This window comes from Delphinapterus leucas, chromosome 4, assembly GCF_059928025.1.
Source record: "Delphinapterus leucas isolate spDelLeu-1000000601 "Yukka" chromosome 4, BTC_Dleu_Yukka2, whole genome shotgun sequence".
In the NCBI taxonomy this organism is placed as follows: Eukaryota; Metazoa; Chordata; class Mammalia; order Artiodactyla; family Monodontidae; genus Delphinapterus; species Delphinapterus leucas.
The window spans coordinates 43,004-115,092 of record NC_143132.1 but is presented as its reverse complement, the minus strand read 5'-3'; the positions used below and the strand labels follow the sequence as shown (position 1 = coordinate 115,092).

At 41.3% G+C, this 72,089-nt stretch overlaps 1 protein-coding gene and 1 long non-coding RNA gene across 2 annotated transcripts; both read left to right on the top strand.

Annotated features, from left to right (window-relative positions):
• The first annotated feature begins 26,112 nt into the window (after window positions 1-26,112).
• LOC149749247 (uncharacterized) lies at window positions 26,113-28,647 on the top strand. The gene is made up of 2 exons (XR_016392923.1): window positions 26,113-26,879; window positions 28,277-28,647. It is a non-coding gene; the product is annotated as an uncharacterized LOC149749247 (long non-coding RNA).
• A 21,299-nt stretch (window positions 28,648-49,946) lies between these two features.
• LOC149749246 (protein TASOR 2-like) lies at window positions 49,947-68,306 on the top strand. Its single transcript, XM_089910072.1, is given in 6 exon segments — window positions 49,947-50,754; window positions 54,894-55,136; window positions 58,899-59,722; window positions 59,724-59,776; window positions 60,103-60,532; window positions 63,715-68,306. Coding segments are annotated over 6 exon segments (3,777 nt in total). The 5' UTR covers window positions 49,947-49,994; the 3' UTR covers window positions 65,182-68,306.
• The last annotated feature ends 3,783 nt before the right edge of the window (window positions 68,307-72,089 follow it).

Below are 72,089 nucleotides of genomic sequence, written 5' to 3'. Positions count from 1 at the left end.
CAAATGCTTAACCATGACCTTTTAAGTCTTTATGTGATTTATAGATAGTTACTGTTGTGCTCTAACACTTTGCAAAAGTGCTCCATCTTCAAGAAGATCTATGTGAAGGACCTTTTGGCAAGCACAGGTCTCTGATAAATTTCATATCATAATGCCACACTGGGTAAGAAATGAAAAATCTTAATGGAGAATCGGATGGCTTCGTAAACAGTTAACAAAAGGAGTGGTTATTCAGTGAACTGGTGAATATGGTTATAATGTTTTTGTTTTTTTTTGTTACTGGCGTTGATCTGTGTTTTCCAGACACAGGGAAGTCCTTCCCCTCAAGCTACTTAGGACTTGGAGCAATTGGATAAATGACACCTGTGTATGGAAGTGTGTATTTATGAAAGTTACTGTGTTGGCTTCATTTTGCCCTGATGTGTAAGAGGAAAGGAAAATTACCTAGTGAAGTTATGAGAATGTAACTACACATGATGAATCACTGTTTGCTTTAGGTCTACTGCTAAAAGCACATGTGCAATGCTTGTGTGACAATTGGGTATGAATAATAAAATGTATGGCCTATATAAAGCGTTTTCTCATTAACATTCCTCTGAGCAAGTTCACAATACCTGATCAGTATTCCCCCAATGTGGATTAACTAGGCAAATATACAGGAGGCCTAGCGCTGAGGGACGTGATCTACACGTGGGCCAAACAGCTGAATCATTCTGGCACTGAGGGATTGACATTTTGATCATCGATGCTTTCTATTGAAAGACTTGTAATCAAAAGGGAAAAAAACTCTTCACATATTGAGGTATGAGGAAGTCACTCTGGCTTATACATGATTTAACTTCAATTTTACTCACCAAAGTGGCCTGTTTTGTGGTCTTTTGGATATGAATTGTACATCTGCTTTGGCATTGAGGAGGGGAATGCATCTGACTGTCAAAAAGGAGTAACTGTGCTTCAGACGTACGAGATAAACCTAAGTGTCCATTGTAGATGTGATTTCGATGCATTCCCGTATTTTTGTTTTCTTTTTTCTTTTTTTTTCTAAGTCTTTATTGGAGTATAATTGCTGTACAGTGGTGTGTTAGTTTCTGCTTTATAACAAAGTGAATCAGTTATACATATACATATGTTCCCATATCTCTTCCCTCTTGCGTCTCCCTCCCTCCCCCCCCATCCCACCCCTCTAGGTGGTCTCAAAGCACTGAGCTGATCTCCCTGTGTGTATCTTTTTGAATTCGTGTTTTTGTTTCCTTCAGAAAGATACCCCCAAGTGTAATTCCTGCATCATATGGTAGTTCTATTTTCAATTTCTTGAGGAACCTCTGTACTGTTTTCCACAGTGGCTGCACCAATGAACATTCCCAAGAGAAGGCGTGAGGGTTCTCCTCATCCTCGCCAAGGCTTGTTATTTGTTGTGTTTTGGAAGATAGCCAAGTTTTTAGGTGTGAGGTGATAATCTCATTGTTCTTTTGATGTGCGTTTCCCTGATGATAAGTGATATTGGTCATAGTTTCATATGTCTCTTGGCCATCTGTACGTACTCTTTGGAAAAATGTTCGGTCCCAAGTTTTAATTGGGTTTTTGATTTTTGGAGGTTCAGTTGTGTGGTTCTTCATCTATTTGGGATATGAACCCCTTTTCAGACATACTGTTTGCAAATATTTTCTCATATTCGGTAGGCTGCCTCTTCATTTTGTGCATGTTTTCCTTTGCCGTTGAAAAGCTTTAAAGTTGGGTGGAGTCCCATTGGTTTATTCTGCTTTTGTTCCCCTTGCTTGGGGAGGCAGATCCAGAAAATATTGCTAAGACGGATGTCAAAGAGCATACTGCTTATGTTCTCTTCGAGGAGCTTTATGGCTTCAGGTCTTACGTTGAAGTATTTGATTCACTTTGAGGTTGCTTGTGTAGGTGGTATAAGAAAGGATTCCAGTTTGATTCTTGTGCATGTCGTTGTCCAGTTTTCCCACCACCATTCATTGAAGAGGCTATCTTTTCCCCATTATATAGTCTCACCTCCGTTGTCATAGATGAATTGACCATATATGCCTATGTTTCTTTTGGGGCTCTCAATTCTGTTCCATGGATCTCTGTGTATTTCTTTTGTTCCTATACCATACTGTCTTGATTATTCTAGATATGTAGTATAGTTTGAAACAGGGAGTGTGATATGTCCAAGTTTGTGCTTCTTTCTTAAGATCATATTGACTATTCAGGTTCTTTCCTGTTTCCTTACACATATTAGAATTCTTTGTTCTAGTTCTCATAAAATTCCATTGGTATTTTGATAAGAATGGCATCAAATCTCTAGATTGCTCTGGGATGTGGAATCATTTTAACAATATGAATTCTTCCAATCCATGAACACATTATATCTGTCCATTTGTCTGTGTCATCTCCAATTTCTTTCATCAGTGTCTTCCAGTTTTCTGAGTACAGGTCTTTTACCTCCTGGGTTAGAGGTGTTCCTAGGTATTTCATTTTTGTTAATACCATTGTCAATGGGTTTGTTTTCTTAATTTCTCATTCTGAAAATTTGTTGCCAGTGGATAGAGATGCAACTGATTTCTATAGGTTAATTTTGTATCCTGCAACTTAACTGAATTTTCCAATGAATTCTATTTGTTTTGGGGGGGTCATCTTAAGGATTTTCTAAATAAAACATCATGTCGGGACTTCCCTAGTGGTCCAGTGGTTAAGAGTCTGTGCTCCCAATGCAGGGGGCCTGGGTTCGATCTCTGGTCAGGGAACTAGATCCCACATGCATGCCACAACTAAGAGTTCTCATGCCACAACTAAGGAGCCTGCCTGCCGCAACTAAGGAGCTCACCTGCCACAACTAAGACCCAGCGCAACCAGAATAAATAAATGAATGAATAAATAAATAAATAAATGAAATATAAAACATCATCTCATCTACAAACAGTGACAGTTTTACTTTTTCCTCTACCGTTGGATTCCTTTTATTTCTTTTTCTCATGTAATTACTATGTCTAGGACTACCTAGACCATGTTGAATGAAAGTGGTGAGAGTGGTCGGGGTTAGAGTTAGGTCTAAGCAGAATCCGCCCTCTTCCCCTTCCTCCCTCCCCATCTCTCTGAGGCCTCCAGGAAGGACAGGACTATTCCTGGGTCACAAGTGACTCAGGGAGTTGAACTGGACCACTGTTTCTCTGCCCCCAGTCCTGGGCATAGTTTTGTATACTATCTCTGTACCTTCTTTGACCAGGTGTCTATTTAGAGCTTTCCCTATTTTTAATGGGGTTGTGTTGTAGTTCTTTGTATATTTTGAGACAAATTCTTTATTAGATATGTTTGCAGTTTTTGTCCCCCAGTGTGTGTTGTCTTTCGATTTTCTGAATGAGGTTTTTCACACAGTAGAAATCTTTAATTTTATAAAGTCCACAGAATCCCTTGTTTTTCTTTCTGGACTGCTTTTTTGCGTTGTGTGTTAAAACCACAAAGCTTGTGATGGACATGACCAAGCCCAAGGTCATATCAATTTTCTGTGATGTTTTCTCCTATAATTTTGAATAGTTTTGCATTTAAAACTTGTCTCTGAATCATTTTGAGTGAATTTGCTGTAAGTTGTCAAGCTTGTGTCTACATTCATTTTATTCCATACGGCTTCCAATTCATTGTTCCTTAACTACTTTGGAGAAGCTATGGGATATTGTCTTCATTTGTTTGAGTTTCCACAATTTAATGGGTTCAGCAGTTCTGCCAGCAGGGTCGCTGTCTCCAGTGACCCGTGAGGGAGGGGTGGCCTGCACTTCCCGTACCGACCACAGGGTGGCGCTGATCCGCCTCTCTGACCCACAGCGCATGCGCGTTCCCCGCGGACCCAGCTCTGAGCGCAGCTGAGGGCAGTTGTGTCTCCTCAGGCAGCGCCGGGTTGTGGCTGCTGACGGGCGCTCGGTCTCCTCAAGGACTCGCTGGGGTTTCGGCTTCAGGACAACGTGGGCCTGCGTCCTCGCTGACGGGAGCTGGGTTTCCTGAGGACGCAGGCGACGCCGGAGGAACAGGTGAGGAGACAGTGAGGAACAGTGGGGAGAAGCTTCCTGGGGGCGACTGACGGCTGCTGGGGTCCGTCCTCGTGCGACCCAGGAAGGGCTTGGTGTGCAAAGCTGGGTTTTTGGTCAGGCTGGTGTGCGGTGGAGCTGCGTGGGTTATGGGGTGTGCAGTCTCCCCCGTACCGTTTACCGTGGGGCTGCCCTTCCACTCGGTGTGTCCCTGCCCCCCTGGTCGTAACTTAACGGCCCCCTCCCCCGCCAGAGTGCGGGGTGGGTTTTGGGCTCTCCGTCCCGTCCCTCTGGTCTGTGCGCCTGTTTTGAGCCAGTTCCACCCTGTTTTGGGGACTGTAACTTCGTGATGAAGTGTGAAGTCAGGGAGGGAGATGCCTGCGGCCCGTTCTCGTTTCTCAGGGTCGCCTTGGCTCTTCGGGGTCCTTTGTGGCTCCACACGCATCTTAGGAGGATTTGCTCCATTTCTGTGAAAAACACCATTGGAATTTCAGGACGGCCTGCCTTCCCTGTGTGCACCGCTTTGGGTGGAACGGACGTTTTAGCAACAGTAATTCTTGCATTCCATGAGCACGAGGAGTCTTTCCACCGACTTGTGTCTTCTTCAATGTCTTCATGAGTGTCTTAAAGTTTTCAGGTCTTGCACATCCTCGGTTAAATTTATTCCTTGGTATTTTGTTCTTTTTGATGCAGCTGTAAATAGGTTTTTTTTCTCTTTCTGATGGTTCATTATTCGTGTTTAGAAATGCAGTTGAGTTGTGTGTACTGATTTTGCGTCTTTACTGAATTCATTTATTATTTCTAACAGTATTATTTTGGTGGAATGATGTGGAAAATTGAACTTCCCAAATCCCGCTGTTTCTACCACATCTAAGTCATCCACAACAGGGAAGAAAGGGAAGTCCTTTATATTGGGAAGTTCTAATAAGTCTTTCCACAGTGCCTCTAAATGACATGTGGACTTGGGGTGAACTGCATCTGGGTAAAGCTTGGCCTCTGTATGGAAGTTTGATGTTTCCTCTGCCTTTCTGGCATGGTTTTGACATGGTGTTTTGCAAAGTACTTGACTTTCCAGTAATCTCAAACGTACAGACAGCTTTACATACAGAAAAGCAAGTCTTGTATCTTGATTAAATATGTTCGTAAATATTAATGTTGACTTTAAAATGGAATTGTTTTCATAAGTTCTTTTTCAGATTATTTATCGCTAGTATATATGTATAAGATAGATTTTTGTGAATTGATATTTTTTTCTATAACTTTGCTGAATTAGTGATTAGTCAAATAATTTGTTGTTGTTATAGGAAGTTTTATATATAAGATGGTGTGATCTGTGTTCTGTGAATGCACACAGTTTTAATTTTTCCATTCACATATGGATGGCTTTGGTTTCTTCCCTCAAAACCCTGGGTAGAACTTCCAATACACTATTATCAGCGGTGGAGGCCAGCTTCCTGGCCTTGTTCCTGATTTCAGGAGTAAATCTTTCAGTTTTTAACATTGAGCATGGTGTTTGCTGTGGCTTTGTATACTACTCTTTTTCATATTGAACAAACTTCCTTTTATTCCTATTTTCTTGAGTGCTTGTATCATGAAATAGCACTGGAGTTTGATTATAGCCTTTCCTGCAGTAATTGATAGGATCATGTGCTTTGACTTCACTTCTTTATAGTTCTTCAGTACATTGCTTAGGTTTAATATGTTGAACAACCTGACATTTCCAGTGTGGAGAAACTTGCTTATGGCATCATGCCTTTAATGTTCTGTTGGCTCCATGTTGTTCTAATTTTGTGGAGGATTCTTGTGTTCATATTTGTAAGGTATACTGGTGTACATTTCTTTCTCATGATGTATTTGTGTGACTTGATTAGATGTGGCTTGGTGTTGGTGCTTTGAAGGGTCAGCATTAGGGCTGGAACTGGGTTATGGTTGCCCTAAGCGACCCTGACGTTGCAGCCCAGGCCGCCCACCTCTGAGCACCGCATCCCCCCGCCAGCTCTGGCCTGGCCCTCTAGAGACTCCCCCCGTCCTTGGAGGGCAGGGCTGACCGCCCCTCGGCCTCCCTCCCTCCTCTGCGCTTCCGTCCGTCCTCCCTGATTCAGGACACCCCGTCCTCCATGAGGCTCCTGGATTCCGGCCTGGGGGACCCACAAGCCCCCACGAGCTGTGTCGACCACGAGGATTGTCACCTCAAGAGGCCCCGGAAGACGGACTTCCCGGGACCTCAGTATGGGACTTTGTGTGCAGATGGGCCACCACAGAGCTGCCCGGGGTGAGCTGAGGTCACTGACCGGTGTGCGGGCGTCCTCATGGGGGGCATTTGGACCCAGACACATGGGGGAGAAGGCGATGTCATGGCAGAGACAGAGACGGGGCTGGGAGTGGCCTGGGACTGACTGACCCCAGAAGCCGTGGAGGAGCGGGCCCCCAGCACCTTGACCTCGGGCTCCAGGCCTGAGGGGAAGCGTCCCCTGTCCCAACCGCGCCCCCCGTCTGGTGTCCTGTGCCGGGGCCACAGGAATCCCACACCCAGCCTGCGGGGCGTGGCGCTGTGCCTGCTGACACCCAGGACCGTCACCGACCTCCCCCGCTCTGGGCATGACCCCCTCTCCTCCTCGGTGAGGGACGCAGGGCCCAGGACCCCCGTCCCACACTTCCCCATCACAGCAACCTGCCCCGCTCCCCCAGCCACCCCTGGGGCATCTCAGGCCCCAGAAAGGAGCCGCAGCAGCGTGGTGACTTGGCAAGTGGTCACAGGCCACCACACCCACCCCGAGACCTGAGTGTGGCCATCTGAGAAGGGATCCACAAGCCCCTCGAGCCAGGCACCCCGTTTCACAGGGCAGGTCCTCTTGCCGAGTGTCTGGAGGGGAATGTCGAGCAGGGGTGCCTGAGGCCTGCGAACATGTGGGCCAGAGAGGTCCTCCCCAGGAGCCCAGGCACAGTGAGCCCTGGGGCGTGTGCATCCCTCTCCTCCTGTACTCCACGGAGTGAGGTTAAAGCCCCAGTGACCCCCAAGAAGACACAAGACACGCAGAGGATTAGACCATCCACAGACCAGGGACTAAGTGTCCACCTCATTTCCCCGGAGAGAACAATGTCTTCACCGGGACTGCAGATGGGCCCATGTGCCCACAGACACCGAGCTTCAGTGAACCAGCCACACAGCAAACCCCCTTCCAGGGTCCCCTGTGTTACTAGATGCAGCCTTCAGGGCAGGGGGCCGGCCCGAGCGAGGATGCACGTGCTCCAGCGCCGGACACGTACTGCCCGTCCCCCTGCCCATCTCCCGGCCCCCTCCTGCACCCTGTGACCTCACCCCCTCAGGAACCCTCCTCTCCAGGCTCCGAGCACCCGCATTTCCCACCTGCACCCCATCACTCTCCACTTCAGTGTGCCCGTTTCCCCGCCAGGTGAAGTGGACGGCAAACGTCCCACACTGGTGTTTTCAGCCGCGGAGAAGGGGCTTCCTTTTTCTTGCCGGCTGGGGTCTGGCCGGACATCAGGGTCTGGCCCTGCAGGGAGCAGCCCTGATCCCGCCCTGAGTATAACAGCTTCAGGGAATTCTGGGAGCAAGAAAAAAGAAGCCGCGGAGGGGATCCCCTACCCTGCAGTTGGGGTCAGAAGTCGGTGGGGAGGATCTTGGGGCCCTGGAATCTGAAGGGCCCCCCTACCAGGGGAGGGGTAGGAGACCCGGGGTGGCAGTTAAGCTGAGTCCAAGGCCCTCCTGCGTAGGAGGCTTCCTAGCCCCGGGGATCCTGAAGAGGCCGGCTCCCTCCTCCCCTCCACCTGCGGGCCTGGTCCCTACTCTTGAGAGATTCCCTAGGGTGGGGTCCTGGTGCTGGAGGTGCCCCGATGCTGTGGCCTCCTGAGTCTCCAGTGAGGATAATGGGAGTGGGGGAAGCCCTGTTCACAGAAAGGGAGCTTCTGCCAGAACAGAGCCTGGGTCTGCTGCCCCCGACCCCAGCAGGTGCACTGGGGCAGGAATGTGAGAGCTAGAATTTGGCTAGAATGCAACTGTGAGACCCTGAGGGGCGAGGATTGGCTGACCTGGGCAGCCTGACCCTGCCGGCCAGCTCTCCCCAGGTGTGCCTGCGTTGAGGTCAATATAAACACCGCTCCAGGCAGCAAGAGCCCCTGCAGCTGGGCCTGACGCCATGTTCTCTGCCCCGTCAGCAGTCTCGGGGCTGGGCTGCTGGGAGGGAGTGAGGGGTCACGGCTCTGTTGGTGGCCCGGTGTGAGTGGGGCTCTGCTGGACTTTCTGCAGGAGTTGCTGGGCTGCCACCTGCTAAAGGACAGGATGTGTCACCCATACCTTCTGCTGGAATTTCTCCCTGGGCAGAGGTGAGAAAGGAAAAACGCAGTGGGGGCCGGGAGAGGAGGGGTACCTCAGGCAGGGAAATGGAAAGCTTCCAGAAGAGTGCCCAGGGCCAGGACCATCCTGGCTGGCCTGCAGGCACCAAGTCGGCCTGCGTGCTGTGGCTGGTGTGACTCCAAGCCCTTTCCTCTAGGCTTTCAAGTCCTTGCACACATTCAGGTGTTTTACCTGGGAAGGGTGGGAACAGTTCAGCAGCAGCTGGCCTGGGGCTCAGCTCACGTTTACTCACAGACGCCTCGGCACCGTCCCCCAGCCTTGCAATGAGGACACTCCTTGCGGGGGAGCTGCTGGCTGCATGGGAGTCGATTCCCCGCCTCTGACCAACTTCAGAATTGTTTACCACTGGAGCAAGTGCCCTGATAGGGTTTTCATCTGTATAACTAGTGGGTTTTTGATTAGCAACGTGAAGGGTGACATCAGAAGTCCTGAATCAGGATGGAAATACTTATCCCCAACAGGTACAGGCGTAAAAACCTGGGGAGGCCGTGTGCAGCCAGCACCCTTAGGGATGGGCTTCTGACTGGCCCTTCAACATTCTGGTGTCCAGCCACTGCTTTAGTATTTCTGAGGCCCAATGCTGACCGTAAGGGTTCTGTAACCCAGCCTCTGTGGGCCTTTAATAAGGCCCGCACTCCAGGATCCTACAGAGCAGGGTCTGTTTGACCATTCTGTGGCTTCTGTAACAAATGACCACAAGCTGGGTGGTTCAAAACAACAGGAATTCATCCTCCCCCAGTCCTGGAGACCAGACATCTGAGATCAAGGTGTTGCAGGACAGAAGTCTCTCCAAAGGCTCCAGGATAGGGTTCTTCCTGCCTTTTCCAGCTTTTGGGGGCTCCAGGCATTCCCAGGCTTGCGGCTGCATCCCTCCCGTCTCTGCCTCTGTCTTCACGTGGCTTCTCCTCTGTGTCTGTGTTTCTCCTCTTTTGTCTCTCATAAGGACTTTCTCAGTTGGATTGAGGACCACCCTAACCCAGGATGACCTCACTTCGAGCTCTTTAACTACATATAGAAAGACCCTTTTCCCAGATATGGTCCTGTTCACGTGTTCTGAGGGGTGCACATCTTTCGGGGCCAGCATTCAACCCATTGCCTGTGTATAAAATAACCCTCATTTTAGGAGATTGCCAAGGTCCCGTATAGACTGGCACAGACAGCAGCCATGTGGGTGCGGTCTGGGCAGAGTGAGGACCCTGGAATCACCTGGAAAGGATGGAGTCCTGGCTGCATTAGGTGAGCTCTTCTACCACGGGGCACGTGGAAACAGCCACTCCACCCTGTCCGTGGAAAGGGACCCAGTGCCGAGTCCAGAAATGGTTATATTGGAAAGCTGGCTCTCCTGGGATTTCATCATCAATAGCATCATGTGACCAATAACTACGGGCTTGGAATCGTTTTCTGGCACGTGATGACAGCACTGTCTCTTTAGGCTCATTCAGCCTAGAATAGGAACGTTTGAAGGAGAAGAGTTTGGGAGATTGTGAAGTTTGGTTGTCAAGGAAACTGGGAAGGTTTGTCAAGGAAACTTCTCCCTTAAACTGAAGGCAGGGCTGGGAGAGCTGAACTCCAGGGACCTTTTAAAGGGGCTTCTCTGAAGCACCATCACCTGAGAGGTGGTCTCAGCGTGAGCTGGGGTTTGAGAAAAGTGTGATGAGATGAAGCCTGACTTTCTGTGACAGCTGGGGAGGGCTTTGTAAAGCACCTTGGCTTTTAAGGTAAAGTTTGTTGCTGGAACAAAGTGTCTCCCAAAACTGGGCTGGAGCTCAAGATGTGTGTGTCCCCTTCTTGTGAGAGTCCAGGGCAGGTGAGTGTCAGGTCCCGGGCTCTGGCCCCCTTGTTTCTCCTCCCTGCTTCCAGGTGAGGTCTCCAACCAGCAGGGTGCAGTGACCAGCTGGGCTTCATGCCCTCTGTCGTAGGATGCAGGCTGGCCAAGTTCCTCACCAACTTCACCTGTTTCCCTTGGTAACAGGAGACACTACGCCCCAGCTGGAAGGGGTGGGAAGGCTGGGAGGTGCAGGGTAGCTGTGAACAGGAAAAAGGGAAATGGGTTCTGATGGCCAGCTGCACGGCCCTGTTGTGACGGTCACCTGGACGGTAGCGCACAGACACTGGGTCCTGTGAAGCTTCAGTGCTTTGTGGTTCTGGAAATCCTATAGGAGACGGTCCACAGCAGGTGAAGCTAATGCTCTCAGTGGAGCTGGTGAAGCCCAAGATCTGCAGTTCAGACTGAAGGTGCCGATGTACATACAGGACAAAACCATCTCGTGTGCTTGGACTTCAGGCACGTTTAACATGAATGCAGCCATGTTAATGCCTAGCATCTTCTATCTTGTGCCTCCCCTCAGGGACCCCCTCCTCAGTTCCTGGGGTTCCTGTAACCCACGTACAGGGGGATGGAGAGCGGGCTGTGTCCAGTCTGAGCCCTGAGTTAACCCTGCGGGTGAGTCTGCTCAGGACCGCCGTAACAAATAGCACAGACAGGGCAGCTTGGGTAACAGACCTATCTCCCAGTCCTGGATGCTGTCGGAGATCAAGGTGTGTGCACGCTGGCTTCTCCTGAGGCCTCTGTCCTTGGTGCTTAGACAGCCATCTTCTCCCCAGGTCCTCACGTGGTCTCCCCCTGTGCCTATCTGTGTCCTTATCTCTTCTTGTAGGACATCAATCCTATTGGATTAGGATCCACCCTAGTGACCTCATTTTTACCTTGATCACCTCTTTAAAAATCCCATCTCCAAATACAGCCACATCCTGGGGTCCTGGGGGTTAGGGATTCAGCATGTGAATTTGGAGGGACGTGACTGAGCCTATACCATCCTCCTTAGGAACCAAGTGTGCTTCAGTCCTTCCTTCCCTCAAGTCACACGAGTTGATGTAATGGCTCAAGGAGAGGCCACTCGTGCAGAGTTTGTGTCCCAGCTGGGGAACCCTTCTCTGCTGTCTCTGATCAGGCCGTGGCAGTGCCGGCCCAGTCCTGAGGTGAGCAGTTCTGGGGTTTCCTGCCGTGTCGCCCGGCCTGCTGAGGTGCTCATTGTCAGGGAACTCAGGAGCCAGCAGCCTAGTGGGGATGCCGGGGACTCTCAGGGCCTTGGCAGATGTCTCTCCCGGCAGATACCCTAGCGAAAGTGGGGAAACATTTGGGGGATTACAGGCGGGAGAGAGTCAGTCTCGTTTATGCTTCAGAAAGACCAGGTTGGGGTGGGATGTGAGACGCACCGTGCGGGCAGGCAGCTTTGTCAGGCCTGATGGAGGAACCAGGCACCAGATGGGGCTTGGGCCAGGGCTGTGGGCGTAGAGCGGAATTAGCGTGGGAACTGGCCACAGACTGTTGTCGAAATCTCAGCTTCCCTGTGCACCGAGGCCAAACAGAAACACGGAGACAGGGATTTTGGAGGAAGAGAGAGATGGCTTTATGTTTCTGCCAGGCAGAAGGAAAGACACAGCTGGCTAGCACCTCAAGAACTGGGCACCCCCCCCTCCTTGAGAATCAGGGAAAATTTTATGCGTGGGGCTCTCGCAGTCCGGCGTATAGGATGAGGATAAAAGTAGTGAAGGTCTTGCATTCTTCCTTTCCTTTGCATTATTTCAAAACAGTCATAGCTGGCATCAGGCTGCCTGGTAATTGGGGTCCAGCAGTCTGGTAATTGCATACATTTGCCTCTGGTTTATCGGTGGTGACCTCATTTCTGAAATGCAAAAACTATAGGGGGTGATTTGTTACGAGGGTCGAATAGAATGTAAGTGCTGGATATAATAAGGTTAGGGAGTGAGAGGCAGGGGATGTAACTCACACAGAGTCAGGGGTGATGGGTGCTAAATGTAAATTACAAAGTGTCAGGGAGTGAGGTTAGCTTTGAAAAGTACAAATCTAATTATTACAGATGAGTGACAAAGTAAAACAAGGAGTGATGAACACTTTCAGGCCAGGTTATGTTTCTTCTCTAGCCTGTTCGCTGTTCCCTTTGTTTTCCTTGTTCTCAGGGGAAGGAAAACTTCATTTCTACTTTTGCTGCAACAAGACTGGAGGAGCAGATGACAGCCACTGGGGCAAAAGGAGGGTGGGAGCCTGGGAGGCCCCAGTGTTACTGAACAAAACATGGGTCGGCTTGCCCGAGTGCAGTAAAGCCAGTCTACTGACACCGGGTGTGGTGAAGGAAAGTGCAGCTTTAATTGTAAAAGTGCCAATACAAGGAGGCCAGGTGGCTTGTGCTCTAAAACCCCAAGCTCCCTGAAGGATTTCAGTAAAGCAATATTAAAGGCCAGGTGAAGGAGGGGCGTCGCAGGGTATGTGATCAGCTGGTGCACAATTCTCTGGTTGATGGTGAGGTAACAGGCGGTTAACATTATAAATTCTTAGGCGCCAGAAGCTGCGGGGCTACCTGTTCATGATCATCAAGTAGTTAATTTCTTCCACTTGGTGGTGGTTTTAGCATCTGTAAAACAACTCAGGAAGCGTGCATCAGGTACTGTTATCCAGGTACTTCAGAGAGGAGCTACAGCAGAGCATGTGGGGGAGGGGTCTGTCCTGGGAAGGCCCAGTAGGGTCCTGCTCGGTTACACCCGGTGCCTGGGATCGGCAGCCTGGGAACGTGGGGCTGCTCCTGGGTGTGGGGAGCTGTGGGCCCAGTCCTCTGAGGGGCCTGTTAGCCCCCAAGGTGAGATGAGGGTGCAGTGGCTGGACAGAGGCGTCTGGCCTGGGAGAGGGGTCCAGGCTGGAAACGTCACGGGCATCATCACAGGGAGGGAGAGGAAAGGCCAATGGGGGCAGGTAGGTCACAGCAGACTATGTGCAGGTGACTGCGGTCCTGGTGGAAGCAACTCAGAGCCACAAAGGAGTGGCCGTCAGGGGCTCAGCTGCATTCTCCTGTTCCTTTGTAAAACTGCTGTGTCAGAGTTTGAGGCACCGCCAGGAGACGTCAGGGCCCAGTGCTGCCATGGCTTCATCAAAGGGCCCAGGTGGAAGAGAACCACTGCAGGCTCCGCCCATATCCGCACCGGGAATGAACCCCATTGGGGCTCTTGGGCTCACAGACTTGAGGGAACCTCTGTCCTCAGGACCAGTCTTCCTCCCTCCTCTCACCTGCTGGTCAGAGGCCCAGGAACCCCCAACCTGGCTCCACACCCAGGGCCTGGATTCAGAGGCCCAGGAACCCCCAACCTGGCTCCACCCTCAGGGCCTGGATTCTGGGACAGCTTAGGGTAATCAAGACCCTCATGCTCTATCTGCCCGGGGGGGGAGATGTTGACTGATTATGGAGGGCTGAATGTTTCCAGCAGGTATGGGTGGAAAGATGGGGTGGGAAATTCCTATGTCTGCAGGGTCTTCCCAGCATGAAGATCTGTGTGTTTTCCCCGGCCAGTCAACATCCTCCCAGGAAGCCTATATCCAGGATTACGAGGGCAGAGGCTCTCCCCTTGCTTATCTGTAACTTCCCACTCCCACAGCAAGGCTGTGGCTGGCTCCCTGGCTCCCACCATCTGCCATTTATCTGTGCATTGCTCCTTTCCAGGTTACATGTGCAGAGGTTTCAGAATTGTTAGCTACTACACCCTGGAAAGAACTTCCTAGAATAAAGCCCACTGTTTATATACGGTCCATTTTGCCTTTAGTCTACAGATCCCATTCATTTCCAAAGGTGACTTAGGTCAGCACCTTTTATCCCATCCCGTACAGTGAGTTGTTTCCATATATTTCTAATACAGTTAGATTCTGTGACATTATGTATTCCATCCTCCAACATTCCTACATCCTAAATAACTAAATTTGAATAGATTATGATTGGCCCCTTGGGCTATGCACATCTGTGGGCTTAGACAAATGCATAGTGACAGGCATCCACCCTAGAGTATCACATGGACTACTTCAAACCCCCACCCCATGATCTGCTTATCATCTACGTAGCTTTGCCTTTCCCGGAATGTCGTCAATGGGGTCATGCTGTGTGCAGCCTCCGCAGACTGGAGTCTTTCACTTAGCAGTGTATACTGAAGATTTATCCATGTCTTTCCATAGGTTGGTGGTGCATTCTCTTCTGCTGAGTAGTATTCCACTGCACGTGTATGGGAGGAAGAACAATTTTCCCTCTACTTTTCTAGGTTCTTGGTTGAGGCCACCCCTGCCCCTGTAATAAAAGATTACCAGGAGAAAAGCCGAAGTTTAATAACATGTATACCTTCTGAATACAGGGGGGATACCACGGGAAACTGAGTCACGCCCTGAAATGACCAAAACCATCCCCTTAAATACTGTCTTCAGCTAAAAACAGAAGAAAGATGCTGGGGAAGCGGGGAAGGCCAGTTATGGCAGCTTATCATGCAAAGCACAGTAAACAAGGGTATGACTGTTTGCACATTTAAGTCAGGACTTCCCCTTTGAAAAGAGTTACTTAATATTTAATTATCCTTCTATTTTTGGTGCAAAGAGGGACATACCCTTATAATTGGAGGTTTCCCTGTTGTAAATGTCCTTCATAAAACAGCAATCTCAGTTTTCTGAGAGTTTTTAAAAAAATTATTATTTTTGGCTGCATTGGGTCTTCGTTGCCGCGTGCAGGCTTTTCTCTGGTTGTGGCGAGCAGGGGCTACTCTTCATTGCGGTGTGCGGACTTCTCATTGTGGTGGCTTTTCTTGTCACGGAGCAGAGGCTGTAGATGTGTGGGCTTCAGTAGTTGTGGCTCACAGGCTTAGTTGAATTGCGGCATGTGGGATCTTCCCGGACCAGGGCTTGAACCTGTGTCCCCTGAATCGGCAGGTGGACTCTTAACCACTCAGCCATCAGGGAAGCCCTGTTTTGTTTTGTTTTTTTTTAAAGCAGACCAATAATCCTTATGCCAGAGAAACATATTTTGGGGTGACATATTTTACTCGCGTTGACATGGATGTACCCCAATTTGCTTATGCATTCATCTTTTGAAGGATATCCTGATTTCTTCAAGTTTTTAGCCATTATGGAAGTGCTGCTCTTCATAATTGCATCCTTGTTTGCATTTGAACATAGATTTTCAAAGCAGTTGCCTAAATACTGGAAGTATGATTGTTGGATGCCAACATGAGACTTGTTTAGCTTTGGAAAAACTGCCAAATTGTCTTACAAAGTGGCTGCACATGCATCCCCCCAGCTATGAGGGAGAGTTCCTTTTTTTCCTCACCCTCTAGCAATTGGTATTGTCATATTTTTGGAGCTTAGCAGTCCTAATATGTGTGCTGTGATAATTCATGATTTTAATTTGTAATTCCCTAATGGTATATGATGTTGAGCTTGTTTCTTTTTCTTTTCTTTTTTTGCGGTACGCGGTCCTCTCGCTGTCGTGGCATCTCCCATCGCGGAACACAGGCTCTGGACACGCAAGCTCAGCGGCCATGGCTTACGGAACCGGCTGCTCCGCAGCATGTGGGATCATCCCGGACCGGGGGACCAACCCGTGCCCCCCGCATCAGCAGGTGGACTCTCAACCACTGCACCACCAGAGAAGCCCTTGAGCTTGTTTCTGTATGACTTTTACTGTCTGTATATCTTTTTTGGTGGGATGTCTGTTCAGATCATGCTGTTCATGTTCATGCTGAGAGGAGCCCTGTCTCCTCAGGACCTGCTGGGGCTTTGGTTTCTGGAACACGTTGGGCTGAGTCCACGCTGATGTCCAGGCTTCGGGACAAGCCGGGGTCGAGTCCACACTAACAGGAGCCGGGTCTCCTCAGGACCCGCTGGGCCTTCAGCTTTGGGACACTGTGGGGTCCAGTTCATGCTGACAGGAGCCTGGTCTCCTCACGACCTGCTGGGAGGTGATGCCACTGAGGGAGAAGGTGAGGAAAAGTGGGCAGAAGGTTCCTGTGCGTGGCTGACCGCTGAGGGTGTCTGTCTTCAGAGGACCCAGGAGAGGAAGGGCTTGATCTGGAAAACTGGGTTTTTGTCCCCTCTTGTGTGTGCTGTAGACAGAGTGCAGTGTTGTTCTTTGGCGTGTGGCATCTGATTTTCCCAGCACCGTTTATTGAGGGGACTGTCCCTTCCCTGGTGTATGTTCTTGGCTCCTTTCTTGTGAATTAACTGACCACATACCTGTAGGTTGATTCCTGGGTTCTCTGCTCTGTTCCTCTAGTCTGTGTGCCTGTTTTTGTGCCAATTCCACACTTTTTGGGGACTGTAGCTTCGTAATGTAGTGTGAAATCAGGGAGGGAGACGCCTCCAGCCCGTTCTCCTTCCTCAGAGTTGCTTTGGCTCTTCTGGGTCCTTTGTGGTTCCACACACAGCTTAAGATTATTTGTTCTGTTTCTATGGAAAGTGTCTTTGGACTTTTGGGAAGGATTGCATTGAATGTGTACATTAATTTTGCTAGACTGCATATTTTTTAAAAATTAAACAAAAATTTGGGTCACACCATGTAGCATGCAGGATGCGTGATCTTAGTTCCCCAACCCGGGATCGAACCCGCACCCCCTGCAGTGGAAGCACAGAGTCCCAACCCCTGGATGGCCAGGGAATTCCCACCATAGAATGCATATTTTCACAGTATTTTTTTTTTTTTTTTTTTGTGGTACGCGGGCCTCTCATCGTTGTGGTCTCTCCTGTTGCAGAGCACAGGCTCCAGAAGCACAGGTTCAGCGGCCATGGCTCACGGGCCCAGCCGCTCCGCGGCATGTGTGATCCTCCCAGACCAGGACACGAACCCGTGTCCCCTGCTTCGGCAGGCTGACTCTCAACCACTGTGCCACCAGGGAAGCCCTTGTTTTGTTTTGGTTTTTTGCGGTATGCGGGCCTCTCACTGTTGTGGCCTCTGCCATTGCAGAGCACAGGCTCCGGAAGCACAGGCTCAGCGGCCATGGCTCAAGGGCCCAGCCGCACCGTGGCATGTGGGTTCTTCCCGGACCGGGGCACAAACCCACGTCCCCTGCATCGGCAGGCGGACTCTCAGCCACTGCCCCACCAGGGAAGCCCCTCCATTTATTTTCGTCTGTTCAGTGTCCTCTATCAGTGTCTTCCACTTTTCAGTGTGCTGGTCCTTCACGTCCTTGGTTAAATTTACTCCTAGTTATCTTTTTGGATGCAATTGTAGTGGGATTTTTTAAAAATTCTTTTTCTGATGGTTCATTATCAGTGTATAGAATCACAAATGATGTTTGTGCATTGATTTTTCTTTTTTTTTTTGTATCCTGCAGCTTTACTGAATTCATTTTTTAGTTGTAACAGTTTTTTGGTGGTTGAATGTGGAAAACTAGAATTCAGAAATCCCACTGTTTCATCTACATCCAGGTCATCCACAGCACCCAAGACATAGTGGCTCCCAATATAATCTTCCCATGGTGCCTCTTGTAGTATGTGGACTCCTACAAGGGTGATTAGCATCCCCACTATGGGCGAACTGGATCTGGGTAGGGCTTGGCCTCTATAACAGAGTTTGATGTCTGTATTTCTGGCATGGTATGACATGGTTGTTTTGATAAGTACTTTATTTTCTAGTAAATTTCAAGTATATCAAAAAGTTTAAATAGCAGTATAAAGTTTTCCACCTTCACAAAATACTCCAGTTTGTTTTACCCTGTGAGACTGGGAGGGCTACTCTCCCAGGGAACCAGCACATAACCCCAAAGTTATCTGTAAACATGTGAATAAGTGGCTGTTTTAGATTTCTTTTTTCTCCTTTTTTGTTATTTTTTAAAAATAGCTATTTAATATCTTATATCATTTCATTTTCCCCATATATTATTTCAGAAGTTTTATACATTTTTCTCTTTTTATAGTTATCCTAGAAATATCATGCATCCTTGACTTTTCAAAGTCTAAAAATAACCAGTAGGGCTTCCCTGGTGGCGCAGGGGTTGGGGGTCCGCCTGCTGATGCAGGGGACACGGGTTCGTGCGCCGGTCCGGGAGGATCCCACGTGCCGCAGAGCGGCTGGGCCCGTGGGCCATGGCCGCTGGGCCTGCGCGTCCGGGGCCTGTGCTCCGCAACAGTAGAGGCCGCGGTGGTGAGAGGCCCGTGTACCGCAAAAAAAAAAATTTAAAAACTAATAAAAATAACCAACATCTTTACCTTCCTCTTAGATAATACAAGAACCTTAGTAGTTTAATTTTATTCAGCCCCTCATGACTTAACATGTTATTATTATGTAGTTTAATTTTTTTTAATATTCTTACAAGACAGAAGGAGACCTGTTTAGAATTGTTATTGTGTTTTGCCGTCAGTCCTTTTTTATATTTCCCACATTTTTGCTACTTTCTCTATTATTCATTGATTGTTTTATCTTTTAGACCATCCACCTAGGGCCATTTTCCTTCTGCTTAAAGTCTATCCTTTAGAATAGATGAACTCTCTTAGTTTGTGTTTACCTGAAAGTGTCTTTGTTTCACCATCACTTAAGGGAGATGTTTTTGCTGAATATGGCAGTTTAGGTTGGCAGTTATTTTCTTGTAGCAATTTGAAGATCTCATTCCTCTGTCTTTTGGTTTCCATTATTGCTATTGAAAAGTCACCTGTCAGTCTTTCAGTTCCTTGTCTCTGGCTGCTTTAATATTTTTCCCTTTGTCTTTAGCTTTCTGCTGTTTCACTGTATCTATATTTATCTTGCTTGGGTTTATTTGGCTTTTTTAAGTCTGTAAATTGGAGGTGTTTTGAAATGTGTTTATTGACTTATTCATAATTCCTAAACTGTGAATTTCCATTTTTATGTTCTGTTGATCTGTTTGTCTTAATGTATAAATAAATCTTTTATAACCTTCATAGTAAATATTTTCTCCTGGTCTTTTGCTTTTCTTTTCCTTTGTTTCCCACAGTTTCCCCAACAGACTGCATTGCCAAACTCGTGGATTTTTGATAATCTGATAAGTGAAAAGTGAACCTTGACAATAAAACTCTGGAACTGGTCTTTTGAGAGGAGTAGGACTGCAACTCCTCTTTCAGTTTTTTCATCGTAATTGGTCTATTCAGATGTTTCTTCCACTTAGACCAATGTTAGTAAATTATATTTTTATAACTTTCAAATTTATTGGTATAGTGTGTGATAATTTATTATTTTAGAAATTTTTCCCTGTATTTGTGGTTAGCCTCCTTTTGTTGATATTTAATTTTTTCTCTTTATTGATTATATTTGCTAAAGGTTACTTATTCCAAAAGAACCAGTTTGGGGACTTCCCTGGCGGTCCAGTGGTTAGGGCTTCACCTTCCAATGCAGGGGGTGTGGGTTCAACCCCTGGTGGGGGAGCTAAGATCCCACATGCCTCATGGCTGGCGGGGGTGGGGGGGGACAAAAACCATAAAACAGAAGCAATATTGTAACAAATTCAGTAAAGAGTTTTTTAAAGAAATGGTCCACATTAAAAAAAATCTTTTTTTTAAAAAAAAGAACTAGCTTTTGGTTTTTATTGTTTAACTCAATTGGCCTTTTGTTTTTAAATTTGGCCTCTCTTTTTATTTATGAATTTTCTAAGAAGTGTCTGGGGCATACTTTCTGTTTTCTCTTAAGAATTGAGTAACACTTAATTGGATAACTAAATCCCTTGGTAATATTCTGTGTTAAAGACTCTGCCCTCCTTGGTACGGTGAAATAGACCCTGTTTAGAACCTTTGGGTACACCTGCTTCCTCATTAACTATTCAAGACCCCAACTCCTGAGACCTGTTTTGACCAGTTGAAGCACCTGCTTCACCCTGTGGTTATCCTCCACTTCTCTATGAGCCACCTTTAGTAAATAGGCCTATTCTCTGCCCAGGGCATTTGTGATGGGATATATCTAGGGGTGGTGGTGATTAAAAAAAAATCATTGTTATGGTATGGATTAGATGTCACTTTCCCTTTTGTTATATGTGATAATCAAAATAATCTAAAGCAGGTCTTAAAATGTAATTGACCCTGAGAGAAATTTAGTCTTAGGATTTTCTTGGAAGAAGGACAAAACTACTTAACAGTATCTTTGTAGTGTATAAATACAGTAATGAGTTTAATGCAGCCATTCATTGCAGGCTGATAGTTTAATGCTGAAGCACAAATTAGTAAACGTGGTTTGATGAGCCAGAGCAAAGGCCGGTTCCTTTATACAGATGTCTGAAAATGGCACCATATCAACTTCGAAGTGATTCTAATAAAAAGTGCATAATCTTGAATATGGAAAGTATGTTCTCCAAAGAATCTGTTGACTTTTTACACAGCATAGCAAGAAAGAAAACAAAATATGATATGAGATTATAAGCATCTGTCTGATATATAGAAATCTTTTTTATAGTAGAAATGGATTTTGAAAATGTTCAGTCTTCAAAAATTGAATATTAAGTCTAAAAGTAAGCCACAGTTAAATGAAACAATCATAGTACAAAGGGATTTTTAGCAATGGAAATAATTTTTTTTTTACTTTTGAATTTTCTTTATATTTTTATATAGCAGGTTCTTATTAGTTATCCATTTTATACATATTAGTGTATACATGTCAATCCCAATCTCCCAATTCATCACACCACTACCACCCGCAGCCAATTTTCCCCTTAGCAATGGAAATAATTTTTTAAAGTTTTTAAGAAGAAGGCAGTTGCTCTCCCATTGCATATGTTAAATATGCAAAGTGATTTTGCTATTTTCAATAGTAATTAATCTACGTGATTCTTTATGAATTTAAGTAATTTCCTTTGTGAGTTAAGGTCTTCCTGTATGTTTTCTATTTGTACAATACCATAGCGGCAATGATTCTCTAGGAGCTCCTGATTAGTTTTCCGCTAGCAAGTGCAGATACGGTCCAGGAAATGCATATGGATGTCTTAGATTACTTGGTTAAAACATAAGCCAAAAGGAAAGATGTCCTTAGATCAGGCCAAACACCACACACACACACACACACACACACACACACGCACACACGCACACACGCACACACACACTCCAACTTTATTTTTCATGAGTTTTGTTAGGGCTGTGTGGCTTAGTGGGAGGGACAAGCACCCCATCCCAACCCTGGGTGCTGGTATCAGCATCTCCTGGGCATATATGGAGTATCCAAAACCATATTCAGTAGACCTTTTATTTTTGTAAATTACAGAGCAAAGCCCCATGAAACTATAATCAGCGAGTTTACTAGACAATAATGGGAAAGCTTTATAGCAGCGGTGAGTTAGAATAACTTGGGGTCACTGTGGTGAAAAGACATGGATTTCGGTTTAGGTCTAGGATTTGCAATCCAGAATGGTTACTGAATAACCTGCAGGCAAGACCTTCGAGGGAATTGAAGCTTGGAGCGATCGTTGTAAAATAACAATAAAACTGTCCACCTAAGAGTATTGGGAGACGTCAGAAACAGGGAACTGAGGACACTCTGCTTGTCCAGCCCTCGGACCAGACTGCGGCTCCCCGACCCGGCGCACGGCCTGGTAGCCTGGCTGTGCCCGTGTGCGCGGCTCGCGGTTCGCCACCCGCCCTCGTTGACTTTTAAAGGCACAACCCGCGCCGCCCCCGCCACACTGGCTTTCGCTGGCAGGAGGGGGCCGGAGGGGCCAGCTGGGCAGAGGGACAGCCCCCTCCGCCACACGCCATGAGGTGAGGAGGAGGGGCCGGCCCTAACCCCCACCCAGCCAGGGGCTCCTGGAGACACCTGCGTCTGGGGCCTCCCACCTGGCCGGTGAGCTGCCTGCCAGACAACTGGGTGACGAGGAGACTGGGAGAAGGGACGGACTAGGTGTCCCACCTTCAGGGGGCTTTGGGGAGTGAAGCTTTGGTGGGGCCGCCGAGGTAGGTGGTGAACAAACGGTTGTATGTACTTAAGGGTTTACGGAGCGCCTTTGCCTCCTGACTCATGGGATTCTGCGAGCGTGGAGTGGAGAAACCCTTGCCGAACTGCCAGAGAGATGGCATCACTCTTTACAACTCTTCTGTGTGTGTAGACTTACAGTATTTTAGGAAATCTTTTGAATTGTAAAGAGTGATTCCAAATGGACTTTTGCACTTCAAATAATAGCAAGGGTATCTTGGTTTTTACTCTTTCTGTGGGTGATTATCTTGACATTAGAAAACATTTAAACTTTTGTACATGGTAGACTTTTTTTAATTTAAGAAATTTTTAAAGTTTAAAAATTTTTAAGAACTTAAAAATTGTTATAAAAATCATACATTTCTCATTCTGTAGTATTTTCTATTTTTTAATAGAGAAGCTTTATCTTATGGGTCTCTTACTGTTTTGGCTTATGGGAAATGCTATTTCCATTCATTTACTTTGTGTTCATTTTAAAAACTAACTTGCTACTACTTAGGGCCATGGAAGATCTTTTTTTCCAAAATGAAAATAGCTTTAGTTCCCCAGATTATATTTATGCTTACGTAAAATTTCAGATAATACGTAAAGCTGTAAAAAGAATGAAACAGGAATTACCTGTACTTGACCTACCCAAAGATAACTTGGTAGAGCGTTGAGTACTGTGGTGCTAGGAGCTCTGCTGGGTACTGAAGGTCTTTGTGAGCAAGACAAAGAGTATCTGCCTCTGTGGACCTTACATTCTGCTGGGGAAGATGGACACACACACACACCCAAAAGTAAATTGACAAAATAGCTGTATGTTGTAATGAGTGATTTAAAGAAAATACCTACTTTAGGTGGGGTGATCAGAGGAGGTTTATCTGAGGGAATAACTTGAGATTTCACTCAAAGAAGAGAGGGAGCTAAGCCGAGGGCAAAACAGGAGAGCGAGCGTTTCAGTCAGAAATAACAGCAAGTGCAAAGGCCTGAAAAGAGCAAAGAGCTTGAATGGAAAGACCAGGGTAGCTGGACCGTAGTAGTAAGCCAGAGGAGGGAGGATCAGGTGAGGTGGAGGAAGCAAGCAGGGGTCAGATTTCACAGGGCCATGGCAGGGAGTGTGTGTTGTATTCTGGGGGCAACGAGAAGCCGCTAAGGGTTTAAGTAGAGAAGTGAAGTGATTTGGAATATGGATTGATTCATTCAATACATGAAATGTTTATTGAAACCTTACTGTGTACCAGGCACTGTTCTGGGCACTGGGGTACAGCATGGAAAAGGATAAATTCCTGTATTCATGAAGCTAATAATCTAGTGGTGGGCGCATAATCAAATAAACAAGAAAAACATCAGATAAGCATTATACAGATGATGACCATTGTTTAAATCATAGTATATGTTCTTAAGACTTTGTGTATATATATATACATACTTCTCCTTTGTTATCAGCTTTTCTTTCCCCTAAACAACTTATGGTAGGATTTTTTCTGTGTTACATTAAATGAACAGCTTTCTTTTATTTGGAAGCATCAATTTGTTTTGTAGATTAAGTATGGCCAAAATAATACTACATAAATGAAAAAAATACTGTGCAGCAACAAAAACTTATCTAAGTCATCTGTTTGGAAAGAAGTATATAGTAACTTCCTTTGGACAGTCTGACATGTGGCTCTCCTGCCTCATCCCATGTTCCAGCAGCCCCTCATGATAACTTTGACCTGTTAATGTGGTTAGTTAAATTTATGGATTTCCTATTTATTGAACCAATTCATACATTCCTAAAATGTACCTTAATTGACTTCTGTTATTATATTAGTGTCCTGATGGATTCCCTTTGCCAATACATATATTTTAGGATTTTAGTATCAATATTCGTGAGATCTATAGTTTCCTTTCTTAGTATTTTCTTTGTCAGATTTTGGTGTTAGCATTTGACTGCTTTATAAAAAAAATCGGGAAGCTCTTTTTCTGAGTTTTGGAACAGATTAAATTGCATAAGTATTATTCTTTCATTTAATTATCAAATACATATTTACTGAACATTCACTGCGTGCCAGGCATTGGGCTGATGCTGGGTAATCACAAGTAGACAAAACAGACATGATTCCTGTCCTCATAAGGCTTGGTTTATTAGGTAAATAGACATTAGTGAAATAATTATGATTATGTAATTATAAACCATGATAAATACTCTGAAAGAAATCGTTGAAGATCTACTTTGACTGTTCTTTTCATGTATTTGAGTAAATGGTTATTGCGTTAATACACACTAAAAATTAATTCTTTTAAAATTAATATTTGTTGAAGATTTGATATGTAATTAGTTCTGTGATAAATACATAAGTAAATAAAATGAGGTCTTCATAATTATAAAAGTTAAAATAAAAATAATGGTGATAGTAGCTACCATGGTAGGTGGTATATTGCACATTTTTTGATTGAAGAAATTAAGACTTACATTAAGTAGACACTTCAGTTATGTCTGTGACACCTCCAGTTGTACACTCCTCTGGAAATTCCACTAAGATCATAGTAACAGAGTAAAGATATAAATCCACAAAGATCAAGAGAGTGAGAAAGGAGAAGATAAATGAAATCAGTATTTGGGAAACTACAAAAGAAGGTGGTCAATTACTAAATGATTTAGTGGATTAGAGAATGCTGAAGGCTGAAGAGAGGTAAGCCAACAAGAGAAGCAAGCCGATTCCCTCCACAGAATCTGGAAAAGGCTCAGGATTTAGAGGTACCAAGTACTTCTCAGGGCAGGAATATGGGTGGAATAGAAATAGAAGTATCTGTAAACTGTGGTATCTTTTAAAAAGAAAAGAGAAAATACAACTTAAGTAAAAGAAGAGATTCTTTTTTTAAAAAAGGGAGAGAAATTATTCAGGAAGCAAGAAAGGATTAGATAATAAAGCTGAAGAACTCTCCTAAAAAATAGAATAGCCACAACAATTAGACAAAAAGAGTGAGAAAGTATTTAGAAAATAAAGGTCCAGTCAAGAAAGTTTTTCATCTAATCCAGTGGCAGGAAGAAAAATCTATAACGAAATCAGTACTATAGATATGTGGGAGAATCTGGAACATGATACAGTGGGTAGCCAGTGATACCAACAGCCAGTGTCATTGAGATGGGATATGTCATGAAAGGTTTCAGAGAGGTACTGATACCTGAAATCTAAGTAAGTATTCAAATGATAAGCCAAAAAAGGGCACTAGTGTATACATTTTCAGGTCAATAGAAATAGCAAATGCAGAGGTGGAAACACGATACACATGAGGAACTGCAAGCAGTTCATTATTTGAGAAATTCAGTATACTTTACAAAAAATAGCATGTATAGTTTTATAATAGTACACCTTTTTTCAAAAAGGATTTGAGGTAGAACTGTGTGAATATATTTAAGATTCTTTAGAAAAAGTAGCAATATTGATTATATCGTTCATTATGTCAAGAGGGGAGAATTAAATTGGGATTCAGGAGACCAGGATTCTAGTGCAGACCTACCACTAACTTGTTGAGACCTTAGTGTGATAATGTTGTTGACTGCCTTCCCAGTAATCACCTCCCTTTTTCTTCCCTTCCCCCAAACCACAATTTTGTCTAGCTTTTGGGGTGATCCCATGCTTCAGGAGCAGCTTGGGCGGGTGAGAGTGGGGGGCTGTGTGACTCTTAGTTACTCTAAGCTCATTATGGTAATTCCACTCTCTTTGGTTAGTGATTGTTTTAGGAATAAACGTGTGACTCAGTTCTGGCCAATGAGTTGAGAATGGGGTGCCTGCAGAGAGAATTCTGGGAAAGCTTTCTCACCGAGGACAAAGGAAAAGATGCCCTCTCCCTGCCTTCATCTTATTCTAGCTCTGAAGATGTGTTTGAGCCCAGTGTACGGATGCAACAGAGCAGTTTTCAGGCTTAAGGGTTCCCTCCTCTGCTCCTGAAGCTGAGGATTGTTTTTAAAAATATGGTGCCTTTGTTGCTACTCCTTTTCTAAGTTGCAAGTGTAATCTGGTTTGGGAGGGTCTTTACTTCCAGCTCTGCTTTCCTCTTTGAGACCACTGTCACCAGGAGATACAGCCCTTGCTTTCCAAAGGTCACACACTCACTCTAGGAGTATTTTGTGAGCGCATTCTAAGATCTCCAGGCCACCGGGACACTTTCATCATAGAGACTTTTTCTCGTTTGTCTTGATAAAATGCAGGGTATAGCATAGTACTAGGCACATAATAGTCATCACTAATAGTTTTGTTTAATGAAGGGTGAATCAAATATTACTTATGTAGGGGTGGGGAGAGGTTTTATTTGTGTTCTATTTGATTTTATTATTTCCAGCCAGTAGAACATGGGTGTGGTTCTATAATCTGTGCATTTTGAAAGGGTTTTTTCAATGAGGCAAAATTGATTCCTGTTTATCTCTGCGAAGAAAATTTTCTTTAGAAATTAAAGAATTGGGGGAAAACCACTTCAATCTATGTGTGTTACTACTTCTTATACAGCAAATTTAGCCTTTAGCTCTGGAGACTTGACAAAGAAGGGAAACATCACAAAATTGTACCTAATGCAAACTAGATGCTCAGTAAACATTTATTTATATAGTAGATATGCCTGAAATAGAACTATTCACTTTATGATTTAATTTTTTCTTTTTTCATTTTAGCATTTATGACATTAGCAGAGAACAGGACTATGTCAAGAAGTCCGGGGGTATACTTGGTGCAAATGAATTAAGACCACCCTCCCAGCTCCATTCCCTGTGAGAGAAGACCGAGACAAGGTTCATATCAGAGAAGAGTGGGTATTAAACTAAATGCTATAAGCTATTACTAATGAATCCAAAGCTGCACAGTACAGTTTTTTAGATTTTAATTTAGATCATGTAAAATGAAAGGACTTTTTTAAAAATTCTAACTTCCAGTAGCTACAGATTTCTTATAATTATTAGTCAAAAATTGATAGGTGATTAAGTTTGCAAATTGCATCAGAAAAGGTGTGTGTGTTCAAGAGAAATTGTCACACTCCTCTATCTGTATTTCTTTGAAATTATGATTTATTTTACTTGATTTTAAATTGAGATATTTTAAATAGTAGAAGTAATACATGCTTATGTAAGAAAAATCTAAATTGTAGTGATATATATAAGGCAAAAGTATAAGTTCTCCTTTTTGTCCACTCCCCAATCACCATTGGTGTATATACTGTTAACGGTTGGATTTCCCATCTTTTCTACATCTTTTTCTGTATACTTCCAAACACATAATTTTTTATGGTTTTTTTTTTTTACCAAAATGACAGATAATACATATTATTCACTCAGTAGTATACAATAGATATCTTTGTACGTCAGTATATACAGATTTACTTTGTTTTTATTTAGTAAGTGCAAGGTGTTTCCCTATTGATGGCAATTTAGGTTGTCTCCAGTGTTTTTGCTGTTATAGGTGTTGGTGCATGGAACACCCTTGGACATATAACCCCTGCACTTATGCTAATATTTCTGAGGAACAGATTCCCAGAAATGGAATGGTTATTTGGTATGCCCATTTAAGTTTTTGTTACTTTCTGCCAAATTGTGTTCTAAAAAAGCTGTATATATCTTAAACTGGCAGTCCTTTGATATCTTAAAGGTAAGGGTAGTACATTTTAGGATTAGGTGATTAAAGAATGGGCTGTTCCTTCAACAACTGTCAAATGACCTACTTAGAGGAGATACAGTATATAGGCATGGAGAGTATTAAAAGGTGTAGGTTGCCTTCTACTAATAAGGGCCTTTAATGGCACATATTGTTGGGTTCTTAGTGTTTCTGTCTCTGATAAGTGCTATTGCTTAATTCACAAACAGGAGTTGTGGTCATGTAAGTCTGGGGGAGATGTAGAAGTGGCTAGATTCTGTTAGATTACTGTGACACCTAAGTTGTTGACGTTTGTTCATCTCATTATTTGCTTTCAGACCAGATGCTTATAGAATGGAAAATAGATACCTGTGGTATAGCATCAGAAGCTGGTTTATAATTTTTTTATCTCTCTTATTAGAAGTTATAAAGAGAGAAAAAAGTGTCCCGAAATCAGACACTCAGTATCCCTGTCATGGATTTTGAGATGGGGGAGATTGATGCAGGGCGCTTTGAGCAGAATCCAACTTGTTGTGTCAAGCTTGACCTAACTTTTTTTTTTTTTTTTTTTTTTTGCAGTACGCAGGCCTCTCACTGTTGTGGCCTCTCCCATTGCGGAGCACAGGCTCCGGACGCACAGGCTCAGCGGCCATGGCTCACGGGCCCAGCCGCTCCGCGGCATGTGGGATCTTCCCGGACCGGGACACGAACCCGTGTCCCCTGCGTCGGCAGGCGGACTCTCAACCACTGTGCCACCAGGGAAACCCAAGCTTGACCTGACTTTTAAGATCCAATCCACAAATGGCAGAGAAACGTGCCCAAAGCCAGGTGCTACAGGAAAGAATATTAACTCAGTTTTCAGAGCCATTTTGATTCAACTTCAGTTTTTTCCATGTGCTCTTTGTTGATCACTTAAACAGTAAGGGACACTCTTTATGCTTTACAGACAGGTACTTTTCAAGTTACCTTCTTAGATGTTGCTTTAGATTTCTTTGTGGAATAGCCCCCTCTTCTTTCTCTTAATATTCTGATCATCTTGAATGTTAAACTAGAGCATGTGCATTGCTCAGCAAAAAATGAAACTATCCATTTATTTAATGCTCCTCGTTTTGTACGCTTGTTTTAGGCGGTTAAATGAAAGCGCATTGTGTGGGAAGAGACAACGTCAAATGATTTATCAGTAAAATTCTCATTATGTCCTTAATTATAGAGCAGGAAACTTGTGCTTTCTTGAGAGTATAATTGAGGTCATTTATTATGAAGTCATGAAAGATTCAGGGTTTACTGTGGTTTTCCATTAACTTCTCTTTTGATATGCTTTTCCTTCTGCCAACTGTAAAATTATTACTTTTCTAACATATGGCTATTTGGAGAGTGCTGACATAAAAAGGAAGCATTTTTAACCATAAATAAATGGTTTTAGAAGTTACAGTATAAAAGTACAAAATAAGTCATTTCTTACTTGTTCCTCCTTGTTTATTTTAAATCATTACCATTAGTCCTAGCTTTATTGGGAGCAGTACTCCCCACATTGTATTAGATGGGGTCTTTTAAATTGCATTATTTCTCACAGTTTTCAGTTTATTATTGTGTGTTGATGCTCAAAATTGGGGATATATGTAGTATTCAGTACTTGTGAAACTTATAATCTATTAACATCTTGCAGAATTTAGGGAAGTTGATAATCATAGATTGGTCATTTCCAAAGCTATGACAACTTTTATTTCTTTCACTTGTAAGCAACATCTTTCACAAATATTGAGCCTCATGGTATAATTAGATTCTTTAAATATTATATTGCCTTTTAAAAAATTTAAATACTAGGTTTCCAAAATTATAATTTTTAAAGGAATCCTGATTTGCATTTGAGCTAGCTGTACAGATTATTTGTAAAAGGAGTTTGCAAGTGCATAGGCTTCCCAGTTTGTTTTGAGGAAGTAGCTAAAGAAAGCCATAATTTTTAAATTGTTATCACTGGTGTTTTGCTGTTTGAATCTCTTTAGAATATCCATATTTTTCACAGCACTGGTATACCGATATTGAAAGAGAGAAGGTGAAACTGAGGAAAAATCAAAGTCAGATACAATCGATATAGATCAGATGTGCCAACTTCAGAATATTCTTAAGTGTTTCATCCTCTTTTCTTTCTTTCCTTGCTATTTATAATCTTTTATTTTTGATACGATGAAGTATTATTATCAAAATCATTTTTAAATTACCTTGGGAATTGAAGCATTAGGACAGTTTAGTCCAAATGAATTTTACTGAAATGTTTGTTTTGATTTCTGTAATAGTCTAGGGTTTTTTAATCTGTTGTTCATAAATTAATTTTAATTAAAAAGCTTATGTTTTCTTTAACTTTTGAACTCTAGTGTAATTGGCAGAGTCCTGGTATAAGTAGGAAGCCAGATTAATGTACTTATTTATACTGTAAGGCCCAAACTTCCAGTCTTACATAAATTATTCTCTCTATTATTTACAAATAATCAGTGTGTATCCGCCCCCCCAACCTTGTTAAAGAGAATAGAGAGGATGTAAATAGAAAGGAGTAAACAAATCAAATAGTTCAATGTTATGAGAACTCATTAGGCTCAGTTCTTGCTAAGTGAGGACTGGTAAAATCAAAAGACACAAGGGCTCAATCAAGAGAATTACTGGATTGAGTCAGTAGTTCTCAATTAGGAAGCATGCCTCTCATGGGAGGGGTATACCAGCATCTTTGGGATAACACATGGGTATGGTTTGAAGAAAGCACTTTCAAGAAAAGTAATAAAGTTTTATTTTTGTAAAATGATGATTTTATAATACAGCCCATAAGAAGTAAATTTTAATAGACATGTACAGGCTGGTGAGGAAGCCCCAAAGAAACATGATTTCTAATGTGTTTGCTGAGTGTGCAGTAGTAGGCTCCTTCCAAGGAACCTAACAGACTTCCTTGGGGATTTGGTGAGAAGACAGGAAGGGTAAGTTTATCAAAATGTGGCTTAGGTTTAAAAAAATTTAAGAATGAGAAGAATTGGTCTAAGCAGTTGCTGACCACCAACTTGACACTACAGTTGCATCTGCTTTTACCCAGTGTGGCTACAGCGCCCAGCTTGAAACCAAAAGGGATTTATTCTTGCATTAAAAGTCATTCACCCTCAGTTATAATCCATTTAGGTTATTTTCACATGTGAGATCTTTTAAGATAGTCCAGATATGGTAGCCAAAACACATTGTAAATGTCTTAATCATACAGGAAGGAAATAGATGATTATTTCCTATTATCATAGATGATATATTTCCTGTATCAGTATTCAGTGATATTTAGTGTGCCACTTTTCCCCATCCTTTGGTTATCTTAAACAGTTGCATTATTTTTGTTTGTGTTTTGCAGTTTTTGAGACAGTGTCCTTGAGTTCAGACTCTCTCTTCCAGAGGGCAGTTTCAATTCTCCATACTTCTTACTTGGACTCTGCATCTGAGCATGGTTTTCAGTACAGTCAAGTGACTGGTGAAAAATGACATTTTCTTAAATGAGGTGAGGTGCTTGGTACACACTGTGTCTGTTTTATTTTAGTTTTAAAGAAAGAGACCCATTATTTTTGATATATAAGCCTAGTTCTTTTTAGCTATCCCATTTCAGCTGAAATAAAAGATCCTTGGAAATAGTCACTTGAAAGGTAATTATAATATATTCTAGGGAATAGAAAAATAATAAATGTCATTAGTCTTTTAGCAGGAGGAATTCAGATGATGCATTTTTAAAAGTTAATTTTCAAGGCAAAATAACATGTTTATAACATTTGATTATTCTCTCCTTATACAGTACAAAACTCTTTACCAAGAAAAAAAAGCAAGTAACTGTACTCACGAAGAACTTCAAGAAACTTACGGGTTTCTTCTGTTTGAAACTGAAAATCAGGTAAGGGAATTCGATCGTAGAAAAGTAATTTTGTGATGTTAATGTACAAAATTAATTATATCATTAAAGTTAAATATTGGTATTTTAGGTCTATAAAGTTTGTAAGATTACCAGTTCATCAGTCTTTTTTGTTAGTTTGGTGGCAATGTAAATGACAGTGAAAGCTTGTCATGAAAGAGATTGGATTTCTACAACTTTCCATAGGTTTTCTTTAGTTTTATCTTGAATACATTTGTAAGCTCGTGGTGAGATTTTGATTAATACAGATTCCTTAAGTATTAATAATGACTTTTAATGGAGTGAATGGATATTTTCTATTCTCGATCATTGTTTAGATAGATATTTTCTATTTCTTGTGGAGGTTTTTCAAGTTTAAATTACATGATTTTGGGGACAAGATGAACACGTTCAGCATTCTAGTTACTTGGAATTGTTTCATGCCTTATTTTGAAAATTGAACATCCATATTGTTGGTTGTACCTAAATTGTGGAGAAGGAAACTACTGTGTGCAGGTATGTCTCCAGAGATGTGTGTGGCTTCTAGATACAGTTCAGCAATGCTAGAGATCTATAATCCAACTTAAAGTAATTCAAAGGTAGTATTTCGGTTGAGGTCATGATTTTTAAAGAACAGGGATAGATTTGCTAAAGAATAATTAACATTACCATATAACTTATGGATTATATAGTAATACTAGAGAGTTTGTTTAACTTCCAAATAAGATATGTTATGGATTCATACTAAAAAAAAAAAAATAAAGCATTTGCGGAGAAGACATTTTCAAATTTAGTGATTCCCAAGCTGTAATTGAAAAAGAAATCTTCAAGAGAGGACTTATCTGTGAGCTTGTTTAATCTGGTTTTGCTGGTGACATTTTTGTTAACAGAAATAATAAAATTTCACGAAAAAGTTTGAGCTGTTAATATTAACTAAAACACAATTGCCTTACGTAAGCTTGCTTTGTGCCATGAATGCATAGAACGTACAGATTCTGTATTGAAAGTCTGTATATAGATTATAGAGTTATTTCATGGACCCTCCCAAGAACGATATGATAAGCAAAGTACGATCTTTTGTTTAAGGCAAAGTTGGTATGTCAGCGTGGACTCTGTGTTGGCAGCAGTGCTATCAGCACTCTGGGTGACCCAGGGAAAGGTACGTCTGTAAGGAAAAGGAATCTCTTTTACAAGGTGAAGTGGGGTTTAGTTAGTTACATAAGATACCTATGTTAAATGCTAGTTTCATTGATGATAAATAGTGATCTTTGGAAGCAGACCTTTAAACATATAAATGAGCTTTGAGTCTAAGACTTAAGGTTTTCTAATAGGAGTTATCTTTTTTAAAAGGATGGTTGGACTAGAAAAGGTACTGAAGGTATCTTTCAGTGCCAAGAGTTCAGTGCAGTCATCTGGGGCTAGTGAGGATTTCTTCTGAATTATCATAATGGCAGTAGGAACACATAATAGAGGGAACTGACGCACCTTGGCAACTGTGGAATGTGAGGAGTAACAAAGAATCAAATGTAAGGTAACTTACACTGCACTGATATTGTCAGTAGAAGAGAGACACGGAGGAGAGGAAATTGTAGGGAAGCTGTTGAGTTAAAAGAGAAAGGTAATCTTACTGTCAAGAATGTGGATTAGCACTAATTTCTTTAAGCTTCACTTTCCTCATCTGTAAAATAGATGAAACTATCATCTAGATTTGCTGTGAGGATTACATGAGACTGTGTCAAGTGCTTAGCTTGGAGCTTACACCTAAATGAACACTACTACTTCAGTGAGCTAAATTTGAGAAATAATGAGGTGGTCATAAGTGTTTCTGAAAGCTGTCCTGCTGGTGGTAAAAATAGTTGGAAAAGGGATTAGAACTGGAGGTTGGGGTTCAAGGTGGCAGCGGGTGGGTGTTAGCTGAAGCCAAAAACATTGTTACATGGGGCAGCAAAGATGGCAAGAGCAGAACTTTCAGGTGGTTATGGGAGCAAGGGATGGGGCCACGGGGCAAGGCTAGGAAGAGGGAGTTGAGAGCAGTCCAGGGGATGAAGAATCAGGAGGTGGAGTTTCACAGAGAACAGAAGGCTGTAAGGAGGGGTGTTAGCAGTGTCAGATGCTACAGAAGTTGGAGATCAGCACTGAGAAGGATTACTGGGCTCCATGGCTACATTCCTGCTGACCATTTCTTTTAAATAACAACTTTATTGAGATAACATTCACATACCATTCGTTTCACCTGTTTAAAGTATACAATTTTTTTTAGCATATTCACTAAAATGAATATGCAGCCATCAGCACAATCAATTTTAGACCATTTTCATCAGTCACTCCCCACTCCCACCAGCCTAAGCAACCAGTACTCTACTTTTTGCCCCTATGGATTGGCCTATTCCAGACATTCCATGTAGATGGGATCGTATATGACCTTTTGTGACTAACTGTTTTACTTAGCTTAGTGTTTTTGAGATTCATCCATGTTGTAGCATATACTTCATTCCTTTTTTGACTGAATAATATTCCACTGTACCGCATTTTCTTTATCCATTCAGCACTTGATGGACATTTGGTTGTTTCTACTTTTTGGCTATTATAAAAAAATGGTACTATGTACGTTCTTGTCCAGGTCTTTATGTGGACATGTTTTTTCATTTCTGTTGGGTTTATACCTAGGAGTGGAATTGCTGGCTCATATGGTAACTCTGTGTAAAACAAATGTTTTTTTAAACTTATATTCAGCTCTTCTAAAGGACATGAAAGGGGATAAGTTCATAACCCCAATAACAGTTTACCTAAAACCTTTTTTTCCTTCTCCCCTACTCTTTTTAACCCCCCCTTCTTTTCATTATGAAAAATGCTAACATAGAAAAAGTAGAGAGCATAGTATAATATACCTATCACCTACGTTTAACAGATAATGTTTTGCATTATTCTCTTCATTTGTTTAAAAAAGTTTTTTTTTCTGAAAATTGTGAAAGTGAATTACAAGCAAACACCTCAGCTTACATCTCTAAAAATTAAGGCCATTTTTGCGCTTTACTGCAGTCACATGAGTTTATTGTTGATGTTTGAGAGGCTGGCTTCAGTAGGGTGGTGGAGTAGATAGAGGCTGGATTGCTCCTATAAATACACAATCTTCTTCATCACATGTACTGGGGGTAATAATAAAATAGCACTACTGCCTGTGTGTGTTCTATAGTTTTGGGCTCAAATAGAAATGGATAGTTCTGTGTATGAAAGTAATCCTTTATATTACTGTAGTGTATTATAGTTTTAAAAGTTTATGGATCTTTTTAAATCTTCCTGAGAACCCTGTGATTTATGTATCTATACTCATGCCCACCTTGCCCGCTTAAGTGACATACTCCTCAGTCACATGGTTATTATTAGCAGTAAGTGAAAAACCTGGAACTGGAACCCAATCTCCTGGCCACAAGTTTATTGCTCTGTCTGCTATATCCATGTCCTCACCATTGTCTTTTATGTTTCAAAAGAGATACTTCAGGAATATCTCTGAAATGTGTCCTTTCCTCCTTATTCTCACTGCTGCTGCCGGGTGGGGATCCTCTTCTCCTGTCGTAACTTAAAGGAGTCTCTCCCCTCTTGAGACTCACTTCTCTATTAAGCTGCAGTGGGCTGTGATGTGGCTACAGTGGTGAACAAAACAGATATAACCCCCGCCTCCCTGGAATTCACAGCCCAGCAGAATAAGCTGCTTGAAGGCAGGACCTCGTTGTATTTCCCTTTGTGGCACTGCTGCCTGGCACACAGCTGCAGTGTAGTAGACCTCAGCACACATTCTTAAATATGAGTACTTACTGAGATGTTTTGCAAAAAATAACTTGAGAATCAGATTACTATAGGCCTTTTCACTGAATGATTGCATGGAGAAAAAACAGACTCACGAAGACTTTTCCAAACATGTGATACTCTTATCCCTTTTCACTTACCATACCCAAATAGAAAACTGGTTGTCGAACAGATGTATTGTATCTTAGCTCTAATGTTTCCATACCTTTAGAATATCTCAAATAGTTTTTAAAAGGTAAGCAGTTTCAAAATAGTTTTTTAATGTTAGCATTTATTTGTCTTTTGTGTTGTCTTGTTCAGTTAAAGGTAACCCATGTGTAAATAATCTTTTTAAAGTGTAAATTAATCTATTTTTATACTTTTATAGGTGTATACATTTCCAAATACTCAGACTATCTTCATGCAAGACCTTGGTATCATGGGAAGTCTGGTTATGTTGTAATTTTTAATCTAATTAAGGTAAAGACTAAATGTGCTTCTATGTAATTTTTCTTTTAAAAATGAAAGATTATCAGTCTGTGATAATGTTCTTTGCAGATCATTTGCTACACATAGTCCTTGCCAAAGACAGCTATCTAAAGTCAGAGAAAATAACTGCTTTTTGCTTTCCTTTACGGACAAAGCTTTTTTTAAATTCATTTTATAGATGATCTATGAATATGTTTTTTTAAAAAAAGCTTCAAAATAATACAACAGGTATTCAGTGAAAAGCTTTCCTCTCACCCTGTCCCACAATGCCACTTTTTAAATAGTAAATAACAGAAAACGAGTAGCTGCTTATAAAGCAGTGTGATTTCAGTTATAAGAGATGAATTTAGAAAGCAACATTCATTGATTTAAGTTGTCAAAATGAGAAACCTTTATATATTTTTTTAACCCCTAAAACATTGAGACCTTGTTCACAGTTTCATGGGGCACCTGCAACTGATGATCTCAGAAATTTTTAAATGCCCTTAAATAGTCCAGTATAAATGAATCACGCAATTAGAATTTTCACTCAAATAGTAGGAAAACTCTAATTTTAGAGGTTGGGGGGCTTTTTGAGGACATATTCTGTGGTCTTGTTTTGGTTTTGCTTTTGTTTTAGCTTTCCTACTATCTTAAGTTCTTTGGTTATAAACCTAACACTACTGATTTTTTTAAGAGTGTGAACTCTTCGTATTCCAAAACTTGTCCCCAAGAACTGGAGGGAAAGTAGCATTGCATTGGCTCATAGTCACTGCTTCCCTCCCTTACTCTTCCCTCTCCTGCTCTGTGATAAGTGCTGTAGTTCTGCCGCAGACAACGTGCCTGTCAGCTCAGGTAACAAACATTTTTTGCTTATGTCAGATTGTGCCTCGCCATTGGTTTCGTGCCCCCATATCCCACCCTGTCTGGTGGATACTGCTGTTTAGTTTTTGCCTATGTGCTCTCAGTCTTCCTTACTTTACTGCTTAGAAGGCAGCCCTGCCCAACATCATAAGCTGTTTGATGGGGAGAGAATACAGGTTTTGATTGCTCACTGAAGTACCATTTATATTATTTGTCTTCTTAGTATTGCCTTTGGTGGTCCTGTTGATGAAGAGGCGGGACCTTGACAGCAAACATGTGTATATGTTCTTTATTAGGCTACTTTTAAATAAATCCTAGAGTCAGATTATTGCTATTTGAAAACATTTGATTAGTCTTAATATTTTCATTCTAGGGAAGAGTCAAGTTTGTGTCTGAGAATTATACAACTAACTATACCAGCCCATCTTCTGGCTATGATTGCCACGTGGCTGTAAGTACTAACAAGTTTTCTCACAAGACAAGTCAGTTTCGCACCTTTGAACTGAATCAGGTATAGTCACCTGGGAATAAATCATTTCTAAATCTAAGGAGTTAAATTTTGGGGCTGGGTAGGGTTGAAATAAACTTGATGCACGTGGAATTCTGTAGTATTACCCTGATAATACTTATTTTGCTTCTTTCAGTATTACCTCTATGAACTTTCAGGCAGCACTGTTATTGAGCGACCCAGACAGATCTGTCCTTATGTGATTGTAGCTTTTCAGTACAGGGAACCTAAAAAGATGGCAGCACCAGCTCATAATCATAAAAGCAAGTAAGTAATTATGTACATACTTTGTTTTACTGGATTTCTTTCCTTTGCTCTTATAAAATATGCTTCTTTTTTTTCCCCCTAGACTTGAACTCAAAGAAGATGGTAAGAAATTATTTAATTGGTTCTTTTAGCTGTTTCTTTAAGTAAATGTTTTGTTCATAAATAAAATAATCAGTTTCTTTCTTACCCTCATTTCTCACAGTTCTCATCTATCCATGGAAAGGGAAATTAATTATTCAAGGCTGTCTGATGTGTGATATAACTCTTTGGTCCTCTTACGGCACATTGGTTCCAAAACAACTGTAAGTATTGAATAAGTGCCTTTACTGATGCTTGTATAATTTTTTGATTCTCATTTTGAGGTCTTGCTTGTTGGCACTGGTGTGAAATACAGCAACTGTACTTGGTTTTAGATTACTCCTGGGGAGATGTATAGAGCACAGGGCCATGACACAGGAGACCTAAATTCAGATATAAATCTGACCGTTGCCTTGAAATAAGTTAGTTTTATAATCTTTGACAAATCACTTTTTATATTTTAGTATCTTAATCTATTTATGGGAAAATGATCTCTCAGGCTAAATTAATTTACTTGATGCTAGAAGTTTGACTTTCCCCAAGAAACAACTTGGACTTGCCTAGATAACAGATGCAACAGATTCTAGCCACTGAATTCTATTAGAATCTTTATAAGGTTTGCAGTATCTAGCTTTTTAATTTTCACACGATTTTCCTAGACTAGTATTAGAGTAGCCTTTACATGTATTTACATTATGATGAATTACAGTACTTGCTTCTGCAGAGAGAACTGTGAAGGGCATCTTGTGATATCTTTTTGTTTAATCTATTCTTAGTTTGCACCCAAAACTGTTGAAAGTTAGACATGCTTTAATTGAAAAATAAAATGAAAACTGGTGTGCTATTAGAAATCATTTACTTTCTACTGGCCTTTTTTAAGAAGAGAGAGGGAATTTATAGCCCATAGAATAAATTAAGGATTCTGTGAATAAATAAATGGGAGAGAAGGGAAAGTTCTTTCTCACTGTAGAGTGCAACTAATAGGTATAGAAAGAGCGATGGAATTTGGAAATCACATTTTGGCAACATCATAATAATCAGTGGAGGCTTGATGTAGTAGGTGAAAGTTTGATGGTATTTACATATCTCGCAAAGGAAAAAATAAAGACTTTACAATGGAAGAAGCTACAGAGACCATCTTAACTAAGTGGTTAAGTTAATGTCACCAGGAGAGGAATAAACATCATGTGCTTCCTGATACGATGCACAGAGAATAACACGATATCAGTCTGTGGTGCTCCTGCCAATCTAATCAGGAAGAAAGGTTAGACATGCCCAGATTGAGGGACATTCTGCAAAATAAATGGTCTATATTATTCAAAAATATCAAGGTCACTGAAGATAAAGACTCAGAGATTGTTGCAGACTGAAGGAGACTAAAGAGACATACGTAAATGCAATGTGGCATCCTGGATTGGATCCTGAACCAGAAAAAAGTACCTTCTTTTGTTACAAGGGACCTTAGTGAGACAGTTGGCAACATTTGAATGAGGTCTGTAGGTTAAAAAATTGTCCTGTATCATTGTTAATTTGTTGATTTTTGCTAATTGTTTTGTGGTTATATAAGGAAATATTTTTCTTAAGGGTACACATTAAGAAGTATTTGGGGGGAAAGGAGGCATCTGTAAGTCTGCAAGTATTTAAAAATGAGTTTTAAAGAAGGAAAAGGTAGTCAGGGGAAATGATGCAAGTCTGGCTGCGGTTCATCCTGTGGCACTGCATGGTCGGCAGTCCCATATTATCAAAAGTTCTTACGTAGTGTAATTTCTAGAAGATTCTCGTTCCAATATGCATAATTCTTCCACATGTCTGGATATTTTGGTTATAACAGAAATGCATGCATTCAGAAAATGGGAACACATTTGCAGACCATGGTTTATGAGGTCACATACTCAAAAATCTATAATATTTATGAATATGTACATTATTTGATCTGGCGTTTATAGATTTAAGAATTTTTTGTGGTTATAATATTTTTGTTTGCTTTATATTCGAAAGCCAAAACTTATGAAGCTGTAGTTTCAGTGTTTATTACATCACATGATATTGTTATTTTGTTTTTTAGACCACACGAACTAGAGTTTAAGTATGTAATGAAAGTGTCGTCTTTGAAAAACAGACTACCAGAAGCTGCTTTTAGAAAACAGAATTACGTGGAGCACAAAGGTCTGTTCAGATGTCATGGTACACTGCATGTCCTGAGCTCTGTTCCAGTTCTTTTCCACCCTCTCTTTCATACACACATGCACGCGTGCATGTGCACTCTCTCTCTCGCCCTCTTACTTCTGTTTTCCCTTAAGTACTTCTTAAAAGGGTCTTTTGTGAAAGGTGTAGAGTAGCTCTGTGATTCAGTTCTTGGGAGGTTCCGCCTCTACCTACTTTCTGGAGAGTTTATATCGTAAATGGGTGCTGAATTTTCTCAAAAGCTTTTTCTGCATCCATTGAGATCATCATATGGTTTTTATCCTCCAATTTGTTAATATGGTGTATCACATTGATTGATTTGCGTATATTGAAGAATCCTTGCATTCCTGGGATAAACCCCACTTGATCATGGTGTATGATCCTTTTAATGTGTTCTTGGATTCTGTTTGCTAGTATTTTGTTGAGGATTTTTGCATCTATGTTCATTAGTGATATTGGCCTGTGGTTTTCTTTCTTTGTGACATCTTTGTCTGGTTTTGGTATCAGGATGGTGGTGGCCTCGTAGAATGAGGTTGGCAGTGTTCCTCCCTCTGCTATAATTTGGAAGAGTTTGAGAAGGATAGGTGTTAGCTCTTCTCTAAATGTTTGATAGAATTTGCCTGTGAAGCCATCCGGTCCTGGCCTTTTGTTTGTTGGAAGAATTTTAATCACAGTTTCAATTTCACTGCTTGTGATTGGTCTGTTTATATTTTCTGTTTCTTCCTGGTTCAGTCTCGGAAGGTTGTGCTTTTCTGAGAACTTGTCCATTTCTTCCAGGTTGTCCATTTTATTGGCATATAGTTGCTTGCAGTAGTCTCTTATGATCCTTTGTATTTCTGCAGTGTCAGTTGTTACTTCTCCTTCTTTCATTTCTAATTCTGTTGATTTGAGTCTTCTCCCTTTTTTTCTTGATGAGTCTGGCTAATGGTTTATCAACTTTGTTTATCTTCTCAAAGGACCAGCTTTTAGTTTGATTGATCTTTGCTATTGTTTCCTTCATTTCTTTTTCATTTATTTCTGATCTGATCTTTATGATTTCTTTCCATCTGCTAACTTTGGGGGTTTTTTTGTTCTTCTTTCTCTAATTGCTTTAGGTGTAAGGTTAGGTTGTTTATTTGAGATTTGTCTTGTCTCTTGAGGTAGGATTGTAGTGCTGTAAACTTCCCTCTTAGAACTTTTGCTGCATCCCATAGGTTTTGGGTCGTGTTTTCATTGTCATTTGTCTCTAGGTATTTTTTTATTTCCTCTTTGATTTCTTCAGTGATTTCTTGGTTATTTAGTAGCGTGTTGTTTAGCCTCCATGTGTTTGTATTTTTTACAGTTTTTTTCCCTGTAATTGATATCTAGTCTCATAAAGTTGTGGTCAGAAAAGATACTGGATACGATTTCAATTTTCTTCAATTTCCCAAGGCTTGATTTGTGACCCAAGATATGATGTATCCTGGGGAATGTTCCATGAGCACTTGAGAAGAAAGTGTATTCTGTTGTTGTTGGATGGAATGTCCTATAAATATCAGTGAAGTCCATCTTGTTTAAGGTGTTATTTAAAGCTTGTGTTTCCTCATTTATTTTCATTTTAGATGATTTGTCTGTTGGTGAAAGTGGAGTGTTAAAGTCCCCTACTATTATTGTGTTACTATGGATTTCCCCTTTTATGGCTGTTAGCATTTGTCTTGTGTATTGAGGTGCTCCTATGTCAGATGCATAATATTTACAGTTGTTATATCTTCTTGGATTGATCCCTTGATCATTATGTGGTGTCCTTCTTTGTCTCTTGTAATAGTCTTTATTTTAAAGTTTATTTTGTCTGATATGAGAATTGCTGCTCCAGCTTTCTTTCAATTTCCATTTGCATGGAGTATCTTTTTCCATCCCCTCACTTTCAGTCTGTATGTGTCCCTGGGTCTGAAGTGGGTCTCTTGTAGACAGCATGTACACAGGTCTTGTTTTTGTATCCCTTCAGCCAGGCTATGTCTTTTTGTTGGAGCATTTAATCCATTTACAGTTAAGGTAATTATCGCTATGTATGTTCCTAGTACCATTTTCTTAATTGTTTTGGGTTTGTTTTTGTAGGTGTTTTCCTTCTCTCGTGTTCCCTGCCTAGAGAAGTTCCTTTAGCATTTGTTGTAAAGCTGGTTTGGTGGTGCTGAATTCTCTTAGCTTTTGCTTGTCTGTAAAGGTTTTAATTTCTCCATCGAACCTGAATGAGATCCTTGCTGGTAGAGTAATCTTGGTTGTAGGTTTTTCCCTTTCATCACTTTAAATATGTCCTGCCACTCCCTTCTGGCCTGCAGAGTTTCTGCTGAATGATCAGCTGTTAACCTTACGGGGATTCCCTTGTGTGTTATTTGTTGCTTTTCCCTTGCTGCTTTTAGGATTTTTTTCTTTGTATTTAATTTTTGATAGTTTGAATAATATGTGTCTTGGCATGTTTCTCCTTGGATTTATCCTGTATGGGACACTCTGCACTTCCTGGACCTGACTGGCTGTTTCTTTTCCCATGTTAGGGAAGTTTTCAACTATAATCTCTTCAGATATTTTCTCAGACCCTTTCTTTTTCTCTTCTTCTTCTGGGATCCTTATAATTCAAACATTGGTGCTTTTAATATTGTCCCAGAGGTCTCTGAGACTGTCCTCAGTTCTTTTCATTCTTTTTTCTCTATTTTGCTCTGCGGTAGTTACTTCCACTGTTTTATCTTCCCGGTCACTTATCCATTCTTCTGCCTCAGTTATTCTGCTATTGCTTCCTTCCTGAGAATTTTTATTTTCATTTATTGTGTTGTTCATCATTGTTTGTTTGCTCTTTAGTTCTTCTAGGTCCTTGTTAAACGTTTCTTGTATTTTCTCCATCCTATTTCCAAGATTTTGGATCATCTTTCCTATCATTACTCTGAATTCTTTTTCAGGTAGACTGCCTATTTCCTCTTCGTTTGGTCTGATGGTTTGTTACCTTGCTCCTTCATCTGCTACATATTTCTCTGTTTTCCCATTGTGCTTAACTTACTGTGTTTGGGATCTCCTTTTCGCAGGCTGCAGGTTCGTAGTTCCCTTTGTTTTTGGTGTCTGCCCCCAGTGGGTAAGGTTGGTTCAGTGGCTTGTGTAGCCTTCCTGGCGGAGAGGACTGATGCCTGTGTTCTGGTGGGTGGGGCTGGATCTTGTCTTTCTGGTGGGCAGGGCTGCGTCCAGTGGTGTGTTTTGGGGTGTCTCTGAATTTAGTATGATTTTAGGTAGCCTCTCTGCTAATGGGTGGGGTTGTGTTCCTGTCTTGCTGGTTGTTTGGCGTGGGGCGTCCAGCCCTGGAGTTTGCTGGCCATTGGGTGGAGCTGGATCTTAGCGTTGAGACAGAGATCTCTGGGAGAGCTCTTGCCGGTTGATGTTACATGGAGCCGGGTGGTCTCTGGTGGTCCAGTGTCCTGAACTCGGCTCTCCCACCTCAGAGGCTCAGGCCTGACACCAGGCCGGAGCACCAAGACCAACCATGTCAGCCACACGGTGGGTCTAGGGAGAAACGGAATTTTTCACAATAGCATTTTAAAATAGGAAATGTTCTGTGTTTCTGATTTTCTCCACAGTCTGTTGCCAAGATATGTGCTTCAATATGTATGAGGTGAAACTGTCCAACAAACAAGGGGAAAAAGTAGATAAACTAACAGAGTACATTAAAAGGGAGCAATTGGTAAGAATCATCAGTTTAAAATATTATTATTATGTTTTCCTTAAATTGAGAAATTGATATCTGTTTATTAGTTGGCTCTGCCTAGATTGAATTGTTTTAGCTTGCTCAAAAGGATTTTTTTTTTTTTTTTTTTTTTTGGTCACGCCACACAGCTTGTAGGATCTTAGTTCCCTGACCAGGGGTCAAACCCGGGCCCACAACAATGAAAGTGCCAAGTCCTAACCACTGGACCGCCAGGAAATTCCCTTAAGAGGATATTTATCATTTAATATTTATTGACATGATATGTATTGGCTAACATGTTCATCCCCTTTGTATCTTAGTTTACTTTTTCTGTGTCTCACTAGTCAGTTCATACTCCTGGTTTTAAGTATAGGAGGACAGTTTTTCTCAAATCCTTTTTTGTTGTTGTTTTTGTTTTATGATGGAAGAATTGAGTAGATCCCTGGTATTTCTGCATTAATCAAAGGAGATTGATTTGTGGGATATTTCTTTAAAAGTGACCCTTGTCAACACATAGGTGTATAAAGAAGAAAAAGTTGCTGCTTCTATTGCTTTCATAGCGTAGAAAAGCACGATTCTACTGAGAAATATGTAACATCCAAAGACCTCTCCACTGTGTTAACCAGGGCTCCTCGGTCTGAGGATAGGAGTAGATGCTGACCTTACAGTGAGTGATTCCCAAACATCCCAAAGGAAACAGTGTGCATGGTGGAAGTGAGCAAACAAGTCTGCTCAGCCCTTTAGTGGCACAACGGACTTATCCCCATAGTAGACAGTATGAAACCGGTAAATTAACAGAATAGATAGGTGAGCTGCCTTGGGGGAAGTGTCAGGTAAGATGCTTGAGTTGCACGTAACAGAAATTCAGACTGGCTTAAACAATAAAGAGTTTTGATAGGCTTACTTTTGAGTTTTAGATGGTAAAGCAAGTTCAAGTGCTGTTTGCTCAGGACTCTTTTTCTTTCAGCTTCTCCCTCCTCTGTGCAATAGTTCTGTCCTAGGCTGCCAGTCAGGGCTGCGTGCTTCCTTTTTGCATCCAGAGAGAACCCGTCCTCCAAACCATGGCTTCTGTCCTTAGACCAGTTCCATCATCTGCATGTCTCTCAGCAGCAACTAGAAAGGGAATGGCCCACACTGATTAGTTCAGGCCACCCAGAGCCCACCTTCCAGAGCTGGGTGCGAGGTCAGGGCCCCCATTCTGCAGTAAGGAGGTGCAGTGGCTGACACAGGATGCTGAGCAGGTGACCACCGAGTATCGACGGGGATTACAGGCTATGTGTTTTCGAAGTAGTGTAGTTCATTTTATATTTGGAAATTCAAAGGAAGGAAGTTCAAAGATACTTTGAGAAAATGCATTAGTGAAGGGTCTACTTGTGAGTGCTTCTGGTATTGAACTCAGGAGACTCGGTGCCCAGCTTTACTTCACAGTTTGTGTGTTAATTACTTAACAGAAATTACTTATCACATAAGGTCCTTCGCTCTCAGTGCTCCAGGCTGCTTTTCCTGCCTCATTTTATAATGAATAATCTTTACATATCGGTCTCCCTACCTAGACATCGAGCTCCTTGAGGGTAGGTATCATGTCTTAAGCATCTTTGACACCTTGGTGCCTGGTGTATAGTGGACGAGCAGTAAATGTCCCTTGTACCTACAACACTGGACTTCAAGAACAGTACTGAGGAAGGTCTCTTCTTTAAAAGGTGGTAAAGACATGTATGGCTGGATTTTTCTGTGTGTGAATGGAAAAGGCTAGAAGTAGATATTTCAAAGATTCTATGATTTTTTTCCCCACAGAGGTTAAAATAGGAATTTTATATAGCCCTTTCAGCGCATAATTTGAGAGACTAATAAGATACACTACATATTTGTTTTACGTGCACATATTTTGGAATAAAGAAATGTACAGTTTTAAGCAGATATAGGATTTTACTTTCATCTATATTACAAAACTAAAATTCAGAATAATGTAGCTAATTATTGTCACTTTTACTCTTTACACCGATAAAAAGATAAAACAAGAATTACATCTGTTTGCTGATAAATACCAAAGATATGGGTATATATAACTGTTGATACATTTATTCAGTAATTCTCTCTTGAGTGCTTACTGTGTGCCAGAAGCAAAAAGACAAATTGTCCCTGCCATCAAGGAACTTACAAGACTATAGGAGACAAAAATGTAAACCAACCAATGCATAGGGGCTGTGATAGAAATGTTTGGAGACTCACAATAGTGATTGTTCCTGTGGGTGAAGTTTCAGTCTCATAATTAGTTCCAATAAATAATTAGAAAAGAAGTCTTTTTTTCATACTTGAGTTGTTGAATAATTTATTGATTTATCATATTTGTAGGCTTATGACCTGTCAATTTTTGAAGTATGTTTTATCACTTTATAAAGTGGTATCTTTTATTCTGTTTTTTTAACTGAGAAATTATTGTATGACATTGAATTTTATCTTCGTTAAGGGTATATAGGCTTTTGAAATGGTGACTAATGGGGAAGAAGAGCTGTTATCTCTGTGATTTAGAATGACAGAAGATGCCACTGAAGACTGTGGTAGAGGGAAAATAGAAGTATTTATTTTCATCTGCATTTCTTATAACCAGGGGACCTAATGATGTTATTTCCTTTTATTACTCATCTCTTAGGAAGCTGTAGAAAGGATTCTTTTAATGGATGGTATCTTCCAGTTTTTCTAGTCCCAGGATTCTGTGATATGTTTTGTATTAAAATGAGCTTAACATGTTAATCATAGGTCTGATTGACCTTGAATTTGTAGTGGCTAAATGGGAACAGAGCGGCTACTTAGCAGTATGAAATGTCCAACATGTCAATGAAAAAAAATGAAAGACGTTGTTTCTGATTGATTTGTTATGTAATTGAACACTATCCTAAAACTAACCCATGATGTTCTAGTTATTTATTATATGTAGCCATAACAAGGCCAAGATTACTTGAATGCTAAGGAGCTTGCAGTTTCTGATACTGGGGACAAAATTGTCCTGATTCCCATAAATACTGACATTTCAAGAATTTTTTTCTTTAACTTTTCATGAGCTTAAAAATCACTGAAGAATGTGGTAGAGGGAGAAGGAGAGAGGAATTGAATCTTCTTTCTTGCTATTTTATGTTTAAGGCAATCGTCAAATGCTTAGAAGATCGAGAATTTTTCATTTTACTTACGTCGTCAGCCTTAATGTCAGAAACAAGTAAGAACAACTTTTTGAATAAATGTTTTTCAGTATGTTTACTTTTATTGTATAAGATCAGCAACCTCACGTTTCTTCTGATTCTCATTCTGTGTAGGTTTTGGAGAGGAGCAGATGGGTCTTCACGGGTTGCATTTATTCCATTCATCCCCGTCAGCAGGTAAGGACCAGGACTGGCAGTTCACTGCACCTGTGGGCCATTTTTCAGTCCTCATCTTAAACTCTCAGCAGCATATGACCCTGGTAACTCTTTTCTTCTCTTAAATAACTTTCTTCCTTTACTCTCCCTGGTTAATCCTTCATCTCCTTTCTTTGTAGGCTTATCCTTTCCTGTCTGCTCCATGCTCAGATATCCACCTGCCTATGGACATTTCTTTCTACTTAAATGTCTCAGATGGTCCTCACATTCAGCATGTCCAAAACTGGATTCATTTGTTATTGAACAACAAGAGCTGGGAGTTGGTTTTATCATAGTCTCCCCGTCAGTAGGACTTAAGGTCCTCACAGAAGCACTTCCCTCTGTCTGGACTACTTGTCTCCTTCCCCCTGATCAGATGATGTTGATCGCCCCCCAAGCCAGAACCAGGAATTGCCTGCTGGGGCAAAAAATATTGCTCCTGCAGTCTGTAAATAGATATACAGTATATCTGTGGTATTAGAATTTCAGAGGGCAGTTAGGAAACAAAGTCTAGAAAGGCTGTCTTTGGTGGGGGTAGATAATGAATAAAATTGGAGGAGAAGTGCTGGTCTAGCCACTTACCCATAGCTGTCAGGTGTCAGTTTAAATATCACTTTATTTATTCCCATCACCACTCTTCTTCCTTCAATGAGGACCCCTAGGCTTTTCACCAATATAATTTAAATATTTATTTTTATAATTATTTAATGCCTGCCTTTCTTGTATTCTACTGCATCCCTACTGCTTAGCAATGTCAGGCACCTAAAAAATGATAAATGCTTGCTGAGCAAATAAATAAATTAAAGTAAATGAGTCATTTCTTTTTGTCACATGAGGAAATTTTCCTCATTGTTTTATAATCACACTGTGTATGTTTAAACATGATTTGTATATAGTATTTATAAAGCTACAACCAATCCAAAAAATTTTTTTAATTGATGTTTTTAAATTGTATTCAGCTACTCAAAGCAGAGAACTGCTGGCATTACCTGTTTGGAATAAGCAAAATATTACCAGTTATAATAACATAATGGCGATAGCTGCTTGCATTTTTCAAGCATTTACTACATTGATATTCTGCTAGGCACAATTGATTTCACAGCCCTTAATAGGTACTTTTATTGTGACCATTTCAAAGATGAGGAAACTGAAACTTAAACTTGCCCAAGGTCAAACAGCTGAGTCTGAGCTGGCTTCCAGCTCTGTTCCCACACTGCCTCCCTCCGTATGCAGGAGCTCTGCCTTTATTCTTATTTTTAGGTGTACACTACCACCTGAATAAGAAACATTAGTTCCTGTACCATTTGGGGCTGAACAGCACAGGATTTCTTTTTGAGTAAACATTGGATTGTTGTGTTCAATGCTCACAGCCTCCTCTAGTTCGTTAAGACACTTTTCTATTTCTGGTCACTCAGAAATGTTCAGTGCTGTGGTTATTTGTTTTAAATTGAGTGACTCTTCGCTTAGCAGACTTAAAAAGTTCTTTTTCTTAGATTTCATAATAGCCTGTTACAAATCGTTCTGACTTCTGCCTTTCCAAATTCTTGAAATAATGAAGTTGTCTAGAAAACTGCTGCTTTATCGTGAACTGTTAGCAGTACATAAGAACTTTGTCATGTTTTATTTTTCTTTTACTATCTAAATGAACTGCAGAGAAAGGAATTTTTATTTTAATGGCTAGCCACATTTTCCCATTTATTTTTATTTGCCATTCTTTTCCTGATACCTGCTCAAGTATAAACGTATTCAGCTAGGTGTTTCTTAATTTTGCAGTTACTTTTTCGTTAAAAAGAATGGTGTACTTCAGTTTAGTAGGCACCAAAGGTCTTTATTATCTGTGGGTTTTTTATTACTGATAAATTACATTTTCTAGGATTTTATTACCTATTTCTCAGTGACCTGACCTTTTCTCTTTTTTCCTGTACTCTTTTCCTTTAGGTTATTGAGTTGCTGAAAAATTAGCATTTCAGTCAGAGAGTGAACCAGGGAGAGGAAGTAAAATACAGACTAGTCAGTCTAGTTACATAATATTAAAAAATTGCATTTGCTAGAGAAGGTGATGAAATATATAGCAGTAGTTACCATGAGAGTTGGGGGTTACTTAGGGTTTACTTTCTTTTAGTTCAACTGGTTTGTGTTGTAACTCTAGTTTCTTCCAGTTTTATTGAGATATTATATAATTGACATACAGCACTATATAAGTTTAGGGTTTACCAGCATAAAGATTTGACTTACATACATTATGAAACAACTACCACAGTAATTCTAGTGAACATCCATCATATCATATAGATACAAAATTAAAGAAAATAGAAAAAACATTTTTTCCCTTGTGATGAGAACTATTAGTATTTCCCTTCTTTTTCCTTCTTTGGCTGCGTTGGGTCCTCGTTGCTGCAGGCTTTCTCTAGTTGCGGCTAGCGGGGGCTACTCTTCATTGCAGTGCACGTGCTTCTCATTGTGGTAGCTTCTATTGTTGCAGAGCACTGGCTCTAGGCACGCGGGCTTCGGTAGTTGTGGCATGCAAGCTCAGTAGTTGTGGCTCGCAGTCTCTAGAGCGCAGGCTCAGTAGTTGTGGTGCACGGGCTTTGTTGCTCCATGGCATGTGGGATCTTCCCAGACCAGAGCTCGAACCCGTGTACCCTGCAAAGGCAGGTGGATTCTCAACCACTGCGCCACCAGGGAAGTCCCAGTATTTACTTTCTTAACTTTCATATGTAACGTCAGCAGTGTTAATTATTTTTTATTATGTTGTACATTACATCTTTAGTACTTATTTATCCTATAACTGAAAGTTTGCACCTGTGACTACCTTCTTAAGAGAATTTGAAGTAGGTCATATAAGGTACAGATTAGATACATTTTAAAAGCAGAAAATGAGAATAGAAAAGTAATTCTGCCAACTCTAAATGCCGGTGCATTGAGCCCACGCTGGGCTCCTGGTCAGATGAGATGGAGCTGCAGGCAGGCCTGCCTTCTTCATTCTCACCTGATGATCCCATCTGAGTGACTCTTTTTTGGTTCTGTGTGTGCGTGTTTTCATATATATGGAGATAATATATGTTCATTAAGTGCATCCATAAGTCTTCTATTAATTGCTATTTAGATTACCATTTGAAACACTGTATCATATTTAACCATCCTGTAATTTTGTAATCTAAAGCGTTTTTTCCTGCATGTTTTTGAAAAAACAAGAACTTTGGGTTTTTAATACATGTGTATACATTTTAGGGCTGAAAGACTTGAAAGTTGAAGATGACATCTCATTGAAGGTGGTACCTATTTTACCTGCCCTTAATTGTGCCCTGCTGGAAGCAAAGAAATCATTTTCTGAAAAAGGAATCTGTCCAAACACATTAGTAAAGCATAATCTCCAAGAACTGTACAAGGTGGACAAAAGTCCTTCATTGACTGCTGCTTCTCAGGATGGAATTAAAGAGACTGCATTCTTTGGCAAAGTGTCCAGTGGTTTTGACTTGACTCCTCCAGCTGAAAAGTGCCCTTTACAGTCTTTAACTCAGTTGAGATCTTATTCTTCAAATCCTAATGGGTACATTTTGGAAGTATCTACTGCACTAGACTTATTGGCAGACTGTCCTCAGTCTCCATGTATTTCAGATGGAATTTGTGACGCTGGATTTTCTTTAGTTATGACTCCAAATGCTGAATTTCACGACTCAGCGGCAGAAGTAAGAAAAGAAACAGAAACACAAAAGAATTCTGAAGAGATGTTTAAAGCAAGGCAGGGAGCTCTGGTCCCATTAAGTCCCGCATCAAATCTGAGAGTTCAGCGTAAGAGAAAAGCAGGCACGCTGCCCGTGGTACAGAGTAAAAGGGTGAAGTTGTGCCATCCCTTTCCCAGAAGAACTCGTGGTGGAGCAAAGAAGCGTCCAGACTCTCGCACAACTCTCAAGTTCCGTCAGAAAAGAGAAAACGGTAAGCATGGTCTGTATGGATTTTCAGATGAGCAATTAGTAATAACTGTTGTGTGTTAACCCTGTTCCTGTGTGACCATCCTGGACTGTAGCTTGACAGTGTCCGTTAGCTCTCTCCAGGTGATCTGTGTGCATGCTAAAGTTGGAGAAGCGCTAATCTAGATAACATGAAAATCAAGAAATAGGACAAAAGCCCACCCACCAAAAGCTTGTATTTCACTTGTAAAACTGCTCAAATCATCACTCAGTTATTTACTTACCTGTCCAAGAAATAAGGTATTTCAGATGGAATTTGTGATGCTGGATTTTCTTTAGTTATGACTCCAGGTGCTGAATTTCACAACTCAGCGGCAGAAGTAAGAAAAGAAACAGAAACACAAAAGAATTCTGAAGAGATGTTTAAAACAAGGCAGGGAACTCTGGTCCCATTAAGTCCCGCATCAAATCTGAGAGTTCAGCGTAAGAGAAAAGCAGGCACGCTGCCCGTGGTACAGAGTAAAAGGGTGAAGTTGTGCCGTCCCTTTCCCAGAAGAACTCGTGGTGGAGCAAAGAAGCGTCCAGACTCTCGCACAGCTCTCAAGTTCCGTCAGAAAAGAGAAAACGGTAAGCATGGTCTGTATGGATTTTCAGATGAGCAATTAGTAATAACTGTTGTGTGTTAACCCTGTTCCTGTGTGACCATCCTGGACTGTAGCTTGACAGTGTCCGTTAGCTCTCTCCAGGTGATCTGTGTGCATGCTAAAGTTGGAGAAGCGCTAATCTAGATAACATGAAAATCAAGAAATAGGACAAAAGCCCACCCACCAATAGCTTGTATTTCACTTGTAAAACTGCTCAAATCATCACTCAGTTATTTACTTACCTGTCTAAGAAATAAGGTATTTCAGATGGAATTTGTGATGCTGGATTTTCTTTAGTTATGACTCCAGGTGCTGAATTTCACGACTCAGCGGCAGAAGTAAGAAAAGAAACAGAAACACAAAAGAATTCTGAAGAGATGTTTAAAGCAAGGCAGGGAGCTCTGGTCCCATTAAGTCCCGCATCAAATCTGAGAGTTCAGCGTAAGAGAAAAGCAGGCACGCTGCCCATGGTACAGAGTAAAAGGGTGAAGTTGTGCCGTCCCTTTCCCAGAAGAACTCGTGGTGGAGCAAAGAAGCGTCCAGACTCTCGCACAACTCTCAAGTTCCGTCAGAAAAGGGAAAACGGTAAGCATGGTCTGTATGGATTTTCAGATGAGCAATTAGTAATAACTGTTGTGTGTTAACCCTGTTCCTGTGTGACCATCCTGGACTGTAGCTAGACAGTGTCCGTTAGCTCTCTCCAGGTGATCTGTGTGCATGCTAAAGTTGGAGAAGCGCTAATCTAGATGACATGAAAATCAAGAAATAGGACAAAAGCCCACCCACCAAAAGCTTGTATTTCACTTGTAAAACTGCTCAAATCATCACTCAGTTATTTACTTACCTGTCTAAGAAATAAGGTCATTCAGTTTCTGAACTGTCCTCGGACAAATTCGAGTGGAAGAAGAGGATCTGCTAAAATCAGGCACACTAAGAACAGATGGCAAAAACTGATAAGTGATAGCCTGAACATGTTTAAAGAGGGGGGAAAGTGCCTGGACTCTCCCAGAACTAGAGCATCCTGGGGCAGAATTTCTAATCCTTTGTGTGTTTTAAAAGTGGTCGTCTGGATCCTACTACAGACCTACTGAAACAAGGTCCAGTGGCCTCGAGACATATATATTGAAACAGTTCCTCAAGTGGTTTTGTTGCCCCCTGAAAACTGAGGGAGAATCAGCGTCCAGAGCCATTTAATGTTAGTCAAATGCACTTCAGTGAACAGAGCACGACAAATAACACAATTTTGGCTTAGAGTCATCTCAGATTATGTGTGGTGTATTTTGTTTAAAACTAGGGAACTTATGCTCTATGACCCCTTAGCGAAGAGGTGAGCAGACTTGGGCCAAAGGGTCCCTCAGGCATTACCTGTTGTCTCTGTACTTCACTGTGCTGGCACAGGTGGGCGGCTGTGACTGAGGTCTGGCCCTTCACAGAAAAAATTTGCCAACCCTATCTATAGTATTTTGAATTTTAAAATTCTGATGCCTAAAGAAGAAACACTGGAGGTGTGTGGATCCCCAGGATCCTAGATAATTAAGATTTTACCCTGTGGTTTAACAAGTAGTTATTTCTGGCCAATTATAGTTTGAGAAATTGTGTGTGTGTGTGTGTGTGTGTGTTTAGGAGGGTGGTAGAAAGAACGGCAGTATGAAGCAGCAACTCACACTCTACATTTCCTCACAAATTCCAGGCCAACCATATTGGGTTTCTCTCTATATGAACCATTTTAAAGGTATTAAATAAATTACCTATAATTCAACATATATGTTGTCACTGTTTCTCAAGTGTGCTAATTTCATCCACTATAAGAAATATGTTTTAGGGATGTCCCTGGCAGTACAGTGGTTACAACTCCACACTTCCAGTGCACAGGGCACGGGTTTGATCCCTGGTCAGGGAACTAAGACACAACATGCCACAGAGTGTGGCCAAAAAATGAACAACAACAACGATGTGATTAAACCAGCCAAGATGACTAAATATAATACCACAAAAGCTCAAAAAAAAATAGAAAAGAAATACATTGTATATTGTAGTCCAGTACACACAAATTCATACATTACTGAAACAGAAATTTCAGGAAGCATTTACCCTAACTATGTGTAATACAATCTGATATCTTCTGTTTCATTTAACAAAGAATTCTGGTTGCAGCCCATTAAGTTTATTTTATAATACACCCATGGGTTCTTGCATGCAGCTTGAGAAACATGTCATTGAGTGATGCAAATAAGCAGGGCAGTCCGTGCAGGGTCACCTGTTTCGTGTTTCTCCTTTTCCTCGCAGGACCTAGGTTGTGAGAGATGTTCCCCTCCCGCCCGTGCAGATGTTACGCTTCCCCTAGTCTTGATCATCTCATCTTATTTTCTTTCTCTTCTTAATTTAGTCTTAACAGTTTTCCTGCTTGACTTATATTTTGCCTTTTTTTATGCTAAAAATTTTAGAAATTGTAACCAGTATAAAATCAGAAGTCTTACTCTAAAAACAAAACTGCTGCTTTATTGCCTTTGATAGTTTAGTAGGGAAGAAAATAATTAGACCCAGGGAAATGTACAACATTAAGAGAGTCTAAAAGCTTTTTTAAAAAACCGTTTATTTTTCTAACCTTCAAAAGAATAAAATGAAACTGGTCTCTTTTCTACATTTCACTAATAACCATCACATTCTGAAACTGTTTAATATGTTTTCTGTTCTCAATCAATTAGAAATAGTATTTTCCATATAACGTGATTTTAAAATATTTGCAAACATTCACACGTGTGATTATTTTATATCGTCAATGGGGAAAACGTTTTCACAGGGAACATTTATTAACATTTTTTTTAAACTCTTAAAGGATTGAAACACTTTCTGCGTGTGATACAAGCAGGTTGTTAATAGTTTTTTCTCCTCATGTGCCCCCACCTTTAGTTCTTTCCTTCCTTCCCTGCGAGAAGTAAAGCTGAGCATTTTGTAAGAGAAATGAGCAATTATAATAGATTTATAGGAAGTTAAATCAGAAGAGGACTTTCTTCAATGTACCTTCCTCTGTCTTCTCTTAAGAGATGATTTTTCAGGCAGTGTTAAAGCTTTGATATTTAGGTGTAGTGAAGGAAAATATGTAAGATGGCTCTTTGTGAACCTACAGTCTCTTCTCTACAGTGTGATCATGGTTTTAACCATATGGCTTTATGGGAGCTGTGTCGCTTTTGTGTAAATTGAATTATCCGTCACCCTGTGCTGTGAACTAGCATGTTCAGCCTTACCTGCCACATCAGTCAGCAAAGATTATGGAATCTTTTTTAAAAATTAAGTCATGCCTTGTTTCTATAAAGTTATTACTCTGATATTTTTCTCCTAATCCTAATTAGGGATATAGACCAACACTTAGCAAGTTCAAAAATCTTTTAATGAAATACCCCAAATTTTATATTTTATTCCCCATTATGAAAGTTTCCCCCCAAAACAAATCAAAGGAAAGCTATGCTGATAAATATGTGCGCCCCCTACCCCTTAGAAAACGGTGTCTTTTCTGCATAAGGTGCTGAAGTGCTGACTGCACAGTTTGTACAGACAACCAAATTGGATTGGAAAAACCAAGAAGCTCCTATTTCTAAAGATGTTCCAGGGTCAACGAATGCTAAAAGGGCAAGGAAACGAGAGACATCTCCAGTCAAAACTGTTCCAAGGGCTGAGCCACCTGTGAAGAATTCTCCACAAAAACAGAGGGAAAATATAGTAAAAGGCAATCAGAATCCCAGAATCAGAAAGCAGCCACAACCTGGTAAGAAGTCCTCTTCCTGTAAATTTCAGCACCGTAATACAGACTAATCGAGATTATAAAGTAGTATATTGAAACAGTATAAGATCAGTTGAAATCTGTCACGTTCTTGTGGTCTTCTTTAGTTCAGACACTGACAGGACAAGTAACTTGGTTTCCCATTGTGAATAAATAAGAAAGTGCCAAGATTCATACCTTCACTAAATAGACCCTACTTTTCATTCTGCAGAAAGCCTGAACATGAACTGTTTAGCAGAGTTAAAGTATAAATGGCCTTTTTTAATGACTAAATTCACAAGCAGGTAGCATCTGGCAGTATTTTTCTGGACCATAATCAGTTATAGAAGATATTATAAGTTTGTCCAGAGGGAACTGTAAAGACATGGTTCAAAGCAGTCAGTAATCTCGAATCCTGTATTTCACTTGTATTTTTTCTTGTTTTTTTTCGGTACGTGGGCCTCTCACTGCTGTGGCCTCTCCCGTTGCGGAGCACAGGCTCCAGACGCGCAGGCTCAGCAGCCGTGGCTCACGGGCCCAGCCGCTCCACGGCATGTGGGATCTTCCCGGACCGGGCCACGAACCCGTGTCCCCTGCATCGGCAGGCGGACTCTCAACCACTGCGCCACCAGGGAAGCCCCTGTATTTGGTTTCAAAAGGCATTAAATTAATTTTAAAAGCAGTTTTACTTTTCTACTTCTACTTGTGCGGAAGTGAATAACCAAGTCTCCTTCTGTGAGCCAGCAGCTGACTGCTGGTTCCGTGTTCCACCTGCTGGAACCTCCTCGTTGCTGGCACGTTCCCTCATCACCGCGGACCTCACTTTTCTCCCAGCTCCATGTCCCTCTTCACACCCGTCTCTCTGAGTAGAGTGCAGCTCCACCAAGCTGCAAAATCTATACATTTTACAGTATCTTCGGTATTGAGTCCTACTGTGTTGTATGTGTGGTGGTGTTTTTTGTTTAGAAAAACCTTCATTTCCTCATATCTCTGTATTTCCATCAGTTTTCTGTCTAATCTCATGATTCTACTTTCTCTCATCTACCTTTAGGTTTTTTAAAAGCCTCAAATTTAGTGGAATTCAGGGAAAGAAACTCTTGTTTTGTTGGGGTGATGGTATTATGGATGAGCTTGGTTTTTTCTTTCCTCATTGTTTAAAAAAATTTTTTCGGCCACACCTTGCAGCATGTGGGATCTCGGTTCCCTGACCAGGGATCGAACCCACACTGCCTGCATTGGAAGCGCAGAGTCTTGACCACTGGACCACAGGGAAGTCCCTTTCCTCAGTTTCGTTAATGTTGTTTATGGCTGAAGATTTTTCTGAAAGCTCCTCAGTCATATCACCGTACAGCCTGTAGAGAGTCATACCCAACACAGCCTCTCTGCTTGTCTCCCCAGGCAGTTACGAGGTGGTCTTACCCACGGGTGCACATTTCTCTCCTGCCGTTTCCCAATGCGTGCCTTCCCTGCCAGGCACATGGTGCCACCCACACGAACCACGCCTGTTGTCACTCCTGTGCAGTCCCCTCTGCTCAGCTAAGTCCACCCGGAGTCATTTCCTGATGCTCTGATCTGCACTCATTTCTCCTTTTTTTTCCATTTCTTTTTTGGGTTTTTGAGAACGTTAAAGAGTTAATTCATACTATTTTCCAATCATCTGGTGTGTCTTGGTCCTGTCTTTCCAATTAGTTTGTAAACAGGATGAGTATAGATACATACATAATGCATTGTATTCCCAGCCTTGTCATTAGAATTCCTTGTGCTGAATTGGCTTCTATATACTTGTAGGCTAATCGATTAGTGGGAGGAGGTGTGCAACTGGGCATTGGCAGAAAAGTGAGCCCAGAAAATGAAAAGTTTCCAGAATGGGTATTCAGAAATAGGGCGATTTGTATTGCAAGTGTCTGTATATATTGTGCAGCCACATTCCAAGTTAAAATTTTAAGATTACCACCTTTTAAATAATGTGTTAATTTTTTCTTTTATTTCTTAATCACCCATGCTAATCCACTTCATTTCCTTTACTTGAAATATCAGAGTTTAAGAAGGCTCAATCATTTTGTTACTGAAACTAATGGTTTTCTGTCCTTTTTAAAGTTTTCAATATAGTTTTTATTTACTGAACTCTTTAATTTTTTATAATTTATTTGGCATCATTTTATCTATATTTCTTAAAAGAGATAGATGATCAGTATTGTATTTTTAATTAATTGAAAACCTCTAGCAAGTCAGTTATTAAATGATTTACCTGAAATGACACATATGAAAATGAACCCTTTTTCTTGACTCAATACAGTGTTCTCTATATTCGACCTTCCTCATAGTGATACTCAGTGTAAGAACCATAGTATTTAAGGATAGAATGAACTTAGTGTCAGTAAACACATCAGATCCTAAAATGAATGTGTTTCCAGTACACCCGGAGGGTTCACGAGACAGCCCTCTTTGGGCCACTTTCTCGTACCTCACCCCGTTGGGCTTTGATATTTTAAATAAAAACTGGGCAGTGGTTGATTAATTTTACCCTCCTCACCATACACACACTCTTGTCATTCTGTTTGATGACCTCATAGGCCAGAGTTTTCTCTGTAAATGTACTGTCATTGGGCTTTGCAGACAGGTTAGTAATTTATTTCAGACCTGCTACTGCTAATTATAAAGAGGAGCACAGTTGGCTTTTCTGTCCATCCAGCCACCTGCTACAGGGACTCACTGCCCAGTATTGTTGAGAACTTTGTCCTTCATGATAATCACATTTTAAAAGGCTGAATCAAAGTCCTGAGAAGGCAAGTAAACCACCTGAGAATGTTAGTTTTCTGACCGAATGCCAGTGGGTAGATTTGAGTACCTGCTGTAAGGAGAATTATCAGTAGATGAGGAGATTTGCTTTTTTGCAGATAGAATAGAGAGGAAATGTTTTTAATGCAGAAACTGAAGTTTTAAAACTTGAAATTAATTGGCGATTCTGAATATTCTTACTTTTCTCATTTTTTATTTGTATCGTAACGTATTATAATTAAACATCAGTACGGTTAAAAATCATCTCTATTTTGAACTTAGGTGGTTTCTCTAATAACTTGCCAAGGGAAATGATTTCTAAGAAAGTACATTAACCTTCTATGATATACACTTTAAACTTAGAAATTCTTAGATTCTCACTAGATTGTAAGCTCTCTGAGGGCAGGAGTCTTGTTTTCTTGTTTTTGTTTTTTTCTCTTTGTATATTTCTTTAGCTGAGCAGTATGCCTTGTGTGTAGGTCAGTACATGCAGGTTTTTTTTTTTTTTTTTTTTTTTTTTTTTGCGGTACGCGGGCCTCTCACTGTTGGGGCCTCTTCCGTTGCGGAGCACAGGCTCCGGACGCGCAGGCTCAGCGGCCACGGCTCACGGGCCCAGCCGCTCCGTGGCATGTGGGATCTTCCTGGACCGGGGCACGAACCCGTATGTCCTGCATCGGCAGGCAGACTCTTAACCACTGCGCCACCAGGGAAGCCTGAGTACATGCAGTTTTGAAGGGTGATTTCTTTTTAAATTAATATGCACATTCCTTAAGACTTGTTCCTTGGTAAATACATTATAATACATCAGGAAGTTGGACAAGACCTCACTCTGGTAATAAAAATTTAACATACAATTTATGCAACATATCAAGAGGTTTTTCTTGAATATGTTGACTTAACTGTTGATTTTCACTGAACCATAGGAATATGACAAAGAATTAATTCTATGGAAATCAAGTGTTATGTGTCTTTTTTTCTTTTATGCTGAAGCCAAAGGAAAAACTTCTTCACAGCTTCAATCAGAAATTTCAGATGGTCAAGAAGATGTTATTAGCATAAGTACAGCTCAACCAGAAAATATCACAGTGGCTCCAGAAGACCCACCTGAAAACTCCATTGTCAACTGTGACTCCCAGGCCCTAAATATGTTGGCTGATCTTGCATTAAGCGCTGCTACCTCTACCACACCATCCTCTGAGCCCAGAAACTTGCCCTGCTCCTCTGAATTGCCACAGAACGATGTTTTGCTTTCTAAAGAACATTCTTTGCGTGGTACATCAGACCATGAATATCATAGAAGAGTTAAAAGTCAAAAAGGTGGACCGTCATCCAAGCCCTCCTCTGATAAGAGTAATCTGACATCAGACCCCACGGTCAGCCAGGAGGAAGAAAGCTTGGTTGCTGGCATTCAGGCCCCTGCAGAAGCCCAGTCAGCACTGCCCGAGGAAACCCTAGAAAGTTCCGACGCAAGCCAAAGCTCTGTCATTGCTGTGGAGCGTTCCTATGCCCTGCTCCTTGCAGAACATTCAAAGAAGCATCTACAGCAGAGAGGGGCCCCAGGCCCTGCGTTTGCCAAGAATGGCACAAAAGGCCCTGAAGCGGGAACCCCAGTGGGGAAAGTGATGCCATTTCGGCATCAGCAGGTCACCTCCCCACTGCAGCAGCTTTCCGAGGCCCCAGCGCTCAGGCGCAGGAGCGGGGTGCTGCCCTCCAGCCTGCAGGACTTCTGCCGCTCTCGTACCGTATTCAGCTGTGACGGCTCCTTTAAGGTCACTTTCGTATGGGAAGCAGATTACGTGTTCAGCTTAGACGGCAAGTAAGTATAGCAACAACCCCCTGGAGAAGACTGTAGTCAGAGCACTACACGGGTGAGTGGGAGTGACACTGGATGAAAGTGGATGGACTTTTCTGTTGAGATAAATGTAGCGAGAAGGGATACTTGTGCTAAACCCTGGGGAGGGAGAAGGAAGTGTGTAAAATCCAGTAACTTGGGAATAATACCAAGCAGATTCACTGTAATCATTTGTTATATCAACTTCATTTTTATTTTACTCATTGTTTCATGTTCATGTAATTTTTAAAATAAAAATGAACACAAAAACTAAGGTTAATAATTAAGGCACTTACTTATAAGATAATCAACTAAAACAGTCATTTTCAATGATTTTGGTTTCTTCTTTCTTTAAAATCTCAGGCCTTGGAATACTGATTTACCAGATACCATGGAAGAAGTGAAGCTTTTACTTCATATGTGGGTAGCTCTGTTTTATAGCAATCAAAACAAAGTCATACAATCATCCCGAAAAGTAGTAGAACACAGCAACCCAGCAAAATACGTGTGCATAAATAGCACGTTAGAATCGTTTGAATTCAGTGAAATTGAAGAGTCCTCCGGTGTGGAAAGGTGCTCCGTAGACCCTCTGTTGGAGACTAATGAGGCTCCCAGAGGTCCTACTGCCAAAGTGTCCTTCCCAATCACTGACCCCCTGCTTCCTTTCATGAAACCACCGCCTGTGAGAGGCTTGGAGCTTTGGGTGCAGAATGAACAGAAAGAAATGTTTGCAACAGCAGGTCATCCAGAGACCCCAGAAAGCCAGAATTTCATCTATTCCTGTAATAATGAGGTAGGTCAAGCTGAATACTGTAAATGCTGGTGTTATTTTTGAAGAAATATTTTTTGTACGTAAAATCACATTCATAACAAGGCATTGGTTTCTTTTAGGAAAGTGGATTCTCTAGCTATGTAAAGGATTAGAATGCCAGAAACTTAGTTTACAAAGTCTGGATTGTCTGCAGGTGGAGCTTATCTACCATCCTGATTGAAGAAACAAAAGGAGGAAAAAAATCGTAGGCCTCAGATGATCTGGGAGCCAACCATAATTATGTAGCTTTTTAGTTGTATGATTTGGGGCAAATTACTTGTTCTCTGAGCTTATTATCTTTTAAAAGAGGTGAATAATACTTATTCTGTTTACCTATAATAGTGTTTATGGATCAAATGCAGTAATAATAAATATAAAAAATCTTTGATAAACCTTAAAGGAAACTAAAATTGAATATATTAAAAAATATTTTTAAAAACAAATCCTGAGGGCTTCCCTGGTGGCGCAGTGGTTGAGAGTCCGCCTGCCGATGCAGGGGACACGGGTTCGTGCCCCGGTCTGGGAAGATCCCACATGCCGCGGAGCGGCTGGGCCCGTGAGCCGTGGCCGCTGAGGCTGCGCGTCCGGAGCCTGTGCTCCGCAACGGGAGAGGCCACAACAGTGACAGGCCCGCGTACCACCAAAACAGAAAACAAATCCTGAGACAGTAAATAAAATGCCAGACCTCTCATAGTCTGCAGATAACTGTTTGTAAATATGAAAAATACACTTTGTTTCATTTCACTGTTCTCAACTGATAGGACGGATAATCGAATTTTTTTTTTTTTTTTTTTTTGCGGTACGCGGGCCTCTCACTGTTGTGGCCTCTTCCTTTGCGGAGCACAGGCTCCAGATGCGCGGGTTCAGCGGCCACGGCTCACGGGCCCAGCCGCTCCGTGGCATGTGGGATCTTCCTGTACTGGGGCACGAACCCGTATTCCCTGCATCGGCAGGCAGGCTCTTAACCACTGCGCCACCAGGGAAGCCTGATAATCGAATTTTAATTGGAGCAAATTAAAAAGTTGTATCAAGATTCTAAGTAAATGGATTGACAAAATACCTGCCTTTTTAAGCTTTCAGAGCAGATTTATTACAGAATAATTTTACATGGGTTTGGGCACCTTCAGTGCCTGTGTTAACATTGAGTTTCTGTACCTGGGCTTCCGTGGGGATTTGCAGGTCCAGGGGTGAGCCTCAGAGGGTCTGTGAGTGTCTGCAGATGCTCATCTTCATCAGAATGAAGACTGGTGGAACGCTGTGGGCCAGAGACTGGTCTGAGCCCTTCACTCGCATTAGCTCAGTTAATTCTCACACGGCCGGGTGAGGTAAGGACCGTGCCACCCATCTTATAGGTGAGAAGACTGAGGATGGAGAAGTACAGAATGGCCTGGAGGCACATAGTAAATTGTCCGGCCAAGACTCAGATCTGGACACTCTAGCTGTTTCTCAGTGTCTAATTCTGTGGATGTATTTATGTATATATATGCACATATGTGTGTGTTTATATGTGTACACATAAAATATATGTTACGTGTGTATGCGTTCTTTTTCTGAGGATGGGGTTCATAAATTTCATCTTATTCTCAAAGAGATACATAAAATCACTACCTTAGAATAAGAAAGTATTTATGTTTAGTCAGGCAGATTTTAATTATTACATATATATTTATACACACACTAGTTTCTTATAAAGTATTTTCGGTCGTGGTAATATATATTAACTTACTTTAGTAATGTCCAATTAGGAATGATTTTCTTGCAAACATGAAAGAGTATTAAGTAGAAAGTAGAATGTTAAAATTAACGATTCCTAACACTTTCTATAGCATATACTTAGAAATATGTTTCCGTCATCTTCTTGAATACTGTACCCATACTTTAAAGGTGCACACACATCCTGTACCACTCCCTATTCTAGGGCAAACTAGGATTATCAAAGTTTTCATTTCACTAAGAGCACAGGCATGGTGAGATTCACGACTATGGCCCAACATTATCAGCCACAGTACGATTGGGAGGGTCATAGAACTGTTCTCAGAATGAGTGTGCCATCAAGAGTTTTCTACGCTTTGTATCTGGCCAGTCGTGTCCCCTTAAAACCAAGTCTCAGCTCCTCCCTGCCAATTGCTCAGGTCAGTGTCTTTCTTTGACTAAGGCAGAAATGTTTTTAACAAGAGATTTGAAACACAGGTCCTGACTTACAACACGACTGCTTCAAAATCTGGCAGGAAATCTGTGGCCGTAGTGTTCCAGAGCTACAGGTGTAGGTCAACTGTATGGTCAATCCACTTTACCATATTCTGAACAAGACCATTCTTCAGCCTTTAAAAAAAAGAAGAAAAGAAACAGCCTTTTTATGAGGTTATCAAAATTGTCCAGAGGTATTTCTGTTACTGTTTATGCTAAATCCTTTCTGGTGCTGTTTAAATCAGTCCTTTTAGTTGAGTTTATTAATGCAAGCTGCACTGTGTTTTCTGCTGCTTTGTTGAATAGGGAGGTATTAAAATGAGAGAGAGATTATGTCCAGTTATAAGCTAAGAAGACAGCTAAGGGGTAAGGGACTTTTATTTAACAGGATAGAGATTGATACCTTGGGAAAGCTGCTTATCAGTGTATTCTGAGTACAAGAGATAATAATTAGTGTTTCCTCATGGGAACATTCCAGATGACAGTGCATTTATAGTCTAATTGAAAGCTGGTGTTTAAAATAAGTTATTCTTTGCTTTAAAGATTATCTTTTAATCTTACTAAAAATAATTTAAATTAATTGAGCACTTTTTCCTCTACTGCTGCATTTCTGAATTAAGTGATGCTATTTAGCAAACAGTCTGCATTTTCAAGTCTTTAAATTGCCAGTGGTCTAGCCACTTTTCTTCCCAAAAGTCCATTAAAAAAAAAACAAAACAAGGCTGTGCAACTAAGAAAGTTTTGGAGTTCTCGTGTGTGTGTATTTAGATAAAACAAATTCCTATTTGGGGGGTATTTTAAGCCTAAGAAGAGAGGGATTTGCTTGATCTCTACCCTATGAAGATTCAAAAGAACAGAGCAAACTAAAATTGATCTTTGTCTGTTCTGTTCTTCACATATGTAAATGCTTGAAAAAAAGATCTATTTGGCCCTTGATTTTTTAAATTAATTTATTTCTTTTGCTTTTATCATTTCAGATAATTGGGGGGAAAGCCAAACAAGAGTCGTCAGATAAACTAGAGACCTCTAATCTGGTGCTTTCTAGCATTGGAAGTACCCAAACTAATGGATCTTCTATTCCTGCTGAAGATAAAACCTTTGAGCCACTTGATGGCACACAGGTGACATCTTATAATGATACTGTCACACAGTCCACATTCGCCAGGACTTACGATGGGATCAGCAATCCGTCAATGATTTTTCAAAAGTCTGTGTACAGCACGCTTGAAAGCAAAGTTGATGTTTTTCATGCAAAAATGCAAACAAAAACAGGTGCTTTGCAGGGCTTTATCCAGCATAGCAGCCTTATAATCAAAGAATGTCAGTCATCCTTGGAAGGGGAGGATGATACGGAGTATGTAGTGATTAATCTGGAACGAGTTACATTCAGTTTTGAAAAAAATGCCTATGCACCGATACAGACAGAAGTTGTAAACAGAGCTGATAAACCTACACCCTTTAATGTGGAGTTGATTAAACAAGTATCACCTGCTACAAGCCTTAGACATCCTGTGTCCGCATTTGAAAAGACACAGGGTCTTAGGGACGTTCCCTCTCTGGCAATGTCAGGACAACAAGGCGCTAAGTACCTTTGTGCCTTCTCAGTGAGTAGAGAGATACTTGCTAAAGAAATGTGTTCATTACAGAAAGGGCAGGCTGTTGCAGGCTCACCATCGCCGTCTGATAATTGCCTTGTAACAGAGGCATTATCACTAGTTAAAAGTTCTAGTTATTTGTTACCCAGAGAAGAAATGAAGCTCTCTCAAGAATGTTTTCTGTCGAGCCAGAGTCTCTTCAGCATCTCTTCGGAAGACACTGTAGAGTCGTCCCAGCTTGAAGAAGTAGTCTCATCGTCAGCTTCTGATCCCTTGGAAGAAAAAGATTCACTTGACTGCATCCCATCAGTGAGGAATGCTTCGGATGGCTCTTCAGAACTAAAGAATGACAAGAGTGGTCTAAACAGTGAACACATGAGTTTTGAAACATTTAATTCTGCATTTACCAAACAAACCAGCCTATCAGTGAATAGAGAGGAAGTCAGCCTCGAGTTATCAGAGGAGGATTCTGACCTTGACCTCACTCTCACCATATCACCGCCCACGAGTCCCTGGGAAGAAGCATCCGCTGGTGAGATGGAGCAGCAGCAGGAGGCCCCGTTACCCTGCTTAGAGCTTCAGGAGACAGAGGAAGAAATAATTGAGCCTGAAGAGGTGCCTGATGTGAACTCTGCTGATCACACGTCAATGAAACCACGAGAAAGTGAGAGAAAAGGTGATAACTTACAGACAGTGGCTTTCATACTTTCGAAAGAAACCTGTGCCCTTGAGGTTGCAGAGGAAGTTCAAGTTGGTTCAGACTTCTCCTTCAGTTGTTTTTTTTGTTTGTTTTTTTTTTGTTTGTTTTTGTTTCTGTTTTTTTTTCCCCTCCTTCAGTTCTTTAATTAAAGAAGTGTCACCAGCTTCTAGTCCCGACTGCCAGGTACCAGGTGAAGAAGCACAGCCAGCTTGGGCTGTATTTCCAAGTAGTTTTAAACTCTGTGATGCACACTGTGAGAAAACTGACAGATCCTCCCAGGTTGAAACAGTAGATTTGGCCATAACAGAAAAAGAAAATTCTTTTGTTGGTCCCACCCATCCAGTGGGACAAGATAACTTAACTCAGATATAGAAGGAAAAATACCAAAATTTAATAACGATGATATTTTGTGGGATTTTAATTTTATTCTTTATGTTTTCCCTGTATTTTCTACGGTCGGAATGACTACTTTTACAGGCAGAAAAAAATAATAATGCTTAGTTTTGTTTTTTTTTAAATCAAAGTAAGAAATCAGCCAGGTTATTACAATTCATTGTCCAACTTCTTACCTCGCCTCAGCCATGTAAAACGGGGGTTGACCGAGACTTGGAAGAACCACCCAGACTGGCAGTGGCAGCATGGTTGTGTGAATGAAATGCAATGACTTTTCTCCGGTAACTTGCAGAGGAGACCTAATAAAAGCATCTTGAATAAGGTCATTACCCCTTCAAAGGAGGAGGAAGGCTGTGTCATAGCCTGACATGCCTATTTCTAGTACTCGCCTTTGTGTGAGAACAGCATGACTGGATTATCAGCAAAAGAATCTTAGGAAAAGGCCCTGCCAATAAGGAGTCAAAGTCATGTGAAAGGGTCAGAGGAAGAAAGACCAAGGACTCAGTGTGGGAGGGACTTCCCAGACATACTGTACAACAGACAGAAAATAGGCACCTTCCTCACCGTCATGAGGAGTAATTCACATCCTGTGACATTGCTTTCTGTCCTTGATTATCTCAAATACAAGAAAATATTATCAATCAGCCTTTCTGAAAAGTACCAATACCAATGATCCACATTTCCTTTTCCTTCATTTGTCTGTTAACAGTGTTGATGTAAACCTTCCTGAAATAGAAGCCAGCACATTTCTTAAAATATTTTTTTGATGAGTGGTGCTCCCCACTTTCCCTTTCCTATTATTTCCCATGCCTCTCACAAGAAAAAGAAAAGAATTCAAAATTTTTTCCCCAATTGATCATGCTTTGGTTAGCGGGGGAGTTTTAAAGCTACCTTTCCCAATTTGGGTTATTTCCATAACAAACAAAAAGAACTATATTGCCAGTATTACTAAGAACATGCATAAAAGGATGCTTAATCCGTTTCGATAAGCTATTCACAGGCATAAAGAAACATTCAGAGAGGTTAGTCATTGTCATGAGAAGCTCAGGAAAACTATCACTTTCAAATGCAGTATTTAGGACACACTCCCGTGCATTGAGTCATCCCTCCAGCATTTGCGGAGCTGCCACTGACTAAGCAGAGGGGGTTGGCCGAAGGAGCTAGCCTTGTGTGACATGCCAGCCCAGGCCTGCCGATGAAAAGCATGTAGAAGGACATCGTGGAAAATTCCTAGGTCCTGAAATCCCAGCGCCAAGTAAGGGGAAGTTGCAGAGGTTGCAGTGCGGGTGCACAAGAAGGAAGGCTACAGAAGTACAGCACAGAAAGACTTCCAGGGCCCACGCTGCCAAAATGAGGCCTGGAGAACATTGATTTGCAGAGCAGCAGGACCGATGCCTTTCGAGATAGGGTACAGTGTTTCTGGATGCTGATGGAGCCTCTTGAAAGGTAGATCAATTTCTGGGGTCCCTTTTAGGGAGACTCTCACCCCGGGCAGGCTGCTGACCATCACCGCTGACCTGAGCACAGCTATATACAGAAGGAGGACACCAGGAAGCCTAGGTCTGTGCCTTTGGAAAGAAAAGCATCACACTCAGAGAGTCTGGGGAGCTTTTATTGATATTAAGCAACAGATTCACAGGTGTCAATATAATATAGAAGCCAAACTTCATTTAAAGTCTATAACTGTAGGAAAGCTTATATATGACTTCCAGATCCTCACAAATCCATTTGTTTCAGAAAAGATTCTAAAGAAGAAGTCTGGAAAATCCTTAATTAAATTTTGGGATTGAGATGATGATGGGATACAGAATAAAGGAGGTCTCACAGATCTTTGGGGTTGATCGGAGGAAGGCCACATGGAGGAAGTGACTTAGGAATTTTCTTGTGAAAGTTTTGTTTATTTAGGGGCGCTGCTGGTTTGGCATAAATGGGACTTTCTCAAGTATCACTAATGAAATAACTAACCTCCATTCTATGAGTGTTTTCACCTGCAGTCCATCTGCTGCCAGGACGGAAGACAATGTAGCCTACATGCATAGCCATTTTCCCCAGTAGGTAGCATCCTATTTATGGAATAGTTCTTGGTTATTTTATTTTAAAGACGGAATTATCAATTTTGTATTTGTCCGGGTGATTTAACTACAGCTTACCTAGACATCGGTGATGCCAACAACAAATGAGTATTTTCCCTTTTCTTTGAAAACCTTTGATTTATATGAGAAGACTGTTCTGTGTACCTCAGTGTTCTACAACTTGGGGGAACATTTTTCTTCGTGTTTTACACATTGCCAGAATGTCTGACTTTGTTGTCTGGCTTTGTTCACAGCAGCACTGTAGTTTTCCATTAGTTTTGGGTTACAGTGTTCAATATTATTGTTTTAAATTATTCTCATTTTAAGCAGAATAGCTTCAAAGCTATTCATTGAAATTAATGATAAAAATAAGGATTTTACAAGTGTACTCAGTTGTAGCAAAAATAAGTCTATTTTAACCAGTAGCTTTGTTTTTGCACGTTAAGGTCAGAAATGCACATGTAATGCATGTTGGAGTCTGTTTTAAAGGTTTTACCACCTGTGTAAAAACTAACATCTTCAATGGTTTTATCTGCTGTTATTCATGCTACACTACATAAACATTTTTTTCCTAAATGGTACAAATTTATAAACTGTCATTTTCACTTACTCAGTTTTTGTAAACAGCGTACTACAAAAATCAACCCTCTGAGGAAGAAATAATCATTTATTTATATTAGAAATAATTTCTACACCAATCTTTAAAACTCAAAACCAAGCAAAAACATTGGTAAGATACATAGTATCTATTTGGAACAAAGGTTTTTGTACCTAATTTGTTTCATTTTAATAAAGACAACTAAAAATCATTCAGCTGCTTCTGCAATGATTTTATAGCAAATATTAAATTTGTAAGAGAATGTTTTACAGCACTTTAAATTTTTTAGGCCATTTAGCAGAATAAGTAGCTTCCAAAAGAATCCTACCACTTACCTCACTTTGGCCGCCATCTGTCAAGCCTCATCCCCGCAGGCCTGCCCGGTGCTTTCCCCTCCCTCGTGCGGTGCCGAGCAGCAGGCTGCAGCAAGAGGACACCTCACAACTCTCCAGTTGGCCCTTCCAGGGGGTCATGTCAGCCTGCACAGGAACTTCCCTCAAAAGCCATTTATCTGCTTTTAAACTCCCCCTACAGAACCGAAAGTGTTCCTTTCCCCTCGGTATGTTCTTAGGAGGAGGAAGAATGACTGAGTTTTAATTCTTACCCTAGCTCTTGCTTAGAGACCCACTCAGCTGATCTTTACCCCAGGGATAAGAATCTAATAGGACCATAACTGTATTTGGTACACTGAATTAATCTGAAATTACTACGGAAAAGGAAAGTACAGCGCACCTGCCAGCCGTGCTCCTCCCCTGAAGGACCTTCCAGCACCCACGAGGCCGCCCGTTCTGTAACTGAAGGCTTAGCCAGGCCACAGAGGAGCAGGCGCCTCCAGACTGAGCTTCTGCAGAGACTCTGCCCTCATCACCTTTGTGCCCCGTTGGCCTGGCACAGAAATGTTGGTTGTTCCCATAAATATGCCGAATGCAGAATATGAAGGCATCCTGGTACTTCCTTCGTACTACTAACCCAGCTTGTGCCTCCACCTGCGTTAACGGCTCACAATGTGAAATATTGCAGGAAAAGAGGGGAAAGGCCTGCTGGAATTTTAGATAATCTTATGAAAAGGAAGCAGTTGTTTTCAACCGGGGTGATCTGGGGTTGTCACGCCAGGGAGGTGCATACAATGTGCGGGACAGCCCACCTACAACAAAAAATTCTTTGGCCAAAAATGGACAGTATGAGATTGAGAAAGCTAAAGTAATCACTTGGATAATCGAAGTTATTATTACCCTAAATCCTTTAACAGATTGCCTACCTTAGTCTATGTCCTTCAGACTCAACTTTAAAAGAGAATACAGTTACAATGTCCTCATTCCTCCGACATAAATGACAGACTCAACTATAAAAGAGAATACAATGTCCTCGATGTAAATGACAGCACATACAGTGAGGCTTGTAACAATCAAGGGGAAAGGAGGTACCACTAAAAACTGTCTGTCTACAATCTGAATTAAATGAAAATACTGGGACTTCCCTCGTGGCACAGTGGTTAAGAATCCACCTGCCAATGCAGGGGACACGGGTTCGATCCCTGGTCCGGGAAGATCCCACATGCCACAGAGCAACTAAGCCCGTGTGCCACAACTACTGAGCCCACGTGCCACAACTACTGAAGACCACGTGCCTAGGGTCCATGCTCCGCAACAAGAAGCCCAGACACCACAACGAAGAGTAGCCCCCACTCACCACAACGAGAGAAAGCCCGTGAACAGCAAGGAAGACCCAACACAGCCAAAAATAAAATTAATTAACTTATTAAATAAATAAATATATTAACGCACCCATTCCACCGGATGTCACTTACTCCCTGATGGGAACGAATCCCTGTTCTACACCACTACTAAGGATATCTAAGAGAGTCTAATAATTATATTGTACCAAGAAGTAATTCGGGGTCTACTCACAGTGAAGCCAGATGGCAGCACTCCACCAACCACTAGGGTCTTCAGCACTCTTCCCCAGCATCCGTTTTCAGCTCTAGTGAAGGAAATGAGCAGCTGTGTCAAGGCCAGTACAATACTTACTAGCTCTGAATTGTCAGGACACAAAAGACCAACAAGAGGGAGCTGGTTTCCAGAGTTTGGCTTTATTTTGCAGTACAGAAATCATCTGGAGCCATTGTGAGACAGACATCATTGAAGCAGAGGCTCTGTCAAATCAATACTGCGTTGCAGCAGCTTGGTCCATTGAAGAAGCCACACCTGGGATACAAAAGAAGCTTTTACGTTTACCTGCTTTATGATAGTTTCTTTCCCCTCTGCTCTCATCAAATTTATTAGATTAAAACACCGCACACAGGCTTCCTCCAAAATGACTCTCAAAGTCTGGAGTTTGGTTAGACTTGGAGGCCCACATAAACCCAGCTTGTGGCTATGCTGCCTGGGCACTGTTCTAACACTTGATGTAAATGTAAAGGGGTGGGGAGGAGTGAGGGATACTGTCCCCAACGATGGAACATTCGATTCCGTATCTCCTTAATGTCAAGAGGACAGATGGCACGCAAACTCTACTGACACAGCTCTTGAGCAACAGAAGCTCATAACTGCAAAGGCTACACTGATTAAAAGATACAAATACTGTATCAAGTTCTCTGTATCAGTATCACAATGTTTTAAAACTGATCCTTCACTAGAAAAAGCAAGCCAGTATTGGTTAAATTGAACAGAATGTGGGAACCTGCCAATTCTGAAGAGCCACTCCATGAAAACAAGTTAATACATGATATTAGAAAGGGGAAGAATATTTACTGGTACAGTGCTCTGCAATCTCTCAGCTTTGATTACAAAAGCAGGCCTTACAATATTGATTTCATACAATATGCATCATTTGCCAAATTTTAAGTTTGTCCTAATTCTATATACAGACAAACAATCAATCATGCATGAAGACAAAGACATTTTCAGACACGGGGAGACTTAGAAATTTTACCTTCCACAGATTCTTTCTGAAAAAGTACTTGAAATTGCGTTTTGGGGGGTGGGGAAAAAAGAAGAATTCTTGAAATAAGAGGACCAGCACCCAACACACAGTTGGATCCAAAATTTCAATAATTTGAAAATAGTTCCATGATAGTTATTCTGCAGAAGACCTAAAGCAATTTGTACAAATTATGGGACTCCAAGAAGCATGTCTTCAACAAAAATGTAAATTTTCTTTAACAAACGATTGATTAAGAAGTTGGATGATCTTAGAAATAAGAAAACATAGGGTTTCTTTTTATTTCTCTAACGTGAAGAGAAAAGCAATTGGCAGCTGCATGGAGGGAAAATAGGTGAAAAGTCTCCATGCAGACATGCACAAACTAAAGGTAACATGGTTTTGTGCAACTGATCTAAAAAAAAGGGAGAGAAAATCCATTGGTCCTTGAAATTTGGAACATTCTAAAAATGGCATAGATTCAGATATTCAGATTTTAATTTTTAGAAGCAACTAATGGACAAAACAGAAGTGGGCTTTGGGTTTTTTTTTTTTACTGCAGTGACAGACTGAAAATGTTACCATCTTGAATTACCTAAAAATACTGGAATAAGAGTAGGAGCATAAAGAAAGAAAAGAATAGAAGATACTATTTTAAATTGATGGATATAAAAGTCAAGGTAACCAATAGAGAAATTTTAAATATAATTAATAAAACAATGGAGAGAGTAGAGAAAGGAAAAGTGAAATATAAAGAAGCTAAGTTTCACATTTGTCGTATCAGAGAAGCTGATCATCGTATCATCATCAGTGTATCATGGTGATGATTTTAATCCCCAAAATTCATAATCCCAATTTTCCATAGATAATGCTCTTCATTAGAGATGTACTTCTGCCTATACTTCCTTTCCTATGGTACAAAGTCTGCTTCCTCCAAATTCATGTCCAAATGTTTGTGGTGTCCCTTCTGGCTTTTCCAGTCTCACTTCTGTATCTTGTGCCTCTCACTGGCACTTTCTGAGGCAGCCCCTAACCAGACATCTTAGTCCTCACCATAAAAGACAACAGAGTGAGG